The sequence below is a fragment of the Dermacentor silvarum genome, chromosome 9, assembly GCF_013339745.2.
Source record: "Dermacentor silvarum isolate Dsil-2018 chromosome 9, BIME_Dsil_1.4, whole genome shotgun sequence".
Classification (NCBI taxonomy): Eukaryota; Metazoa; Arthropoda; class Arachnida; order Ixodida; family Ixodidae; genus Dermacentor; species Dermacentor silvarum.
In genome coordinates, this window is record NC_051162.1 from 69327042 (window position 1) to 69399130 (window position 72089).

At 46.5% G+C, this 72089-nt stretch overlaps 1 protein-coding gene and 1 long non-coding RNA gene across 2 annotated transcripts; both read right to left on the minus strand.

Annotated features, from left to right (window-relative positions):
* Window positions 1–12301: 12301 nt before the first annotated feature.
* Window positions 12302–45263, minus strand: LOC119464772 (serine protease 29-like). The gene is made up of 5 exons (XM_037725713.2): window positions 45154–45263; window positions 29255–29393; window positions 14169–14283; window positions 13693–13844; window positions 12302–12856 (listed from the first exon to the last, which is right to left on the minus strand). Exons 1-5 carry the CDS (start codon window positions 45216–45218, stop codon window positions 12629–12631), a joined length of 699 nt encoding a protein of 232 aa, XP_037581641.2. The 5' UTR covers window positions 45219–45263; the 3' UTR covers window positions 12302–12628.
* A 1843-nt stretch (window positions 45264–47106) lies between these two features.
* LOC125939777 (uncharacterized) lies at window positions 47107–58787 on the minus strand. Its single transcript, XR_007463145.1, has 3 exons — window positions 58656–58787; window positions 49175–49202; window positions 47107–47186 (listed from the first exon to the last, which is right to left on the minus strand). It is a non-coding gene; the product is annotated as an uncharacterized LOC125939777 (long non-coding RNA).
* Window positions 58788–72089: the final 13302 nt, after the last annotated feature.

A 72089-nucleotide genomic window follows, 5' to 3' on the forward strand; every position in this document is an offset into this window, starting at 1 on the left:
TTTTTCATTGCATGTTGCGTCAGACACCCGGTAGTTCGAGTCCTTTGTTATCATGTGTGTTTTATTATTTATATTTTTACTTTGCACAGCGCGAAGTTCCTCCGTACTTGCGGTCGCAGTTGCATTGCCTTGCAGAAAATGCTAGAAACGTGAACTTTTTTTCTTTTTGTTTGGGAGCGGGGGAGGGGTGTCATGCATCAGTCTTTTTGTTTGATCATCGCACTGCAAGAAAGTGTTTTTAATTTCCACTAAGAGTTGATGTTAAGAGTTAAAGGCGAAGTCTGATTTTGCCTATGGAATACTAAGAAACCGCAGAAATTCTCCCTTTAGACAGCGGCTAGACCGAACAGCCCCCCCCCCCCCCCCAAAAAAAAAGCACAGCTGAACAATATTTATAAAATTTCACAGAGAAAGGTTCTTTCTACTCGCTGTACAACGCAATATATCGATTTAAGGCTTCACAGCTTTTCTAATATTTGGCGAAGTTTTTAATGACTACAAAAAGATTTAAGCGCGAAATTTGTATATCTGCAACTTTGCACCAAAAATATATATCGCAGTTACGTAAAATGCGTGTGCTGAGTATCTTAAGCAATAGACGTACTTATTAGTTTATAACCCATATGCACTTTCCACAATGTTTAAGAGGAATTTCGCAAACGTCTTACTCACAAAAAGGGGCGTGTTTCAGGGGGTAGTGTAATGATTGAATTTTGCTCGCTTTGTTTTGTAAAGTTGTTTAGTTTACAGAATTGTGGTAAATTTCTGCAGTTAAATTTCAAAGTTGTAAACGGCGCTTCCATTTTACTTTATATGCAGACATTTTTTGTAAAAAAAGGTTTATGGCCTTACAACTTAATGTGCTTCCTATGCAGATGGTCGAGTTAGATATTTGTCTTTTCATAGCCTTAAACCCCAAGAAGTTCGCTGCTGTAGAGGCGGCGAAAAACACCCGTGTTGTTAAAAAGGACTTGCCCTGATAAGGAAGCACTTATACCTTTAGGTTTTTAGCATAAATAGAAGACCGCACGCTGAAGACACATTCTAGTCCACTGTGCTCAGAAAGGAAACACTGTCAGATTGCAGTTTGTATTGTTTCACCGTTTAGTTTATTTTCCATGATAAAAAGTGTTTCTTTTCTTTTATTGTAAACAAACAAAAATGTTCAAATTTGCATAAAGAGAAAATTGTAACGTGGTACCGTAAAGCCTAGTTCTAGGGAAATCACCGGGAGCAATATATATCACAATTTATAATTCTAAATATGGGGTGGATGTTCCTAGTAGGGAAGGACATGTTCTAGCGCGTATAAAAATGCAGCAGACCCAATGAGTGGGAATTTATATACAGCGAAGCCTTTTGTACGCGCCGCGATGGCTCAGTCAGCTAAGGCGTTGCGCTGCTGAGCACGAGGTCGCGGGATCGACTCCCGGCCGCGGCGGCCGCATTTCGATGGAGGCGAAATGCAAAAACGCCTGTGTGCTTGCGTTGTAGTGCACGGTAAAGAACCCCAGGTGGTCCATATTAATCCGGAGCCGTCCACTACGGCGTGCTTCATAATCAACTGGTTTTGGCACGTAAAACCCCAGAAAGAGGAAAGAAGCGAAGCCTTTTGTGAGTGCATAATGAGCCGCAACAGGAGTTTGTGCATATTAAATGTCCGCACAAAGTGACCCGGAATGCTTTATTCGGGCATTGCAGAGAGGCTAAAGAACTGCCGACGCCTTGGATGTGCCATGGCGAGCTTTTTTATTCTTTTTTTTTCTCTCCCGCACGGCCGTCGCTGCTGCTGTGATGATGATTATGATGTATTGGCATCCCTCAAAGCGAAGAAATGGCAAATATACACTTATACTGCTTAAGTTACTCAGGTAGGCTATACACACTTTTCATATTCTGGGATTGTTGTATACATCTCTCGTATCCTTTTTCCCATCCTCCAAACTTATCTATCTACATTTTACCGCTGCCTATGCCTGTAACGGATCCGGCCGCATCAATCTCTTCCCAGATTTTTTTCCACCAATACTGTAAACGTCTTTTGCTTACCTCGACTGTTACAGTGTCACAGGGGCGCCATTCGATGCGGCAGGTGGACTAATGCTTCGGTCCACTTTTAATCCAAGCGCTTCTGGAAGTTGTACGTTGCCAATGGTTCTCGCTGGGTGAATCCCTTCGCAGTCCATTGGCATATGCTAAATGGTCTCCGAAGTTTTGCTAGCATACACATGCCTCATCTAGTTGCGCATATTTGCTTCGGTATGTTCTTGCCCCTATGCAACCATGCTGGAGCCTCAAATAACAAGGCACTTCCCATCGCGTTATGATACAGATTTTGTAGCGTTAGCTACACTGGCCTAGCCAAGCCCGTTTCGCGCGGCACATCAAGAGCCGTGCTGCGCATGCGCAAGGATCAGTGATGTCACACGGCTTGCGCACCGGAGCCACCGGAGCCGGCACCTCTCGCGCACTCCGCCGCCGCCGCGCGCGACTCACCGCCGCCGGTCTGCGCATTCCAGAGGAGTGACGTCGTAGCCGTGGTAGACGCACTGGCGCCGGCGCGCGCTCGCTGTGCAGTCGCCGTCTGACACTGCGCTGGAGCCGCTGCGCTTCTGACTGGCGTTTGCCAGTGCGGTATAGCCATGGAGAAGGAGAGCGCAAATGCTGCTCAACAGCGCAGAAGAACGGAGAAGCTTGACTCATAAGAATAATCTTATCTTAAGAATAATCTTAAGAATAAGCTAAGAATAATAGCTGAACCTTTGCTAACGCTACGTATATCCTGGCATAGCCGAGCTAAGCCACTGCAACTTTTTTCTTGTAACGTCTTCACATGCTTTTAAATCTCCATGGTCTTTTTTGTTTTCATTCTCTGCATCCAATTCACTGTCTTTGTTTCTCTTACTTTATTTCTTATGTCTCCTAGTTGTCTATTTACTCTTTCAATGACCCTGTATTTGGTTGCCAACTTTCTTCACCACTTCCTTCATTCAGTGTCTACGGTTTCCGGGTAATGATACTTGTGAACTCTAGCCGCCCGTTTGTTTTGATCCATGTTCCTTAGTCTTTCTTCAAAGCTAATTTTGCTCTGCTTTTCTCTGACTTCAAACGAGATCCAACCAAGGTCATCCTGCAATGCCTCATTTGTGGTTTGCCGTGGGCTCCCAAAGCCAATCAACCTACCGATCTTTGTTTACTACCTACCAGTCAACCAGCCTACCGATCTCTGGTGTACCCACTCCTGCTATGTCTCGTGTATCGAGAAAGCAGTACCTCTAAAAAAATGTCGTAGTTTCACCCGAAAGGCGAAGCATCAATTGCGACTAGAACATTTGTAGAGAGCTATACTGAGCCGGGACAGTAGTTTTATCGGTTGCATAAACTTGGATACATTCGCTTACTAACTGAAATAACAAGCACGGTGTCAGCGCGCACAAGCAAACATGAATAGATCACACTCGATGACTACAGAAAACCACTGTCAAAAAGATGGCGTGAGCAAGCGCGGCTTCGGAAGCGAGCGAAGGTTCGTGCAGTCTATCGCTTCAACGGAAACTGAGTGGTGAAAGCACAGGGGCATACAAAGGTAACTGCCGTGGGGAGATCGATTTCAAGATAAAGTGAGCCCGACAGCCCACAGTGGCGCAAATTACAAGTACGCAGTTGTTGGCATAGTAGAAGCCGCACCCATTCCCTACCGCGCTGCCTTCCCGCTTTCCTCCTCTCACGTGAGAGATTGAGTCGCAAGTTACCCTTGCACCAGGTTTCAAGACACGCATTTCGTGCTGGAGCACAGCGTCGCCCCTCCCCCTCGCTCCAATCCCCATAGGGCCTTTCGCGCGACGGAAAAAGTCGCTTTTGCTCTTCGCCGTGCGTTCGTTCTCCGTGAAAGCGCGCGTCCCTCGGACGCTTTCACTCACCTTTCCACTCGCCCTTTCACTTGACATTATCGCCCTTGGACTTTATACGGAACCTCACGGCGATGGTGACGCTGACGGCAGAAATCCGCTTGGAGTGTTATATAATTGCTATCGCAATTATTAATAAATAAACAACTTCTAGCCCCGACAAAATCTCAGATTTTAAGAATACAAGGAAATTTGCCAACGTTAGCGCTTGCACCATTACTCCTTTCTCGATTCCACACACCACCTTATATTTGTTGTGGCACCTAAGTGCTTTATATTTCATTATTGCTGCATTCCGCTTGCCCTTTATTTTCAGAGTATCTTGGTATGTGCTTGATTAATTATTTCCTTCATTTATGTATGCGCTCAGACACCAGATTGCTTGGCTATGGGTATCATTTGCTGTTGAATTGATCCAACGTAATTACTCGCATCTTCATTAAAGATCATAACTGCCGATTTATCTGTGCTAAATTTAAAACCTAAATTCGTCGATGCGTTGCCACAGATATCCCCAAATGTCTGTAAATCTGTTACATTAGCCGCTAGTCGCACTACGTCGTCCGCATACACCAGTCTCGGGACGTTCTGTCGCACCATTTGCACATTACGCATGTATGGTAAATTTAAGCCTAATTCACAGTTTTCCTGTCGTCCTTCTATGCCCTTAGCATAAAGCGTTAACAACAATGGAGAAAGAGAGCATCCTTGCTTCAGTCCTTGGGGAATTTCCACCCTTCACTATATCTACGGCCTTCCCATATAAAACTATCCCGTCACGCACAAAAGTGTATTTGCGGCCTGCTCGCTGCACTTCTTGGTTAGCGTCAATGACCATAAAGTTCATTGCCTTAGCTATAGAGTACAAATTTCCCTTCTTACTGCAAGCACTGCCCTTTCAATTGAGTGCCCCTGCCTATCAAACTGTGGCACCTTTCAACCTCTGGCACTGTGATTTACACATCCCTTGAAACGTTCTGCAGGTCGGTAACCCCTTTAACTATTTGCTTCCCGACCCCTGCCCCACGTCCTTGCAGCACGTCAATCACTCTGCCCATTATCACCACTATAGGTGCCTATCCTCCACTGTGTCCCGCATGTGTTGCTTGGCTTTCGCTATAACTTCCTTAATCGGTTTCCGCAGAAGAGCGCTAATCTCGCCTTGCTCACCTGCACCTCGAGAGAGAGAGAGAGAGAGAGAGCTGGACGGCTCTATCTAGATCACCAGTTCTACTTTTCACATTTTGATGTGAAAAGACAACTCGACGCCCAACAAAGACAACTCGACGCTTTTGCTCCTTCTTGCCACCGAAAACTGCACCTGGGGCCGCGATGTCCTCACCCACTGTGTCATCCTCCCCCTTCGTTTTCTTGTGTTCCTCAGCCGGCAAGTCGACGGTAGCCCCTTCGTGATCTGACATGTCCGCCACTGCTTTCCGGCGTGGTGGTGTCAGCTTGTTTACCTGCTCTTGCATCGCTGGCAGCCTCGTTCGCCCTGATCGCATCGAAGCGTTCACAATTGTTTTGCGGAATGGTGGCCATCAGCTTCATTTCTCGTTGCCTAGCTCATCTTCTACTTCCTTCCTCTGCTCCTATTCGCTCTTGAGTTACTTTTCTAGGCGGAGGTGAGCGCCCTTTATTGGTGGTGCAAAGAAAACAGCTTCGCGTTTATTCCGCTGGGATTGGTTGGCCTATTTGGCAAGAGAACACCAGGGCGCAGCACGCACGGTCATGGAACCCGGCGAGGTTCGCGAAGAAACGCTTTGCTTTAAACAAAAACTGCAGGCACGAAAGGATGACAGAAAGGGAAGAGGGTTGTGGTGTTGTCCTTTTTTTCTGCACGTCTTTTCTTTTTCCTTAAGCGCTGGAACATGTCTTTGTTGAAATTCCAACAAGGCCAACTCTCTGCCCTTATATTTATCATATGCACCAGCGGGGAACATGAAAAAAGTTTAAATTCATTTTTATTTAACTGTACTTTTGATGTTTACTTTAATCATAAAACGAGTAATTTCATATCTCCCTATGTGGCCGTGGACCTGAAGCGTTCGCTCTTTTTTGTACACAGGACCAGTAATGTCATAGAGCGGTACATTTTGGGGCCAATGCAATGTGGTTGTTATGTGGACTTTCCAATTTCGAGCACCCAAATGTTAGCCGCATTGAGTGGTCGACAGTTCTAAACAAACCAATGGTGAAAACTTTGTCTTTGTTTAACTGCCCAAGACTATGACGTCGACGTCAGATGAGTTTACCGATACATCCGCATTTGACCTTATCAGTTACTTGAGGCCTCGGACAGAAAACGCAAAATTATGAGCAGGCGGTTTATCTACACATCAAAAACAATCGTAGCTTTACTTCGATAAGTGCGCATCACGTGACGCGTGCGTCACGTCATAGGTGGTGTCCAAATGCCTCTCCCTGCGACGGCCCTCTCAGAGTATGGGAAGTCCAATTGGAAGGCCGTGCATTTGTGATATAAAAACGGCGCAAGTAATTGGAGAAGCCAAAAAAACACGTCATCGTCCCACCTATTTAGATGCGCCGCTTGACTGAAATTTACATCCACACGAAAGTCAGATTCCTTTGTTCGGCCGCGACAAGCTATTCGAGCTTCTCTAGAGAAAGTCAGATAACTCAGATTAAGCTTTTGTTGGTTCGCATGCCTGACAATATGTCACGCCATGCTCCAAATTGAAATTATCGCTTCTTTCCGCACGCGCTGCGTCCCCGCTGCGAATTAAAACTTGGCAAATCACGTGAACCACACATCGGCTGCATGAAGTTTCAAGAGCGTTAAGTCACTCTCATTACTGCTTGTTGACTTGCGCGTTGGTACGTTCATCTTTTGTTTGTTTTTTTCTCTTGAATTGAGATCTTGGTGGATTCCCCCGTGCCGCAGCGCTCTGAAACTTGCACTTTCACGCATGCGCCAGCTGAATTCATTTGGTAACACTGACTTTCTTTCACACTGACCATGTAAATAAAAAAACAACCGAGGTTCCTCCCATGGACAAAGGAAAAATAAAAGCCTAGCAGGAAGCATCTCATAGTAATTTCGAAAGAAAAGCACATGATAAATAGGTCCTTAGCACGTGATAGGCAATCCGTAATTTCTAGCCACTGAGTGCGCGGACAGCACGTGGGAGAGTGGAATGGTGAATGGGGGTGCAATTCCGGTTATTGTGGAATTCCGCCATATCATCAGAGACATGTTGTCCCCTCTCATTGCACAAAGGGGCTGCTACGGCCTCTCTGATTGGCTAAAGTTCCGTCCTTACATAAGTCGACAACATGGCGGAATTTCCCAATGTCTAGAATAACAATACTGATGGCGAGGGCCGATTGTGTCGACAGCGTCACCGATTTCTAGTACGAACTAAACGATGCCTAAAAAGCTTTGCAATCTTGAATGTTGTACTTCCCAAGTGCCAATGCACAGCGCTGAAAGGAGGGAGGGGCGGTGTCAGAGGAGGTTGCCTAGCAGAAACGAGCCATGGCGTTATGTGCCACTCCTATTCTTTTTCTTTTCTTCCACGGTGCATGAGTGACTGGCGGACGTCACGCGTTGCTGTGACGTGAAAACATTCTAAGCGAGAGACGTTGAAAATGGCTTGAATATCCGCGGACTTCGCCCAGTAGTGGCTGCACTTTCTGATGGGTGATCGCATGCATTCACTAGAAGCGCCTTGTGGGCATGTGACTTACGTGCTTTAGACGCACTGCACTGGCGTCAAGCCCCATGTATAGTAAATACAAAGATGTATGACATCACCAGAGTACTTAACGCATAGTACACTACTTTCCACGAATGCTTTAGCCTTAATGACAATCGTGTTTGCTTCTCAGTTTTTTTTTTCCATGTGAGGTATCTTTACCACGATGTACAGGCACACGTGCAGTGTGCCTGTACTGTGATTGGAACGATCGAAATGTGATACTCAGGGATTGAAACACGATACTCGGAGCACGTGGCAGCTTGCGCTTTTTGTATGGCCGGTTTGCGAGGAGTTATCGTTGCTGTAACACTTTTTACATATTTTACAAGCAACATATTTTATTTTATACAACATATTTTATAGGCAACATAGGTACACTTTCCATGTAACTTGGCATTATCCAGGGTGTTTCCCTTTTCTGTAGGTAACCTAATATATCTAGATCTTTCTTCTTCTAGTACTTTTATTGCAAACACCCGATAACATAGATGACTGTAAAGGCAGATGAGTAACCAGCCAAGAAGATTTGAAATAAAATACTTCATTTGTTCATGCCCCACACAGCCACGCTGCGTACATTCGTAGACTTAATATGACAGGAATATAACGCACACTTATTAGGTATACACATCACGAATATCACTAAAAGCCTGATGTGAATGGCGATGTTTCTAACTGTGAGATTATATAGAAAATCACCAATAATGGAATGCAGTGCACCTCATCGTTTCCCTCACTCTAAGCGTAAACATAGTAAATTGCTCTTATTCCGTTTATGTAGATCGCTTCGTCTAGGAAGCGTTCTGCCATATTTAATGAAAAGACAACTGCCCCGATAAAGCTTCACGATAGGGGCTTGTGTAGCGATAGGTTACTTTGACGCTTTAAACAAAACTTTACTAGGAAAATAGGGCCATTAAAGAGAACGCCAGCCTCTCCACCTCGATTCTCTGCTTGGCAGACAGTGATCTGTATTCTTTATGCGATAAAACAGGATGTGACGTTGATCAGCATATATAAAGAATGGGCGAACAGGTGCATGTAGCAGCAAAAAAAAAACAATATCCTTTTGTCGGAAACGAATGGGTGAACGTATGTTCATAGTATTAGTTATTTTGACCACTGTACTGCGAAACTGCTCATCTATGACTTGAAAAAGCATGTACCCAAAAAAAAATGGCACCCTTAAGGGTATTTTCTTGTGTTTGTAACTACCCCCTTACACCCATAGAAGATGGTGTTTGAGCGAACTAATACACCAGTATGACCTATAGGAAATGATAATTTTTCATAATCGCAGCATCTCCTCAAAGGTCTGTTATTGCCAAAACGCGTACTACATATTCTACAGCGATATTCTGTGTAATGTCACTTCCCCCGTCTTCAGGATGTCCGCTGAAGTAATGCCGAATAGCTTTCCAAGACATTTAATTTTAAAAAAGGGAACTGAGAACAAAACACGTGCAGCAGTACAGAGGGTTCTAACGTAGATTACCAGTCGGAAGCGTCGGATCTCGCCAACTCCACTTTCTTGTTTCTTTATTGCGTTGTTTATTGTTACACATACATTTCACAATACATGCATATGAATTCGTCACATTGTGATGCCATATGTATGGAATGTTTCATAACCTTTCTGCACATCAAAGTTTGTAACCAGTCTGGCGGTTCAGATTGGGGTTTAAGGTCTTTAAGTTGCACAGAACATCTTATGAAGTTTTCTCGTACGGATGTAACATTATCATCGGTGTTGCGCACCTGCATTCACCGACGCTATCATAAAGAATAATAAAGTATGACGTAATAGTTCAGCGGAAACCAGCTAGGTAGAGAGATGTACTTAAATGGAAAATGGGACAATCAGCCAATCGTAGCAATTGCTACAAAGCAAATCCACGCGCGTCCCGCGAAACAAAAGCCTCAATAGTTGAAGAAAGATTCGCACTGGACCGGGAGTCAAACCCTGGACCACCACCTTTCCGGAGAGGCCGCTCTACCATCTGAGCTAAGCAACTGCATCTAAGCTAAGGATTTACTACGATTGGGTAGATGTCTCATTTTCTATTTAATTACTTCTCTCTACCTAGCGGGTTTCCGCTGAACTAATACGTCAAACATTTGCCTTTGCTTCGAGTTGTTGATCAATTGGACTTCGCCCTGCCATCTGCTAGCCGCCTGGTTAGCTCAGATGGTAGAGCGGCTGCCCCGGAAAGGCGGTGGTTCCGGGTTCAAATCCCGGACCAGGATGAATTTTTCTTCAACTGCGAGGCTTTTCTTTCGAGGAACCTCTATGGATTTCTGTTGTAGCAATTGCTGCGTTTGGGTGAATGTCTCATTTTCCATTTAAACATTAGAGTACCTAAATAGTGCGTTGACGCGCTAGCAGCAAGACAGGTTGGGGCCACGCTGTCCAGTTTATCTATGAACCAGCAGTATGGTGATACAAATAAACAAAGCTAGCAGTAAGATTTGAAAAACAGGAAGCAAATAGGAGGAACTAATTGTTTTGTCACCCTACTTTACGAAGGGGACGCGCCCCCTTCATAATAAATGCTCTGTTTCGATCGGTAGTAGATTGTTCCGCATGCATCTGCGAATGCATTCCAACAGATAGCGCGTGATAAGTTCAAGATTACTGCGCATAATAGTCAGCTGGCGCCAATGATGCACGAAAAATAGGCGCCTAACGAACTATGGTTGACTTATGCACTATGACTCGCAGACGCCTGGCAGCTGACCCATGAGACAATACCGAGATGAGACAATTTAAACGAAGCCAGTGTATAAAATTGAAATATAGGATAGTAAACAACAGTAAACGCTCTCTCTTTCCACTTCACAACCGAGCAGGCCATACTCACGGAGGGGCAGGATAACATACTTAGTATATACTGTTACCCAATGACGTGCTCGAACAATGACGTGGCGCGAACCGCTGGGAAATAAAGTCGTTTGGCCTTTTACTTGCTTGAAATGCGTGGAATGTGTGACGTGCAGAAAGCCCAGTTTCAGCACTCTGAAATTAGTGATAGGCTGACCTAAATGTGTTCCGCTTACGGGTACTCCCTTTTAGAAAACTCAGTTAATTTAAGGGCGCAAAAAGGGTGTTCTACATGCAATCCACCCTAGAAGGTGTAATTTACCTTAGTGCACAAGGATTCGCCAGAGTGCGCACCTAAATTTATTAGAGCCAGCGATTTATTGCTGCTATAAAAATATCAATTTGGGGGCAACATTTTTATTATGTGAAGATGCGATTTAGGGAATAACTGACATGAAATCTTCAAATTTTGTTAAGAGCTTTGAAAGTTCTAACAGACAACTTCATGTTCGAAATAACTGAAATAACATTTGGAGCTCATAGATCAATAATGGCTAGGTATGCGCAAAAAAAGCAGTGAAATTTCTACGGTATTTATAAGCACTTGGAACTTTAACGCTCGGATGCAGTAGGACACAATATTTATTGTGAAATCTCGGTAGAGCTCACGTTTTATGCGTGACTTTCCGTGTGCAATTTATTGTTCAGAAATAACTGATGCTTTTATCTTGCGTTTGTTGCTTCAGTTTATAGAAAATGTGCTTCTTTCAAACAGCTCGCGGTTTCTCGGCTGGTCTTTCTTAGTACTCTTAATTGCCGAACCTTTGCACGCACGGAGTTCAAATGTAGTTTTTGTTAATAATTATATGACCACACAATGTCGTGCGGGTCAACGCTATCATAGAATTTGTGAGCCAAAGCACAAATGCATTAAAATGTCTGCATATACTATGTTCAGCGATTAAAACTGCGATAAAAGGAGCCCATTGCTGCCCACGCTTATAGCGCCAACTGTCGGCGCTGGGTGCACCGAGCTCATGCGTCGTGGTAAACAATGAAATAGAGAGCCTTTGTTAAGCATTGTGTTTGCATTTGGTCTCACACCGACCCCTAAGGGGTAACCGGTGGCGCAAAAGGGTGGCACCAACCATGTTTTCAGAGTACCACGTTTCATACGCTGATCACTGTACATATATATAAAGAAATAGTTTTGATACATCTATAACCAATGCAAAAAAAACTGTAGGAATTTCATGCTGAAATATGGGTACGAGGATAATAAATTTGGAACGCCATCAATATATGCATACATTCTAGGCGTTTCTCTGCGTCCAAAGCTACATTTAACATGAGTGCGACACAGAAATTAAAACCGCATTCTGTTGTCAGTATCTTTCTATGTATGCGTAGTGCATAAGGTTCTACTTCTGCAATGCTAAACTAACTCTGAAAGACGGTTGAAACTCACCCGCATACAAACACTACGGGGTGTGTTAAGTATGACAGAGATTCTATATAAAAATTACTAGAACTATTATTTTGAATGGAACGTGGTGAGAAGGGCTCCGGCAACACAACAGAATGCCTTCCGAGCTATTGGTCTGACAGATCTATTGTTATCAGTTACATGCTGGATAGCCTTTGGAGTAGCATATATACAAAGTGGTGAAAGTGTTCGCTTTTTTGTATTCTTCGCGTGGGATGGTTGCACCCCGTTATGAGCACTGTTGCATAAATGACCACAAATGAGGTTCTGCCCCTCCCCCCCCCCCCCCCCCGATTTGACCACAACTGCCGAATGAACTGAATGCCTATATTACGTGACTACGCATAAGAAATATGACTGAATGTACTTGAGGGACTCAAACATGCATCATTGCTGCATGGAACTACATTCAACACAACCCTCTTCAGTTCCGTTGTCAAGCACGTCATCAAATGCCGTCTAAATTACGACAAATTCGATTGCATCCTGATTATTGTTAACATTACTTGTTCGAGCAGACAATTGTGTCATAATATTCTTCAGAATTCTTGCGCGTTATAGCGTCAGAAAGGGCGAGGACTGAATATTTGCGCAATACTGCATCTCACACATGGCAAAGGGCGAGTAAAGTTTCCCTTCACCGAGTCGTTAGCGGAGTGTGTCTCTGCAACGCTCAACTCTATATTCGTGTTTAACTGTGAATTAGCACCCGATGCACTGACGAGTCGAGCCGCACACCGTCACTCTTCTCTTCTTCAGTCGTGGCGAGTTCCTCCTTGATCCATGGTACATAGGTTGATAGGCGTGTGTATAGGCTTGGCTTTTCACCACGGGCGCACCCGGTGCCAAAAGAAACGAGCCCAACCTGGACTGTCTTGCCGAGCTTTGACCATATTGTCAGCGGACCACCTGAATCGCCCTGCGAGGCAAAAATTTAACCCAGATATATATGCCCACTCATAAAATACAGTAAGCCCTCGTGACAACAGACCCATCGAAACAGTAAGCCCACATAGTCAAAAGCGGTATTTCGAGTGGAGGGGCTTCGAAGTGGCCGTAAAATGGCGAGGCGTGCACAACATCGTGGGAACTCGTAAACGGTGTGGAGCTCGACCGGAACGCCTTTTTCTCTCTTTTGATCCAGCCCCATCGCCATCTTTCAACCTCGCAAGCTCGCTTCCTAGATTTTAGACCCCTTGTGCTTTCTGAAGTAGGGTGACGAACAAAGACATCGCACTCATCCAAAGCGGCCCAAGCTGTGGCGAAATGCTGTGACACCATGCGTGCATGCAACGCCCCCATGAAGAGCTACATACGTACCTAAACTTAAAGGTGCAATCACTATTATACGCCTCAAAGAACCGACCCGATGCGGGATGTAGGGCGTAACAAAGGTTTAACAAGTGTGTGTGTCAAAGGAAATGAACAGTGAGAAAGAAAAGAAAAACAGTTTTTGTCTATTTTAGAATGTTTCTCAAAATAAGCCTCAACGAATAATTGATTTCATAACTTCAACATTTTGATGAAGGCTATATCCAGGCACTGCTGAAACTATTGCGTTTTCTTGTTACGGTTCTTACGAAAACTAAAAATGGGTATCAAGTATAGAATTTTGCATTTCTTCATCCTCGCATTTACACAGTCTCTGATAATATTGAAACGTTAAATACCGGGGAACATGGTGATGGTACTTCGGCAATCTATGTACTGCACGTGCGCGACATGAAGTTAACACAGGAATTACAAAACACTAACCTGACAGCTGTCTTTGTCTCTCGCAGATGTACAAAGAATCATGGAATCGTTGAATGCTTTAGCTTGTTCAGCAGTTATGAATCCCGCCTTGCACATTTCATAAGGAAGTATCGATCTGTTTATATAGAGGAGGTGTTCGGAAGGGTCGCCGTCTGCAAAAATAAATGTATGAATTTTCAGAGTACTGAAGTGGAACGCAAAGAAAAATGTTTCTCAACTGGAAAGGTCATGATACCAATGCAAAACATTGTACGGTACGGATGATTTTATAACACTTGTTTACTTTAAAATGGTACGTATACATACACTTCAGCGCTTGTCATCAATGTTAATGTTTATAGTCGTTCACAATTAGGCATGTGTAGGAGGTTATGAAAGATACGGGAACTGTAGCATTGCGGTAGCATAATAGTTATGCAGAAGTATGGGATCATATGTTAAACTAACTAGCACGTAAATAGAGTAAACGGACTTACGTTCAGACACCCTTCCCCAGCCTGAAACGATTGCTTCTCTATCGGTTAACGACAGCGTTTTATTTGGAAGACATACTGGCACCACATACTTGTCGAACTTGAGTGGATATGTAAGCTGAGTAGGCAGGGAAAAACAAGAAAACCTGTGTGACATATGAACAAAATAAAATGTAATTTAGTCATTGATTTCGTATCTTTAATTAAAAATAAAATAATCTTTAATCACATCACTCATATCAGAACCCGGTGCTAATGAGGTTGTTGACTATTAAAAAAGGCCAGAAAAAGCTGCTACTCTAACATTACAGTGGCGACCTCAGCAGCCCGAGAGCATTCAGCCTGCTACCTGATAACTGTGCTGCGTTTGCATTTCATGGCTGGGTGTTCTGGCTATACTAAAAGACGCTTGATGTTTTGATTCGCTTTGAGTTTCCATAATTTGTATTCAACCAAAAGCCAATATTCTGATATGAACTGCATCATCATCATCATCAAGTAATTTCTTGTCCATTGCAGGACTAAGACCTCTCCTGCGACCTCATTATCCCTGTCTTTCGCTAGCTGATTGCAACTTGTGGCTGCAAATTTCCTAATTTAATAAACCCACCGATGTTTTTGGCACCTTCGACGGCAATTCCCTTCCAAGGCCCCCATTATGAAACGCTAATGATCCACCGATTATCAGCCCTATAGATTGCATGGCCTGTCAATCTTCATTTTGTCATCTTACTGTCACCTAGAATATCGGCGATCCTCGTACGCTCCCGGATCCACACCGCTCTTGTGGTACGCTGCATGGCACAGTTTAAATCAATTACTTCATGAAGAGTTTATGCGGCTTTCATACACAATCTGTTGAGGACTGCGGATTGAGAAACACGTGGGAACGCGAGCTCGATCTCTCACCCTACAAGGTGCAGCAAGTTTTCGGTACCAGGTGGCTGGAGGTCCACACACGATGAGATAGTAGAAGTCTAAAGGAGCCGCACTAATTGTTTCGTGACGTGACGGATCTTCACGTCTTCAAAGGGTCGGTACTTTTAACGCGACAGCGTTAAGAGTCCCCTGTCACAGAAAATCCGGCGTCGGTGTCGGCGTGCGGCATCCGTGGCCAAGAAAATGATCCCGAACCATCCCGACCGTGCAGGCCCTCTGTGTGGTGCAGAGGCTCAGGTGCACTACTTGAATTTCACGAAGTAAAATTCGCCAGAGAAATCGTAAAGTACAATTTAACCGCAACCTACATGTATAATAACGTCGGTATGTAATTTCAATAGACGAGAAAACATAATTATTTTACGCAAAAACCCAAACAGAGATCCTTTTTCCAGCCTTTCTACCATTGCTACAGATGCGCACGCCTCCTTTGCGGCGGCGCGTCGAGGTGAACGTACAGAAAAAAAAAAACTGTCGCAGTTTCACCCGAAAGGCGAAGCATCAATTGCGATAGCAAATTAGTAGAGAGCTATACGGAGTAAAGAAAGTTTTATCAGCTGTATCAACTTGGCCATGTAGGAGCACCAGCAACGCGTAGAACTGTTGGCGTTTTGACCACGTTCGCATCGAACGCGGGCGGCTTGTTGACTGTTGCCGGTGCCTCTGGCGCGACTTTTTCGCAAGGATTTGGGTTTCTTGGAACCAAATATTGTGGTCGGCGTCTTCGGAATGTTCGGCGACAGCGCTGAGTATTCGGTTGAATGGTATGACGTTATTTTCATGTTGTCTGGTTCTTTCTTTAAGATTTTTGGTTTCCACGATGTACGACGCTGGACAGTCGGCACAGCTGATTTTATAGACAACGCCTTGAGCTACTACTAGAGTCATGGCACATTCAGAATACGGCGGGTAATATAAACCGCGTGAAGGGCATCCTTCCTTCTTTGTATGTCCATGGCCTTGCAGACGCGACGAAGGGAAGAAAGGAGCCCCCGTTCTAGGTCACCCACACCAGCACATCTCGTCCCCACCCCCCCCCCCCCCCCGGCCCTCGTCAACGGCATTCCGGCGAGTAAAGCGCCCCCAGCATTGGTCACCCCAGCCGACCAGCAACGCCGCACTCCCCCCCCCCCCCCCCCCCCAACTACCACATCTTTCGTCTGTCAAGAACAGGTGCCCTGTTAAGTGCCTCCCCGCCTTACGCTCTCTTCCCCTTGCTCTCCTTTCTTACGACAGCACTTTTAAAAGCGGCACACCACCACCTCCGAAGAATACTCCCTGAAGAAGGAGCCGAATCGGCTCCGAAACGTCGGGCTAATAAATTCCCTTATTTGGTTGTAGTTAATCTCTAAGTCTTCATCAATTTTCCCAACCAGACAGGTAATTCTGTTGAAAGGTTTAGCTTTTACTCGCCTCTACGAATACGCCCACATCACTCGGTACTGCCGCCGCCACTGGTACTCACATCCACGTCCCAACGTCACTTTTGATCGCAGCTCAGCCAATAACCTATGCTGCCAATTTTATGCTCGCTCCAATCCACCAAGTAGTGACGCCCCCGCTCCGTCGTATAATCCCAGACGTTCGCCCTCGCCAATAGCTCGACAGGCCCGCTCACCGCCGCGTCGACGTTCGTTGTCTTTGTCATTCCGCCGTTGCAACTCGCAAAACTAAATAATGTTGCGCCAAGAGATGACACTACATTGATGACCCGGACCGAATATCCTAAACACAGGCGATACCCTTGCCATTAACAGGAGGCCTTACCATGTGTCAGCAACCGAGCGTGCCATCATAGAAAAAGAGGCGGACAAAATGCTTGAGAAGAACAACATTGTAGCGTCTTTCAGACCTTAGGCTTCCCCCGTCGTATTGGTGAAGAAACACGTTGTTGTTTAGCCTGAAAGGCTAACCATCGATTGCGATAGCAAATCAGCGGACAGCTATACAAAGTAAGGATAGTAGTTTTATCGGCCGTATAAGCTTGCAAAGATAGGCACACTGAGTAAATTAACAAGCATGGTGTCACGCGTGCACAAGCAAACATGAACGCATGTTTGCTTGTGTTATTTCAGTGGTATTACAGATAAACTTCACGTCGGTTTGAATCAAATAGTTCTCCATCATCCAGCTATACAAATTTTTTATTAGGTGACGTTTCCGGTTTTTAAGTGGCAATACTCTTGTTCAGTTTTTGAGCTGGTACCTAATGAAGCTCCTTCTGTTATAAATGTCTTCTCTCACTTCACCCTATCGCAACTCGCTGAGTTTCCAACATGTGCAACGCAAACTTCTTCGTCATTACTGAATTTAATAATAACATCTTCCTTTCACATTCTTTCTCTATGATTCACATTCGTGGTTTCCGAGATGATGACGTCCTGCACTTCACCCTTCATTTGCGTTCCATCTACGCGAAATGTAGGAAGACAAAGCGTATCAGTGATTAAAGTGAATTATGAAGGCATTGGAAATAAATTTACAACTTTTCTTGATAACCTATTATTATCTCAAACTAACCTCTCATTTGATGTTCCAGAATAAAGCATTGAGTTTTATCAGCAAATACATTCCACTAAAACAGTAGCTCATTATTACAACGCCCTCTTATAAAACCAATACCTAAGACGATTATCCAAGGGCGCCTATATCGCGCAGCTATTAGTTCCGCAGGCGCGAACTGGTGGGCTGCATACAAATCGGTGGTGGATGCTTAAGTTTCCGTCCTTGAGAAAGTTAAATTTACTTTCTTTCACCAGTGAATTTACCAAAGTGTGTAAAAGCTGGCCTGAAACGTTTTCCTAATATTGTTAAGAGCAAAGATGGCAGAACTATATCTTTAATTAACGAATAAGGGGAACCATTTCCTAAACACCTTTGTGCCGCTTTACCTAAAGGCAAATTCGCACTTCCGGTTGACGATTCTATCTTCGATCTTACCCTGGTGCACAGTACTTTCCAATGAACCCCGTCATTATTCTCCCTTATAGAAGGGAATAGGTTCGGGCATGCTGGTTATTCATCGCAATGCGACAAACATAACGCAGGAAGGATGAGGGACAAGCGGAGACAGCGCTTGTCCTGTCTGGTCTTGTAGCGCTTGTCCTATCTCGACATGTCCCTCGTTCTTACTGTGCTATGTTAGTTGTATTACGATGTGCCTTATAGATAGAATTATTCACAACCTAATACGATCTTCCTCGGGCGACATAGATGACATTAATTTGACATTCCTCCCGTAGACTAAATATGTATATCTTCTATTTATCCGTATTGCATATTTCTTGCATAACTTCATGACGGGCAAATGCAACAAGATTGCAATACAGGCACAAGAGGTGGTCCCGGTTCCCATGTGTGTAGCGATACGCATAATTCATGTAGCTCTCTGTCAAGATATCTTACGTCGGTTCCATGAAACAAATTTGACCACATAACGCTCACCCTTTCATCAAGCTTCCTTGTTTCAAATAATTTCATTCATCAGAGTCAACATAGTTTCTAGAATTCATTTTTTTGTGCGAGGCACAATTGGTTGAACTAACTAATCACCTTCATGCATTCTACGACTTGGGGCTCCTTACTGACTGCATAATTTTGCGCTTCTCGAAAGCTTTCGATACAGTTAGTTATGAACTAATGATTAATTCGGCCGTTTGAACATTGCTCATTAGTTCTTCAATAAATTGAAACATTTATTACGATGCTAAGTCACCTATGGCGTCTTTTGGATCAGGTGTGCGTCAGGAATCAGTTCTAGGACACTTGTTATTTCTAATTGATATTATTTATTTACCTAATGAAATCCTTTCTTCCCTTTCCCTTTTTGCTAAGGATTGTATGACTGAGGGAAAAATTCTTTCGGGTGATACTACTAATCTGCAAATTGAGCATAATAATGCGGTTAACTGGTGTATATAAATCGTGGAATATGTAAATAAACTCAGCCAAGTGTCAATCATATTGCATTTCTCGCGGTCGTTGCACCGATCCTTCTTCCGTTGACAGTATTTCACTAAATTCTCTAACTGCTCTAAATAATTCTGCGTTCACATCACCAGACAAACTTTCTTAAAAATGGATATTTACTCAATAATAGCTAACGCCAATCGCATGTTTGGTTTTCTAAAACCAAGCATGTGACTTGCTGCATCAGCGCCTAAAACACAACTATACATCGCATATGTTCGCCCTAACTTGGAATGCGCCTCATCAGTGTGGGATCCCGGTCAGGTTAAACTAATCAATAAGCTTCAAGCGGTTCCGCACCTCACCTCGCTTCATTATGTCTAAGTATCATCGCACTGTCAGCACGAGCAGCGTGAAATGTATTCGAAACCATCTTTTACTTGCTACTCGACGAAATCTGTCGCACCTCGGTCTCTTTCATAAACTGTATTACAAGAGTCACATATTCAACGCACATGGTTCATCTCAGCTCTCTTCGTTTCTCCACATTTAGACCGCGTGCTCAATGTCAGCAATCGCCGTCATAATGATCCCCACTTACAGATTCCTAAAGCATCGAATGACTGGAACCATCTTCCTGGCTCGTTAGTCAGCACTATACAAACACTGATCGTTTCTGCAGAGCACCCACCACCATAACCTGAAAAATATCCCCCCCCCCCCTTCCTCATATTAGCTCAGTTTACATATTATTTTGTCTTGTTTTCCTTTGTTTCAACTCCTAAAGCACTATTTGAGCTGATCAAATAACCTATTTGATGACATGATTTCTTGTGTGCTCGTTATTTTTTTCCTGCGTTATCTTGTATTTTTTGAACAGCGCAACTGTTTAGGCCGGGCCTAATGTGCCAACCGCGAACAGAAAATGCGGGCCGATCATGGGGGTGGTGAAGAAAGTTTCCAAGCGCAATGCACATACCCATGTAAACTAGCAAAGCTGAGCCTGGCTAAGCCTAGCTATGCAAGGTTGGGACTACTTAAGCTTAGTCAGTCATTGATAGCCAATCGATAGCCAATCAATAGCAAATTAATAATCGATCAATAATCAATATATTCCGAAAATGCTGGCGGTGACTTGGAAGCGCTTATCCTAGCAAACACGTAGCCAACACCTTGCGATAGCCAATCGATAGACAATAACTAATCGATAACTTATTCATATTCAATAAATTCCGAAAATTGCTAAGGATCACATTTTAGTGCTTAACCTAGCCCAAATATGTAGCCAACAACATGCGATAGCCAATCGATAGTCAATCAATAGCTCATCAATAATCGATCAATATTGAATAAATTCCGCAAATGCTGGTGATGACTTGGTAGTGCTTAGACTAGCCTAAATACGTAGACAATACCTTGCGATGGCCAATCGATAGCCAATAAATAGGTAATCGATATTCAATCAATACTCAACAAATTCCGGGAAATGCTGGGGATGACTTGATAGTGCTTAGCCTAGCCCAAATACGTGACCAATAATTTGCGACAGCCAATCGATAGCCAGACAATAGCTAATCGATAATTCATCAATAATCAATAAATTCCGAAAAAAGCTGGGGATGACTTGGTAGTGCTTAGCCCAACCCAAAAGCCTGGACTAGCAGCTGCCCATCAGCTCCGCCGGCTCTTTAACATTGCGCCTCCAGAATAAATAAATGCCGCATAACTCCACCAAGATCTTACGGGGACATCTGAAGTAAAAGGGTTAATTCACACCACTTACAAGGAGGTACAAAGCGGGGCCAAAACCACAAAGGTGGCTGACCGATAGACACAAATTTGTCCTGTTTCGGGTCCGTTATACAGATCAAAATCTTCTAGATCCGCAGGATAACTAGCTCATAACTATATTACTGGGTGCAAACCATTTAGACTATCTCCTATCGTCTTGAACGGAACAAAACATTTTATCTAGCGCATACAGGCTTCAGCACTGATGCAGAACAGATGACCAACTTGTGCAATAACGTGCTACGGGTTTAATTGTAAACTGATGTGTCGCGTACAGAGAGAGCCAAATGCTCCGTGAAAAGTTAAGAATATAGACATGTCTTCATAACGGGCACTCTCACTCAACTAAGAGTTCCTACGTGAGTTTAAAAGATTTACCTACTCATTTCTTCATGTTCGGGCTTTCTTGTCACCAAGAGGATTATATTGTTACGCGAACGAAGGATTCAGTACAGGAGACTATTTACAAGTATATTTACAAATGATAGCTGCAGCGCTGGCCAGATCCGCCGATAGCTCGAGAGCCCAGAGCAGTTCGTCTTCTTCGTCTAGGCGCCCGCGCGCCTCGTTCAAACAACCAAAAACCACACGGGTGTAGCATAATCCCCCGGCGGCAGAAGCGACGTCCCGGAGCGTCTAAATGACATCACTGGGAGGGTGATACTGCTTCAGTCGTGTAACGTGCACGATATCACTGGACTGGGAAGCAGATGGGGCGTCAGGGGCGATCTCGTAGGTGACGGGAGTCACGGCACGAATCACTCGGTAGGGGCCTGTGTAACGAGACAGCAGTTTTTCTGACAGGCCGACCTGACGCGACGGAGACCATAGAAGCACCAAAGAACCAGGCGGGAAGTGCAGGTCGCGGTGTCGCTGGTCGTACAAACGCCGTTGACTCTCTTGGGAGTGCAGAAGGCGGCCACGGGCAATTTCCCTTGCGTGGGCAGCGCGGGCGACGGCGTCAAGTGCATATTCACTGGTGGGTGCTGCGTGAACAGGGAGGCTTGTGTCAAGGGGCAGTGCTGGTTCTCGGCCGAACAGAAGGAAAAATGGCGAATAACCGGCTGTGTCGTGGCGCGAGGAATTATACGCAAAGGTGACAAACGGTAGAGCGAGGTCCCAGTCAGTGTGGTCGGAAGACACATACTTCGCGAGCATGTCTGTGAGAGTGCGATTAAGACGCTCCGTGAGGCCATTCGTTTGCGGATGGTATGACGTGGATAGCTTGTGCCTCGTGGCACAGGACTGCAGGATGTCCGCGATAACTTTTGACAGGAATGTCCGGCCACGGTCTGTGAGAAGTTGTCGCGGAGCTCTATGTAATAAAATCACGTCGCGTAGAAGAAAATCGGCAACATCAGTGGCGCAGCTTGTAGGGAGCGCTCGGGTGATGGCGTAGCGCGTGGCGTAATCTGTGGCCACAGCGATCCACCTGTTCCCAGAGGTAGAAAGAGGAAAAGGACCGAGTAAATCTAAACCAACACGAAAGAATGGTTCCGCGGGAATGTCAATTGGTTGAAGGTACCCAGCAGGGAGCGTCGACGGTGTCTTGCGTCGCTGGCATTTCTCACACGCAGCTACGTATCTTCGAACGGAGCGAGCAAGCCCTGGCCAAAAGAAGCGTCGGCGGATCCGGTCGTAGGTACGCGACACACCGAGGTGACCGGCAGTGGGGAGGTCGTGAAGTTCGTGGAGAACAGCCGAGCGAAGGTGTTTAGGGATCACAAGGAGTAATGCTGGGCCGTCGGGGTGAACGTTGTGGCGGTAGAGTACGCCATCTTGAAGTGTGAATAAGCGAAGGGAGCTGTCGGCAAGTGACGATTCCAGGCGGTCAATGATGACACGCAAGGACGGGTCACGGCGCTGCTCGTCGGCGACATGGACCAGTGGAAAAACAGAGAGAACGCAGGCGTCGGTGTCAGTATCAGACGTAGAGGTCGGGTCTTGGACTGGGTAGCGAGAGAGGCAATCTGCGTCCTGGTGTTGGCGTCCCGACTTGTACGTCACTGCGTAGGGATATTCTAGTAGTCGGAGAGCCCAACGGCCGAGCCTGCCAGTAGGATCCTTGAGCGACGAAAGCCAACACAGCGCATGATGGTCTGTGATTACTGAGAAGGGCTTGCCATATAAATATGGGCGGAACTTTGAAACAGCCCAGACGAGAGCAAGACATTCGCGCTTGGTAATCGAATAGTTGCGCTCTGCAGTTGTCAGGAGCCGGCTAGCGTAGGCTATAACGCGGTCGTGTCCGTGTTGTCGTTGCGCTAAGACTGCGCCGATCCCATAACCACTGGCATCGGTTCGGACCTCTGTAGGTGCGGACGGGTCAAAGTGGGCCAAGATCGGTGGATTGGTCAGAATCGTGATAAGGCGTGAAAATGCGGCAGCCTGAGGGGAACCTCACGTAAAAGGCACATCTTTCTTCAGAAGTTCAGTGAGTGGTCGAGCGATTGCTGCGAAATCTTTCACAAACCGTCTGAAATAAGAGCAGAGCCCCACAAAGCTCCGGACGTCTTTGACAGACTGAGGTACAGGAAAAGCTGTTACTGCTCGAACCTTCTCCGGGTCGGGTTGTACTCCGGTAGCATCGACGAGATGGCCGAGCACTGTAGTCTGTCGGCGCCCGAAGTGGCACTTCGATGAGTTTAATTGGAGCCCAGCCTTGCGGAAGACGTCAAGTATAGCTGCGACGCGCTCAAGGTGCGTCTCAAACGTAGGAGAAAACACAAGGACGTCGTCGAGGTAACAAAGGCAAGTTGACCATTTGAAACCTTGAAGCAGAGAGTCCATCATCCGTTCGAACGTGGCGGGGGCATTGCATAAACCAAACGGCATAACCTTAAATTGGTAGAGGCCATCTGGAGTGAGGAAAGCGGTCTTTTCTTGGTCTTGCTCATCGACGGAAATCTGCCAATAACCAGATCGAAGGTCAATGGACGAAAAGTATTTGGCACCGTGAAGACAATCAAGAGCGTCGTCAATTCGTGGTAACGGGTAAACGTCCTTTTTAGTGATTCGGTTTAGGTGGCGGTAATCAACACAGAAACGCCACGTGCCATCTTTCTTTTTGACGAGCACCACCGGCGACGCCCAAGGGCTCGACGAGGGCTCAACAATGCCTTTGGCGAGCATGTTGTTGACTTCCTGCTGAATAACTTGCCGCTCTGCCGTGGACACGCGATACGGTCGGCGATGAATGGGAACAGCATCACCAGTGTTTATCCGATGCTTAACAAGGGACGTCTGACCAAGTGGGCGATTGTCAGTGTCAAATATGTCACGATAGGAAGGCAAAAGGCGATATAGGGCGGCTGCTTGGCCAGGGGCGAGGTCCGGAGCGACCATGGGACGGAATGGGCCGTCGAGGTTCAAGGCAACCTGAGGGTAATCAGGAGGATCTGGAGACGCGTCGGCTGCAAAAGCAGTGACGTGGTCGTCTGTCACTGACCGGAGCGTGGCCACCGCTATGCCTTCAGGTAACACTTGCTTCGTCAAGCCAAAATTAACAACGGGGAGACACATCCGATTAGCGGCAAGGGTAACGACGGAGTGTGGCACAGAGATGTCGCGCGCCAGGAGGACATCACGAATAGGGGCGACGACATAGTCGCCATCAGGCACGGTTGCCGTTGAGGCCAATTCGACGAAGGTTAGGGCTTTTGGAGGTAACCGAACAAACGCTGTAGTGCATAGGGTGTGCGGTTGTTCGGGGCGAACGTCGGAAACAAGAGGAAGCTCGAGGCACAGCGTACCGGTGGAACAGTCGATGAGGGCAGAATGCGTCGTCAGAAAGTCGAGCCCGAAGATTAGGTCATGAGGGCAACTGGTCAGCACGGAGAACAGGACGGGAACTTGGCGGCCAGCAATTCCTACGCGAGCAGTGCACATGCCAGAGACGGCAACAGTGGCGCCATTGGCGACGCGTACGGCTCGAGTGACGGCAGGCGTAAGAACTTTTTTGAGGCGACGACATAGGTTAGCGCTCATTATAGACACTTGGGCTCCAGTATCAATCAATGCCGTCAACGGGACACCATCTACATCTACTTCAATTAGGTTCGTGTTCGTGAGGAGCGTCAACGGAGGATTTGGATAGGACGAACGGGATGCAGCACTACCTCCAAGAGCTGCATGGCCTAGTTTTCCGTCCGGGAGGGTCCATAATGGGTCGGCGACGAATAGCGGCGTGGCTGGGGCGACGGGGACCGACGGCGCTGAGGTGACGGCGAGCGAGTGGGACGACTGTCATCGACGGATACGTGAGAGCTCGAAGGCATACGGCGAGGCGAGTAGCGGCGAGGGTCGGCATATGGGCGAGGAGACGGGGAAAAGTAGCTCGAATATGGCGATGACCAGGAGGTGCGGCAGTGGCGAGCGACGTGGCCAATGCGGTGGCAACGAAAGCAAATGGGCTTGTCGTCCGGAGTTCTCCATTCTGTAGGGTTGCGGTATCTGGAATACAGATCGCTGCGAGGCGCAGCTGTCGGCACCAGTCGGGCGTCAGGTCGGGAGATGGAGCAGGCAGCAGGAAAACCGAGGTTGGCAAACTCTTGCCGCACAACCTCCTGAATGAGGGAGATCGCTGGGGCTGGTTGGTCAATGGAGGGGTCAAGTGGGCGGGGATGGAACGTGGCAGGACTGGCAGCCTCGATCTCGCGGCGAACAATACGCGTGACGGTCTCATTGGAGGGGGGCGAAGCGGTAAGGGCGACGCAGGACGACGTCGCAGCTGTGTTAGGGAGCCGGGAGAATTGTGGAATGACGCGGCGGCTTTTGGCGAGCTCAAAGCGGCGGCATTCCTTGACAATGACGTCGATGGTAGACACATTGTTGAAGATCAACAAGTTGAACGCATCGTCCGCGATCCCTTTGAGAACGTGGCCAACCTTGTCAACTTCGACCATGTGCTCGTCGAATTTCCGGCAAAGAGCTAGCACGTCTTGTATGTACGAGACATACGATTCTGTGGAAGACTGCACTCGGGTAGCAAGCTCTTTTCTTGCAGCCTGCTGCCGACCGGTCGGATTTGGGAAGAGGTCGCGGAGCTTCTCCTTGAAAGCGTCCCAGCTAGAGATCTCCTCCTCGTGTGTCCGGAACCAGACACGAGGTGTTCCGCCCAAGTAGAAGAGGACATTAGCTAGCATTATGGTAGGGTCCCAGTGGTTGTTGCGGCTAACAAGCTCATACATGCGTAGCCAGTCATCAACGTCGACATTATCTTGGCCGGAGAATATGCCAGGATCGCGGGGAGTGGCCACCGTGACGTACGTTGTGGTTGGAGTTGCAGTAGCAGCAGCAGACGAGGTGTCACCGGGAGCCATGGCGGAAAGCTGGACGGTGCGGCCGCTGCGGAGCTCCGTGGCGAGGACGGGGAACGGCACGCTCCACCAAAATGTTACGCGAACGAAGGATTCAGTACAGGAGACTATTTACAAGTATATTTACAAATGATAGCTGCAGCGCTGGCCAGATCAGCCGATAGCTCGAGAGCCCAGAGCAGTTCGTCTTCTTCATCTAGGCGCCCGCGCGCCTCGTTCAAACAACCAAATACCACACGCGTGTAGCAATATGAACGGTGGCTTCCCATCAAACAAAGGAGTCACCCAATGTTCATGCTTTTATTTTCATGCCTTCGACATCGCTTGCATACCCCTAGAGGGGCGGCAACCGTGGATTTCGGACGCGATATGTCTAGTCTGTGCTATGTGTAGTGTATTCACAAAGATGCCTTCGACAATTCCAGATGTTTCTAGCAACGCTCGATATTCGCCTGGAAAATGTACCCTCACAGGTCCATCTTTGAGTTCCTCCTGAAACATTTTCTTTTTACGGTTCAACTTAGCGCTAGCTCTGTCTATTAAACTTTTGAGTCGACATTTCCAGCCTTGATATTCACCAGTCCAGCACATCAACTCCTAAAGTTGGGCAAAGTTCCACAACAGCTCTACTTATGTGTCAGGTATCATCAATAGCAGCGATAGCTCACACATACGTGAACGACTCCTGGTAAGTTGTATTGTTGCTGCGAATGATTTACTGTGTCAATGTCAACTACTTTGGGCCAGTGGATTCAGTTCAAGACAGGTAATTGTGGGGCCCATATGCCCAATCACTACCCAACCCCTTGTGCGTATATCCAGTGAAAATTTACAGAAACATGCGAAGTAATTACATCAGAGCAAATTTAGCAACTTCTATTGCAATCGGAACGGGGCATTCTGCGGGTACGCCGAAAAAAAAACTTCACTTTTGTTCGGCACAATAATGCATCTTTAAGGGGTGCCCGCCACTCTGATCCAGAAATTTCTCCTTGACCTTTTAGATAACGTAGCCCTGCACGTAGCATAGTGTGCCATAAAGGGCCCCTGACCAGGTCCCATCAAAAACTATTCTTATACATGGGAAGTTGTAGAGAGAGTTTTTCTAGCAAGCCTTTTGTTCCAAAAAAAAATCTCAAATTGTTCATTGCCAGAGGAGACAGACAGGTGAAATCAAAATGTCAGGTAGCTACACATGCAGGAGGCGAGCCGAGCATAAAAATAAGCGTTCTGTGTCTCTGTCTCGAGTAAAGTCCGCAGGCGACATTTATTTCCTGCCGCCTCCAATACCAAAGTCGAGGAACCACGTCACGTATTTGTCACAAGCCTCGCCTACTTTTTGTTTTTAGTAATGCGCTAAATGAATTGTAGAAGCAAGTGTCATCATCATATTGTTTCGTACCGCGTCTTTGAAGTAGGGCTTTTATGCACATGATTGAATCTCCGGCACAAAGCGGGGCTCTCTTGACAGGATGAACGCGTGGGATTTAGTTTAATATTACCAGCGGCGCTGTTTAAGCCGGCCGTACGTTGTGCCGCGAGCCGCAAAACATCGCTGGGCGACGAGTCACCTGGGTTGCCTAGCAACCACCTCGCGGAGCGGCGTGTGCTTCGCCTCCTCTCCATGCCCTGCACATGTTGCCTTGACATGGGACATTAAGGAGAGGGATGGAGAGCATGCGCGTGGTGCGCGCAATGCTCGGGAGAGGGAAAGAGAAAACAAGAGCGACAGAGAGAGAGAGAGAGAGAAAGAAATTGTATCAGCACCAACGAAGCAATGCGCACAGCTGCTGCCGACGCCGCCTGCGTTTCCCCGTGCTCGCGCACGGACACCGCGCATGTTCGGGCCGAACGCGCGCGGTGTCCGTGAGTGCAGCAGGCGCCTCTCGCATCGGCTCGGCAGGTTTCCACCAGCCACGCCCAGGCAAGTGTGGAGGCGCAGCTTGGCCGTGACATCACCGGAGAGATAAACCTCGGAGCCACCACGACGGCGGCAGAACTTTCGTTGATTCTGTGGCGAGTGCATGTACCCTTGACATGGGGCGACCAAAGAAGATCCGGACACCCGAAGAAGAAGCCGCTCATCTTGAACAGCGTGGCGCGGCCAAGCGAGAATCTCCGCGTCGGCGGCGAGCCGATTCGGAATGCTGTGCCGAGCAGCACTTAGCGTTTCCTAGCAAAACTTAGCCAAGCCTAGTAAAACCTGGAAGAAAAGCTATGTCGATCACCAGCTCCGCTGTTTACTGCAGCCTTGCACCACTAGTGCCAGCTGCCCAAGTTTTCTTTGCGGTTTTCATGCAGTATATGTATTTGATGCATAATTTGCAAACACGATCTCAAGCGCCGGATCGACGCACCATGCCTGTTGATTTACAGTGCTGAAACCTGATGAGAGACCCTTACGGGCAAGGCTTTACCTTAGTCAAAAAAATTGAGAACCTATTTGAGAAATCTAACTTATTCCCTGCGAGATAACTCATTTCTCCTAATAGCTTTCGAGAACTCAACACTCTCTCTTTAGGTGACGATATAATATCCTTCACAAAAAATTATAATATGCGTGTACGTACATGAATTTATAACTATAATTTGTTAAACTGATATGAGTCGATAAGTGGCAACTGATATTGGCCTGTGGGGCTACCGAAGTAAATATTGGCAATACTACCACTACTACCAATACTAATACTACCACTACCACTGGGCGTGTTGGTACGCGAACTTGAATAAAAATGTATCGCTAGTAGACAAGAACAAAAGGAAGACGCAGACACCCCGATGCTGTAGGTTGAACAATTTCCTCTTGCGAAATATATATATATATATATATATATATATATATATATTTGTACACAATCACCAACCGTGTGTTTCGTAGTAAAATTGTCACACCACTACATGAATGAATCTCCAGGAGGACAAACTGTTGAAGTTTCGTAGTCTCGAATTCCCCATCTATTCTTTGCCTGCTGGCGAGAAAATGTTAACCAAAATTGTTTTACATTGACTTTGTCAAGTTAAGAGTTATAGGCGCCTTGCTGTTGTGCTCGATCCCATAAACACGCAAACAATTTGTGAAACATTTGACTTTTGGTAATGCACTTATGGGGGCTACACCTCAAGTACTCTCACCTTAAGAAGGGCGATATCGTTGGCCAATGTATCCCAAGTGAATCCTGGGTGGATTATTACCTTTTCCACCTTGACACTTGGGCCTTTCAACATCTCGGTGGTGTTGTAGTAGATTCTGGTCCAGAACGGTAACTTTCCGCTATAATAGAACAGATAACAAGGTAACAACACCTCGCAATTTCACTAACTGATAGGAGATCACTCACAATCTATGATTTCAACTAACAACATCCACGACGCTGTGAAAAATTGAAAACTGAATGGTGCGCTACGCTGCCGCACGTTCTTACTGCTGCGGCAGATTTTAATCAAGTAACCCGATGAGTTTTTCAAGCGAAACTTGCATACGCTAGCCCTTGCCGGCGATGTAACGCTAAAAAAATTGGAAAATGCTTAAGCTTCGGCTTAACAGTAGAACGTGGTAGCGTTATCGGGACCCGTTCGCATGTAGGCTTCTGAGTAAGCAACCCACAACGTTGGAATGCCAGGTTACAGAGAACAGCTTACACCGATCCCCTTAAAGTCAGCTTCACTTTTAAACACAAATGCATAGCTGGGAAGACATTTTTACAGGGGTAATTTAAGCCGTCTTATATCAAAATGTGAAGACCCTATGACCTTTTTATTGTTTTATTATTTGTTTGGTGTTGCCCCGAGGCGCCCGCTTGTCCAAAATTTAGATAGGGTTGGTTTTCAACATTCCCCTCAATGTTGCCTATAACCAAAGTACAGCGGAACAACATCAGAATTGGAGGACACTTAAGCTTCACCTTTCAGAATGAAACGCGATAGCATTCAAAGATCCCTGGCTGCTTATCAGGAATTTTTCTCGTATATTAAAATTACAATCCGACGCTATCACGTCTGTACGTTGTGGTTAAGTCGTACTTTACAATTTTTCTGATGGAGTTTACTTTTATAAATTCAATTTTGCTCACTAACACCTTGCACCACGCGAAGGGCCCGTGCGGTCGCGGTTGTTCGGGATGATGTGGTTCGGCATGTTTATTTCCGGCAGACGCCGACGCTTAACGCCGACGCCGACACCGGCGCCGCCGACGTCGGATTTTCTGCGACACTGGTCCCTTAATGCTATCGCGTTAAAACCCGCTTCTCTCAGAACTGCATTGCTTGCTTGCTTGCTTGATCCTCATCCGTGGCACTTACCCACTACGGTGGATTGGCCAAGAAGCCGGCGGTTAAAGGTTCAACGGAAGGGGGAGACGGAAAAAAAAAACTAGACGAAAAAGTAAATCAGGGTGAAGTATAGTGTTTATGATAATTTGGAAAGAGATTTACGGGGCAGAGCCAGAATTAAAATCATTGTGATTGTATAAAAACAGCACAAAAATTTTGGTGGTATTAGAATAATTTCGAAACAACAATTAGCGATTTAATGAGTTATCCAATTATTTATTTCGAGAATTAACTGGGTAGTCTTTTTGTGTCACAGATGTAGTCACAGAGGGCCACGCAGATGTTCCTGTGGCTAAAGCCCATTTGAGAAGCCCCAAAGGAGAGGATATTTTGAGTAGTTAGAGAAATACCCAATTTATAGAATGAAAATTTGAATACTTCCTCTGATTCCTAAAGCGATGACAAAATAATAGAAAGTGGTCAATGTTTTCGGCTTCCTGGCAGGTAGCACACAGAGGGGACGGTGCCAGACCGGACCTGCGTAGGTAAAAATTTAATGGTGCAATTCGGCAGCGTAATTTTGTTATGGAGAAGCATAGGTGGTCGGCATGCGCTCGTGCCACTGCACCCGCGTTCGTCGTTGTCGTCTGCTTCCACGGCTGGCTGTGTTGCCTGCTAATCATTATAGCGTAGAATTTCACTCTTCTGTCGCCGTAATGGGGAGGCCAGGAGTCACGAGGGAGGTAGTGGACGAATACTGCACCAGGGAGGCGAAATCCTGTTCTGGTGAAGGAGTGACATTGTTGAAGCTTAGTAGGCCTTCCTAATCTGGTTCCACCTGGACTAGTATAGCCCCACTAGCTTTCGGCTATATTTTGCCGGTCTCAGGCGCCACTCCATGCTTTAAAATGTAACGGACTGGAGGAAGATTCGAACTTACGTCGTCCTTCAGATTAGAAGCCGGGTGTTCTACCTCTGCGCCACACTACCACTCAAACGGGGATAGCCGATATTCTAGTTGACTTTAACAGGAAAAATGGAGCTGGGCAGGTCAAGTAATGTGTAGGATGGATAAGCGGCGGACCATCAGAGCTACAGAATGGATACCAAGAGAATGGAAGCGCAGTCGAAGACGGCAGAAAACCAAGTGGGGTGATGAAGTTGGGAAATTTGAAGGCGCAAGTTGGAATCTGCTAGCGCAAGACAGGGATAATTGGAGATAACAGGGAGAGGGCTTCGTCCTACAGTGGACATAAATATAGGCTGATGAATGGGGAGGCCGTGTTTACACGGGTGTGAGCCATTACTTAAGGGGGTATGAGCCTTAATTGTCTTATGTAACAGACATGCAGATTTAATTTTGAAGCAATTTAATTTGGAAGAATCGCAAGCGGCAATGGCGGGCGAAAACTGCTAACCCCGCCGCCGAGCATACTCGAGACATCGAACGCAAGCGACAACGGCAGACTGTGGGCATACCGTCAGTGACGTCGTTCGTCAAGCTTCGCCACCTAGCCTCGCCACAGCTTCGTGAGTCGTGACGTCATCGCGCGCGCTGCATCGCTTCGCGTTAGCTTTGCCGAGCCATGACGTCACCGTGCCGTGCGGAGTGCTTGCCGCGGCTGCGCAGAGGCGGAGCTAAGTCCTGATGTCACTGAGCCGAGCACATCGCCGTGAAGATAGGGCGACCGAAAAAGAGCGCCATTCCCCAACAAGAGGAAGCGTGGCGTGAAAGCCACCGCGCCGCTACTCGAGAGCGAGTGACACAACTTCGGTCCGATCCCGAGTATCGCGCCGCCGAAGCGTCGGCGAAACGCCGGCGATTCGGAGAAGATCCAGTGTTACGAGCCCGCGAAACGGAGCAAAAGCGTTTGAGCATCGAGATACTTTAATTACCTAGTGTTCGTTGCTCATTTCGCTGTCGATAATTGCGGGGTGAGCTTGCGCAAAACGTGGCCGAGTTTCAAAGCATAACCTTGCAAAAACTTGTCCGACCCGAGATACAGCTAGGTGGGGTCGCCAGCTTCGCTGTTTGCCCAGTCTTTGCACCACTAGTGTGAAGGTGTCCAAAATTTTTTTGAGCCTGCCCGCCTGCCTATCTATCTATCTATCTATCTATCTATCTATCTATCTATCTATCTATCTATCTATCTATCTATCTATCTATCTATCTATCTATCTATCTATCTATCTATCTATCTATCTATCTATCTATCTATCTATCGAGCTTGTTCCGCGAATCAAAGGTCCAAAGTTGTCTACCAGCTTGGGGCTGTATGTATGTGCTAGAGGGGGGGACGGCTTCGTTATCGTTCCATTGTCGTCATTCAATCTTCCTCGTCTAACTCTCGTCATGCCGTCGGCATCACACCTTTTATGCCGACATATAGTGGCTGAAGACCTCTACTAGTTTGGGCCGCTACGTATGCATTCGTGGTCGTCATGCCATAGTGGTCGTTGTATCATCGTAATCCATGCTTTGTAATCAACTTTAATCCTGCCGCTGTCTTCACGCCACCGCAGCCATAGAGTGATGCATCTCTCGTCACACCTCCATCATGATACCGCCGTTGTCGTTCCGTCAACTTCACTACAGCGTCGGTGTCCAACACTCATCATGGCCTCACGTCATGCCATCATTGTCATGCATGCTTAGCGACACAGTGGCGATGACGCAATTGTCGTCATAAACCCGTGTTCGTCCCAGTGTCTTCATACCATTGTGATGCAATCCTGATTGCCGTGTCGTCATACATTCATCGTCAGGCATTTGTTGTTATACAAGCGTCGTGGTGCCGTCCCGGCCGCCCTGTTATCGTGATCATCGTAACTTTATCATGCAACATCCGCCATGACGCCATGGTGACGCCATCGTCATCACACAGTCCTCGCTATACCATTGTCGTCGTGCCGTGGTCGTCGCGCTATCTCTTAACCAACGTCATCACTTGAGTAACATTATCCCATTGTCATGATGCCGTCTTCGTCATACCACCTTCATTCATCCATCGACGTCACTCTTTCATTAGCCTATCGTATTCATGCTGTCGGCATTCAACCATGATCATACGGCAGTCATGCACCGTCGACAACCGGTCGCTATCATGCATCCGTGCTCATACCGTCGTCATCGTTCCAGCTTCGCCCTCCGGTTGTCGTCAAGTCGTCTTTGTCATGCCATGGACGTCATGCAATTGTCGTCATCCTATTGCCCCTATGTAGTCCTCACGCTGTCGTCGTCGTGCACTCGTATCATCCATTGTATTATACCATTGTGATAGGCGCTGTCATTGCATCGATGTCATAGAGTTGTCTCACCGCCATGCCCATGGGCAACCATGGCAAGTGAGTGCCATAACAAAGTGGCACGGTGGTACGATCCCGGTGTATGTCGGAAATAGTCCACGCAACTGAAGTCTCACAGTGACCCCTACAGAAGTTAAAATGACCTCAGGAATACTGTGTGTGGCTACATTTCCCGAATGCTAATCGCATCACCATCGACACCCATCTAGCCATGGATTGTGTCATAAATTGTTGTGATGTGTGGTTCTTTCAGGAAGACAAGAGAACATTCTGGCCAGAGCCCTTCAACTGGCAGAAGATATTGTCACGTTGTTCTAGAAGAACAGGCGACGTGAAGCGTTGAGTTCGAGCCTCTGACCGACAGTTGATCAAACGCAAAACTCAAGCACCCGCGCGTGGATCGGTGGATCTTCGTCTGCTGATTCGCTGGCGCCCGTCAAAGCAGGTGCCGGCGCATGGTGCGTAGACTAGCACGCGTCTCCGGCTTTCTAATTATGTAGCACATGTTGCTGGGTGTGATATTATTCTCCCTCCTCGGAAGAGCATCGACTCGGTGCTAAAAGAAGCACACACACTACAGGGCGAACGTGGAAGTACACGCGTGGAAGACACATGCACACACAAACGCTTGCTGACACGCAGACATAGAACGCTGAGCAATGTCACTGAGGCAATGATTGTCTCCGACAAAAATAAATAAAACAAAAGAATGGCATGGTTCACAAACTATGGTGGTTATGGAGTGCGGTATGGTTTCAGTGGCACAACGTGCACAATCTCGGCTAGTCTCTTTCGACGTCTTGTGGGTTGGCTGCCGTCAGGAAGAACCTCGTAGTTGACGTCACTCACTCGCCGCAGCACTTCGTAAGGTCCGAAGTACCGGCTGAGAACTTTCTCGGATGGGCCTTTGCAGCGGACACGAGTCCAGACCAGAACCCGATCTCCTGGTTGGTACTCGACTTGTCGATGGCGGAGGTTGTAGTGGCGTGTGTCGATGCACTGCTGTTTCTTGATGTTCGTGCTTCCTCGGTGCGCTGCACGAAGAGCTCGGCGTCTTGGTCAAGATCATCAAAGCTGTCGCATGGAAGCACTGCTTCAAGCATGGTCTGGACTTCACGACCGTAATCAAGGTGTGGTGTTCTGCGTCGCGGTGTTGTGCGCAAACGTTACGTACGGACGCACTTCATTCCACGTTTTGTGCTGTACGTCTACGTACAGCACAAGCATGTCAGTCATAGTTTATAGGAAAACGTCTTTATAGGAAAACTGTCGTCAATGAGTCATGCCGTAAATGCCGTTCCTCGGTCGGTAATGACGCACGATGGGGCGCCATGATGCAGTACAGTGTTGTTTACAAAAAATTGAGCAACCTCGGAAGCAGTGCTACGAGGCAGAGCCTTTGCTTCAGCACAGCGCGGTAAATAATCTGTTGCGATGATTATCCACTTGTTTCCCAAATATGACCGAGAAACGGGCGCAAGAGGTCCATGCTGACTTGGTCAAACTGTCTTCGAGGTGGTTCAATAGGTTACTGTAATCCCGCAGGCTTCACAGCTGGCGACTTCCGGCACTAGCACTCACGACAGGTTTGGACATACCGTTTAACGCAAGTGGCGAGTTTCGGCCAATAGTACGTACGATTTGCGCACGCTAGCAAGGGTTCTGGTGTAGCCTAAGTGGCCATACGGTGGTTCGTTGTGGCAGGTGAACATAATTTCATCACGAAGCTCTGCTGGCACGACCAAAAGGTAGGTTTTGTTGCTGGGAGCAGAGTTCTTATACAGTACGCCCTGTCGTAAACAAAAGGACGGCAGTCCGCGAGCTATTTGTCGGGGCAGAGTGGCGTTGCGGCCTTTCAGATGTTCGATAATAGGTCGTCATTCCTCATCTAGGGCGCTGCAGTTGGCACAAATCTGTCACGCTTACAGCCCTAAGGAAAGCGCTGTCGTCCTCAATGCCTTTATCAGGAGATTGGACAGGCGCGCGCGACAACGTGTCGGCGTCTTCGTGTGTGCACCCGGACTTGTATGCCATCGTATTCCTGCAGTTGTAGGCTCCACCGTGCCAGTCGTCCAGAAGGATCCCTCAAATATGCCAGCCTAGCACAACGAGTGGTGATCTGTCACGACCTTGAATGGGCGGCCGTAAAGGTAAGGGCGAAATTTTGCAAGAGCCCATACGACTGCAAGGCACTCTTTCTCCGTAGTGGCGTAGTTGGACTCCGGGCGCGATAGATTGCGACTTGCGAAAGCGATAACTCTTTCAACGCAATCCTGCTGTTGTACGAGTACCGCACCCAGGCCATTGTTGCTGGCGTCAGTATGAATTTCAGTCTCGGACTGTTCATCAAAGTGTCCAAGAACGGGCGGTGAAGCCAAGCGTTGTCGGTGCTCGGCTGAAAGCGGCTTCTTGCTCAGCGTTCCAAATGAACGGCATATTGTTTCTTGTGAGACGAGTAAGCGGTTCAGCAATCTTTGAAAAATTACTGATAAAGCGCCGATAGTACGCACACAAGCCCAGGAAGCATCGGACACTTTTCTTATAGGTAGGGGTTGGAAAAGCGGCCGACAGCAGCAGTTTTGTGGGGATCGGGACGGATGTCTTCCGCGCTGATGACGTGACCGAGAAACTTCAGCTCTTGGTAGCCGAAGTGGCATTTATGAGGCTTTAGCGCGAGGTTAGCCGATCGAATTGCCTTGAGTACCTGACGTTAGTCGGATAAGATGCTCAGAAAAACTGGCTGAAAAAACGACCACATCATCTACATAGACTAGGCAGCTTTGCCACTTCAGGTCGGCCAGCACAGTGTTCATCATCCGTTGGAACGTTGCTGGAGCAGAGCAAAGACCGAACGGAAGCACCCGCAACTCGTAAAGGGCGTCCGGAGTGACAAAGGCAGTTTTTTTGCGGTCCCGCTCATCGACTCAATCTGCCAATTGCAACTTTTTAAATCAAGAGATGAAAAGTACTTAGCTCGCCGTAGCCGGTCCAGAGATTCATCGATGCGCGACAACGGGCAAACGTCTCTTTTTGTGACGTTGTTCACCTTTCGGTAATCAACACAAAAGCGAAGCGTGCCATCCTTCTTCTTGACGAGTACGACCGGTGAAGACCACGGACTGCTTGAAGGCTAGATGACGCCATCGTCAATCATTTCATTTACTTGTGCTTTGATTGCCTCACGTTCTTTCTGCGAGACACGATACGGCTGCTGGTGGATAGGACGCGCATCGTCGTAGGTGATTATTGTGTGTTGAGCGATTGGCATTTGACTAACTTTAGAGGAAGACGCAAAGCGCGCGTTGAATTCCGATAATAGTTGCCGCAGTGGCTTCTTTTTCTCCTGCAGCAGCTCGGTATTGATGTCAATGCCTGCGAGCGAGGCTTCATTAGTGTCGGTTTCTTCAGAAGCGAAACACTCAATGACGTCCTCCAAGGCTTCAGCGTAGGCGATGGCAGTGCCGCGAAAAAGGTGCTGATGCTCATTGGTAAAATTTGTGATCATTATTTCAGCCCGGCCATTTCGAAGGTCAACAATGCCACGCAGATTCCTAGGTTCAGCAAAACAGGAAATGTAGCCTTCTGCTAGGACTTCACCGTTGGGCGCACCTTCAGATTTCACCTGAACCATAACGCTGGAACGGGGCGGTATAGTCACGCTATCGTCGGAAACGCGAAGTCCGGCTCTATGGCGGCAGGCATCATTTTGTGTCGTAGCGTTCCTCGCAAAGAAAGTGATGTAACACTTCCTGAGGTCGATGATGGCACCATATTCCTGGAGAGAAGCCATTCCAAGAATTAAATCCCGGGAACACTCACGCAGGACAATGCTGTTAGCGAGAAACGTGCAATTTCGGATTCGTATCCTAGCGGTGCGTATCCAAGCGGTGTGATAATGTGTCAGACAGCTGTACGAACTTGCGTCCCAGTCCAAGGCATAATAACTTTCTTGAGAAGGCTTGCCAATTTTCCGCTAGTAATTGAGTAATCAGCACCAGCGTCGACTAGTGCACTGACATTTTTCCTGTCGACGAGCACCGGTATGTATGTTCATCGCGAACTTGTCAGTAGGCTAAGGTACAGGCGTCGTCAAATCTCTGGCTACAGGCGTCGTCGAATCTCTGTCGGGTCGAGGTCACGTCGCTTGGAAGTCTTCAGCACGTCGCGCATCAGCGACTTCGCCTCGAAAGGTCGCTGACGTCAGTTTTCCAGGCGAGGGCATGGAGACCGCCCCTGCGTCATCCTTGATGTACCTTCGTGACTTGGATAGGATCGCCGCGGTGATGGCGATAGCGACTGGCATCTTGGTGACTGAGGCGTGCGCTGCTGGGTGATGAACGCTTCAATTTCAAGCGGCCTATGTCCGAACCGGGGTCGAGGTGAATTGGCAGTGTAACTCTGCAGTCCAAGTTGGCGATACGGGCACTCTAGGTATACGTGACCCTGCCTCACCACAATGAGCGGTCGTCTGTCGGGAGTGTGCGAAATGTCCGATTTGCGTGTGACAGGGCGGTTGTCGGGAAAGTAAGGTACCGCCTGTGCCGAGTGGAGCGCAACGGGACCTAGCGGAGCTGATGCAGCGATGGAGCGGCTCAATGTGTCTCCATACGTTAAACGCTGGCAATCGCTCGCCGCGGGTGGGGATGTTGCCGATGTAGGGAGACTGCGCCTCAATGCGTCAACGTATGTCGTGCGCCGAAATTCACTTGCCTGGGGTGTACTTTCGGGGCGAGGTTGAGGTACCCCGAGAGCATGCTGCACTTCGTCACGCACGATGTCGCCTTTGCAGTTGACCGTAGGCTGCTGCGCCCGGTGCAGCTGTTGCAGCTCGTCGCGGACTACCGATGGTATTAGCTCGCTGAGCACTTCAATGTCAGTCGTGAAAGCTCCCAGACCAACGGTTGTCGAAGCAGCCTTTACTTGCCGGTCATACTGGTTCGACCGCTGCTGCAACGCCTTTTCCATAGCTTCTGTGGGGAACTCGGTAACCATCCTCGGCGGGTTACGAACAAGCCCACCAAAGAGTTGTTCTTTGACACCCCGCATCAAATGACGGAGTTTCTTGTCTTCCGGCATGCTAGGGTCGGCTCACCTGAAGAGACGTGTCATGTCTTGAACGATCATCAAAACACTTTCATTGGGATTCTGAGACCGCGTTTGGAGAGCCCGTTCTGTTCGCTCTCGGCAATCGTGGCTCGAGTAGGTGTCCAAGAGACGCCGACGTAAATCACGCAATGATGTCAGGGCCTCTTCGCGGTTCTGGAACGAGGTGCGAGAGCCGTCCTCGAGGCTGAAATACGCATTCTTTAATTTCGCATGGTCGTCCCACTCGTTGCAATCTGCTACTCGCTCAAAGTCGTCCAGCCAGTCTTCCACGTCTTCATAAAGGTCGCCGTGGAAGGAACGTGGCACTCGCGGGTTCCACACCGTTTAATGACTTGCCTGTCGCCGTACCTTTCATCGTAGCCATTGTGCTCCCGGAGGACGGTACAATCTCAGGGGCTAGTCCCCGTATTCTCCGGCTGGGACGGTGCACTGATGTAAGCTCCGGTATGGCGCTGATGTTCTTGCTGCTAGGAGGGGTCTGTTGCATAGGTCGAGGCTACCCCGCACCTCCACCAGAAATGTCACGTTCTAGAAGAACAGGCGACGTGAAGCGTTGAGTTCGAGTCTCTGAACGCCAGCTGATCAAACGCAAAAACTCGAGCACCCGCGCGTGGATCGGAGGATTTTCGTCTGCTGCTTCGCTAGCGCCCGTCAAAGCAGGTGCCGGCGCATGGCGCGTGGACTAGCGCGCCTCTTCGGCTTTCTAGTTATGTAGCACATGTATCAGAGTGTGGTTATATATGGCAAATTGCTAAACCCTGCTAATTTCTGTAGAAAGTTTGAATGTTCAACTGTATATTTCGTGAGGTACTTGGATTGATGGCAATACTTATGACTACCAACTGCCCTAGGACGGCACATGTAACATCGTAACCGGTAAGGAGAGGCCTAAGTAAATCACCTGCGATTAAACTAAAGCTGGCGGTGCAGCATCTCCAAGGCATCAAAGGACAGCCGGAGTATAACAGCGGCATGATGTTGCCAAGGGTTGTTGGCATTCAGGACTCGGCCGCTCTAACGGAAAGTCTATCATGCCCTCCATCCTCTCTCGCCCACCCCCCAGCCACACGCAGGACTCGGCGCCTTGCCCAATAGATCATTCCAGGTCCCAGCTTTGGTTTGCTCATTGCCCCTTTAAGGCCCTAGGGGCACCGCTTAAATACACCAGATAACGATACATTGTTGCAACTTGGCATACAAACAGATAAAAATATCACGCCGACCATGAAGCAATGCTGCCACAAAGTTGTGATGCTATGATCTGCACCACCGTGCATCGCAAGTTCTGGAACACCAATCCAAAATTGTGTAATCAGAAAAAGTTGTCGCAGTTTCACCTGAAAGGCGAAGCATCAATTGCGATAGCAAATTTGTAGAGAGCTATACGGAGTAATGATAGTAGCTTTATCAGCTGTTTAAACTTGGACGTGCAGCAGCACCGGCAACACGCAGGACTGTTGTCGACGCCGTCGGCGTTTTGCCCGCGTTCGCACAAAATGCGTGCGGCGTTGGTGACTGTTGCTGGAGCCTCTAGGCACTTGGTGCCGCAGCTAAACGTCGCTGCTTCTCTTCCCTCCCCCTCCCCCCACGGCCTTTCGTGCGTCGGAAGAAGGCGCGTTTGCTCTTCATATATGGTGATTGTAAAGGAGGAAAGAGACGCCTACTTCTGCAGCCCTTAAGGGAGCACGGCGCAGAACGCGCGTTTGTTCTCCGCCGTGGGTTCACTCCCCGTGAAAGCGCGCGTCCCTCGGGCCCTTTCACTCGCACATACAGCGTTCGGCGGCGCGCGGCGACGATTTCATCTTCATTGACGTCATACGGAACCTCACGGCGACGGCGACGGCGACGCCGACGGCAGAAATCTGCTTTGGAGTGTCCAGATAATTGCTATCGCAATAAAATGCGTAAAATTGAGGCACGTCGTGAGTCGACAGCACAGATGAGACACAACAATGACTGTGAGTAATGAGTTCTTTAGTGTTACACAGTGTCAACAAAATTGTTATTTTCTGGATCAAAGGTGAGCTTATAGGAGACAAAAATAACGTTTGCGTTATATTCCAAGCACTGTGGGCTCGATAGTATCTCTTTCTACCTCCAAGCTAGAATATTGAATATCATTACACGAAAGCTAAAAAAAAACTCACTTTGCCGTAGGGCGCACTTGCGACACCGAGCGCACTTTGTGGTGATCACTATCTGCTGAGCTTGTGACCTGGGGTGCTATGCAGGATGCGCCGAGTTTCTCGTTCGTACGAGTTTCACCCGAGTTTGCTCAATGGCAGTCAGTGAACGGAGATAGCAAGGAACGTGCAATAACAGCAGGCAAAAAGAAATGTCGAGATAAAGCCGCGTATGACAACATGAGCGCACCCTGCGCGGCACAGTGATTCCGTGCTGCAAGCACAGAAGACTGCGCAGCAAAACGCTCCAGCGCCGCGTATTGTTATCAACGTATTATCACCATTTAGCAATACCGTGACTGTACCGCTGTCTATCTGCACACTTGCCGTGAGCCACTTGCCACGCCTTTCTAGGGCGCGTAAAGGGCGTGCCTCCTCTTTCGAGCATTATCTTTCTATCCTCCGTCGAATGCGAACAGGGCACATGCGGTGCATTGTTGCGCCTACACTTTCCCTCAATCGATTACGTTCAAATACAACAAATAAAATAAGAAACACTTTACTTCTTGAAGTATCTGTTTTTCGTTTGGAATGCCATAAATGTTTGATGACAAACAGAGATCGAGCGAATTATTAAGTTTTGCACTTCTTTGCCGTGAGTGGCGACAGTGAGGCGAAAGCTTACAAGCGGATACATTTTAGAGCGTCGAACGCACGAGGGAGTTCATACGGTGAGCAGTCGCCAGGGGCACTGCAGTGCTTTGCTTGATAGGGTGCCTTGATGCCCGCGCGCACCGAGGCACTCTAATCATTGATAAAGTCAGTCATGACAGTGATCTTTCCGTTTCCTGACTATTAGGGGAATGGCCACGCAGCGCTGCGGCATGGTTGTTCAGCGCAGGTGCTTCACTTAGGCGGCTATTAAGGCCGCCGCTTTACCAACTGAAACGATGGGAGCAACGGTTGTCACTGCAAAAGGGCTGTGCGGTATTCTAGGGTCCGTAGTGACGCAGCACAGTGAAAGTGCACCAGTTTATCTGCGTGCGCGAAGCCTCCCCGATGCATTGCAAAGAAGAGCGCGCTGCCCAGTGACACAATTCATCGCTTGTCATCGCTTGCCTAGTCAAGGTGCCTCCGTTCGCATGTATACGCAGAGTTGTTCTCTCCAATGTGCTTTCCGATTGTCTCTGCTGCTGAGCTAACAGCGATCGCAGATGGATACAGTAACGATAGCGCAGCAATCGCATTTTGGCGGGTGATGGCTCCTGTGTGCAGTTAGGAAATTAAACTTCGAACGCAGGAAGGGGTTGTAACTTATTAGTGTGCCGTGCTTGTGATGAAGAAATGCCATCGCACTGGGTTTAAAAAAGTGAGCGTTTCTCTGCGCTGACCGTGTTTGCGACACTGCAGATCCGATACACCACCGAAGACAGAGCTGCCATCTCAAACAACAGCTGCGATACCTTTACGTTGGAAAACACTACGCACTGCTCAGCATCGTCATCCACCACGGCGCATCGACGCCTTGCAAGCAGCTACAGTGTCGTTCCGATAATTATTTGCTGTGCGCTACGTTGCTACAATGCAGACCATGAACCATGTTGTGGGGCCATCACAGCCTAAGAAGATAGATGCATGAGCCAGCGAAAGTCGCCGCTTTGTTTTTGATAGTGGTTCTCAGTTACAGTGCATCACCGATGGACAGTGTGCTGTGCGTATTTTCTGTCGGCGGTCAAGATTGTTGATGCCTCTCAGTTCCGCACCACGTCGCTGTTACCGGAAAATAAGTTGGGCGTGGCCCAACCGTGGCGGGCGCTCGCAGAAGAGTTACATGCCTCGCGCGGGGCGTGACGTATGGTTTTGATTGACACGCGAACTCGGGCCAAACTCCTACATCGCGAAACCCCCCTCGAGTTGAACTCGGGAACATGGTGGCGGCAGCAGCAGCCTGTGTAATCGCATCCAGCGGCAGCAAGCGTCAATATGACCATCTGGACCCGTTCACCTACATGTCCGACGTAGAGTTTCAGCGTCATTTTTGCCTTTCCAAAACGTGAGTGCGCTGGCTGTGTGACGAGTTAGGCGAAGGCCGTCGTCTGCGGAGATAGGGTGGCGGGCAAATTATGCTTTCCCAGCCTAGACTGGTGTGACTAGGCTGCGGAGGAATAGTTCTTGCGATCGCTTCGGCTCTCTCCTGTTTCAAGCAAGCTCGTCCACCGCGCCCCAAGGCCAGGTCCGGCGTCGTCATCGCGGTACTGGAGCACCTGCGAGCACATGGGTTCAACCCGGACCAACCAACCTGCGCAGGCGAAGTAGTCACACTATATTGGAAGACTCAGAATGGACGCCGGGCTGCCTTCCGGTGCCGAAATCAGTTTTGGTGCCGAAATCAGTTTTGGCAGGTACACGGTACCGCTGCACGGCACGGGCAAAGAGGCGAAGGAAGTTACTGCGCCAACACGGACCACCTCGGCCGTCCGAACGACGACCTCTCCAGGCGGCAAATGATTTGGCTCACGTACTGCGTGAGCAAAAGCGTAGACATATGGATGTTGAAAGAGACCGTAGACTTGTTTCCTCTATCGGAGCACGCCATCGCCGACTAGAGGAGCTACCCCCGTAAGGTCGCGAGGGACGAGCTGCTGGCGCGAGCTCCACTCGGTGGCCCCGGGAAGACAGCGCAAATTGACGAGTGCCTTCTTCGCGGCGAGCAAAAGTGCAATCGAGGCCGCCTAATGACGGGCGACAACGTTCCGCCGGGCCGCCAAAACTACGGTGGTGTTAAAGATGGTGACCCATGGGTCTTCGGCATGGTCTGGGCGACCTGAGGGGTGCTGCTACTTTTCAAGGTCGACCGACGAAAGGCGGCGACGCTAGGCGCCATTATTGCAGCCAATGTTCAACCGGGGACCATTATTCATAGTGACGAATTGGCCGCATACAACTGTATCCCAAATTCAGTGGATGCTAACGGGGCTATGCCCTTAATCTGCATTGGGAGACAGTTAACCACAGCGTGCACTTTGTGGAAACCAACACGGGCGTTCACACGCAAAAAATAGAAGGTTATTGTCAAAAAGTGAAGCGCCACCTCGTCAGCAGTGGGTACAGAGTAACTGCACCGATGCTGGAGTCCCGCCTGGGATGAATGTGGTGGCACTCAACGGCCAGGTGCGCTGCAAAGACCCTTTCTTGCGTTTGTTAGAAGCCACGGATCGCTGGGGCTACCCAGTATAAAGACTCTTTCCTGCGGTTGTTAGAAGCCATCGCTCGGCGCTAGCCAGTATGAAGGTGCGTCACAATGTAAAAGAAAATAAAGCGTAGTTTTTTTATCCTTACATGAGTGTTTTCCGACATTCCTGAGTGCTTACACGGTAAGCGCGCGGCAAACCACTTCTGCGCTAGCCGATGCTCCCTTCGTCTCGAAGCCTTACTTTAGCGCGAGCAACAAGCGATCTGTTCAAAGCCCAGTGTAAAAATCAGGCGCACACCAATCTGTGCTCGGAAATGGGAGCGCAAGCACGTAGGGAGCCGCACCAATTAAATCTAGAGGAAAGAGAAAGAGCAACGAGCGATCTGTTCAAAGCCCAGTGCGAAAACCAAGCGCGCACCAATCTGTGCTCGGAAATACTAGCACAAGCACGTAGCGAGCGCGCCAATCCAATCCAGAGGAAGAAAGAGGACGGTGAGCGTGCCCTCGTGGTATACCGCGAAACGATTAAACTACAAATTAGTCTAATAAACATTCAGTGTACAATTTGTAAACTTTAAAACACCTATACCCTACGGTAATGTGACTAATATCAATGTACTAAATGCATTTATTTGATAACTTGCTTGTGCCTCTAATGCACTCGGTGGAACGACAAACAAGTGAAAGAATGCACGACCATGCACCGACCGTATGATCACGTGAGCCCCAGTTTGTCGACCGCCCATATGGCAACGCCCAAGAGATGATGGCCACCCAGAGTGAATCTAGATAAACCAATGTAACTGGAGGCGGGCCGAAGGACAAACTTTGTCTTGTTACCATTAGTTCTTTCATCTTGGGGCGTCGCCAGAGCTCGGGAAGATCCCGAGTTTCGCCATACTCGGGGCATCCTGCATAGCACCCCTGACCTATGCCGCTTAGTTAAAGCAAGTAAACCGGGGCTGCAAGTGCCACTGGTGGCACTCGTGTGACGGCAGCCCATGTGACGGGGCTAATCACGTACGTGTACTCACTACGTGTTGATGCAGTGGGCTGCAGTGAGAACGAAACTTGGAGAGATGATGCTTCCACCGCACATCGATTCCGTGAAGTTTTTTGCGGACCACTTGTTTGCGATCTGTACATATACCTTGAGGTAGACAAAATATAAAATAAAGACATAGCCGCACTTAGTGAATGCAGAACCTGCCGTTTAAACAAGTATCTGAGGAGTACCCGGTGTTTGCTCAAGTTCGTCCTGTCAGAAAAAGAACGCCTATGAAGTATAGGCAATCGAAGTGGCCAATTTTTCAAGCATGTTTCATACGATCTACCATAATACTCTTAATTGTGGTTGACCTGCATCCCTAATGGTAAAGAAAACTGTGCAAAGCGTGAAGACAGCAATAAAGACAAGTGCCTGGACTGGTAACTGTCTGTATTTCTTTGTCTATTGCTCTCGTTTACCTTTAGGCATTTTCAAGAATAAATTACACCAAACCTCAACCATCAGGTCTACACCAGATTTGCCCACCTGAATACTACTGCTAAGTCGACGGGAAACTAATTAAATCTCTTGACTCACCCTTTTACGAAGGGCACAACGTCTTTATTACTAACCTAAGTTTGCGACAATACGCCTGTACGTCATTGTAGAATGGCAATGAGAAGGTACGAAAAAGTAATTGGAACGATAACTTAGCTGTGAGCCAATGCACTGCTTTGCATTTTCCAAATCAGAATCAGAATCAGTTTATTCAATACAAAAAACGGGGTTAATTACATGGTAAGTATATACAGAAGGAGGTCCCGTAGTTAAAAACAGAAATGGGACCTCCTATGCATGATGACAAGAATTATTAATACAAACAAACAATGGCAACATGTAAAGTTTACGATAATACAGGTTTTTTTTGAAAGACAAGGCATAAATAAAAAAATGCAGCAGTTAATGCATAAGAACAAGCTTGCAGATCACTCAATAATAGGCACAACTACAAAGGGTGCTTTTCCAAGGCATTTTCTACCCGAGAAATATGTGGTCTACAACAATCGAGACAATGAAAGTGCCGTTGTTTACTTTCTTCCCTTTCAGTTGCGGAATGCTTAGAACAATTCTGTTATTGGTTGATGACGTTTAGAATATAAATTCCCAAATCAGCACAACTGGTTATGAGAGCCGACTGTGCAGAGAGTTCTTCTTTAACTGGCTGTGTGATTTTTTTTACCGCACGCAAGGATCGGTACGTAGCAATTTCATGGATTCCACTAACCACTAAGTCCCCGTACAGGTTGCACCATCATAATTGCATTTACATTTAAATTTAGTTATACGAGCGTATCTTGCGTGTCTGTAAGCCGCTTCACCCTATTTTTTAACCCATTATTGACAAATGTTGAACAGACAAAAACATACCAGTTTTTGTTTTGGTGCTGACTTTCGGTTCTGAGTACGCCGTTTCTAGCTAAATGTCACTGGCCATTACCGAATACTAGTCACCAAGCCTCTTTCATTGGAATAAAGTAGGAGCTCAGGAAATTAGTTATTTAGGCGCGTCTTTTGCTTTCATTCGAACGCAGGTTCATAGGAAAATACCGACGCAAGATGCTCGCCTGCAGTATTATCACACTGTTAATTTAGAGCAAATGCAATGTACCACTACGTCTAGTGGACGAGCATTTTCTTTAGAAGCTCCCCACGAAGCCATTGGTGGCTTGTGGTGAAGCTTAATTCCAGTGTACGGCCAGGTAGTGCCAGCCCATTGCTCAAAACTTTTCTGCAAAATTTGTTTAAACATTTCGTTGACGCCCTTTATTCTTGCTGTAGTTTGCACATTTTAACGAAGGTATATGTTCATCTTGTAGATGTATGTCTCGTGCCCAAATAATAATAAAATAAATACATTGCGTTTCTACTTTAACATGCTAGGCCGGCTGAATCGCGTATACTTGAAAAAAAATCATACAGCAAGATTAAAATGGTGCTTACGTACGATCCAAGGTACTTGAAACTTGGATATTGCCCTCCCGTTGACGATTCGGCTTAGTGGCAGTCCAACGCCGCAACCTATTGGCAATGGCGCGAAAGAAGTAAGATGTGAAGAAATCGTAGTGCTCCAATCTCGGAATGTCTTTGAATAAAATACAATTTTTGTGGAGGTCAGACATAGCTATTTATTGTATTGTCCAGAATCCTTCTGCAACAAAGCAAACTTTTTTAAAATCTGAAGGGCTCTAACTGTTTTCAAATTTGTAAAAGTTTCTTGTCGCTTCGTGCTGCCTAAGTTTTCACGTGTGACTTGAGTTACTACCTTGTTTCTCTGCGTGAACGGCTGTTTAAGTCCTGAATTTCACCCGCAGTACTGGCAGAACAAGAAGAAAATTAGGGAGGATACAGAAAATGACAGTACACCAAAATATATCGCCCGTGCCCAAAATGAATAACACTCTGTATTTTAGTTATTTTGCTGGGCGAAGATCCACCAGTGATATAACAGATAGGTCTAAATGTTCATATATGCGCTTGTTATTTTTTTGAATAGTTGATCTTGCTTAGTGCAGTGTCGTCGACTGCTATGACTTCCAACAGGTGTGACCTTTTCATTATTGCGTGAATGACGATAATGCTGCTGTGCATTGACTGTACTTAAGGATTTGTTTGAAATCACTCAATTACAATCAGCTGTCCTTGTGCATGTTATGGTATGCGCTGTTCTTCAATTCTTTCTTTCATGATTCGTTCATGTACAAGTCCGTTCGCTCATCAGATTTGTTACATTTGTCCTCATTATGATGTGTCCTTTTAGTGAAACAATGGCCAGAAACATGTACTGGAGGTAATTGTATGAGACCTGGCTTTCAGTCTGTCATATATATCTCAGTTTGTGTATGTTGCATTCCAGTTTCCTTCTATATAGTCTGTGACAGTCCCGGCGTTTCTCAGGCGGTATTGTGGAACACTCAACAATAGACACGCTTATTGTATCCTCAAGCGAAGTGTTTTCTGGCGAGTGCTTGAGTAAATGTCGGTGAGACAGGTGTGTTTTCTTCAAAAAAGTAGCATGTTATTGTGCTTACGGCCTATATGAGACAAAGCGTATCAGAACAAAAAGGGCTTCCGAGCGTCTTACGGTGGTCTTCCAGGACCATACTAGAGAAAGCCGCAGTTTGTGGAATTTGTAGGTATGGCACGTAACTTGCTATACTGGGAAGTGCTCCACAAATACGCCAACATTTATTATTCACCCACAATGTCAAGCACATTGAATCGTGCCTCTCTTATCGCCATAAAAATAAACGGTCATATAGAGGCCACAGCTGAATTGTAGAAGTGCGCCAGCTTTCGAGCATGCCCTCTTCGAAACTTCTTAAAACGTTTGTGTTTAAAAGTTCGCATATCAAATGCACCAAACCACAACTGTTGAACATGGAGCGACAAATACATAAACTTGCGTTTGTACTAGGTTTACTTGCAGTGCCTATTAGACTTCACGAACTGCTAACTGAACACATGCAACAGCCACAACATTGACCTAATATTAACACGAAGTGTCAAAATCCTAACACATTTCAACTTGAAGTGTGTTAGTGCTGCTTTCTATTCACACATTTACGTTTTAATAACAATGGAAAAAATTATTTCAGCAGTGTTTACTATTATGAGACATTGACAACTTTTAGTGCTCTGCGCCGACAGACCTGAACACAACAGGGCTTCGTTATGCATCACTAATAATTGGCACGGCACAAAACAATTCCTACCCGAGAATATCACAAAAGTTTGTAAATTATTAGTTGATAAATAGCGCTCGCAAATATAACAGTATTGGTGTATTGTAACCACCGATTTACCGTGCAAATGGTACTTTTTTTAAAATCCATTTTACTCAAATGAACCTTGGTCATGAGAGAGTGATTGGCACCATTTTCGTATAGAATTGAAAATTGTTTCCAATATGAGGTGTTTTACGTCGCCAATTATTACTGCACTCATTCGTAAATGGCCAGCACAATTCGATATATATATAGTACTGAAAAGAATTTTTGCAGACTTACCTGGTGTATTTATTGCGTCTGAAAGCACCTGCCGAGAAAACATTGGATCAGTTTTAACGCATACCTTTTATAACTCGCCATCCCTGCCCTGTGAAAATGGATGTCCAATGTCCAACGAAGCTGTTGAAAACTACCCCTAGAACTGCCGAAGGGGGTTATGCAATGCTTTATGACTTTAGAGTAATGGCAGGAATGGGAGTAATGCTAATTTTGACAGCACGCCGCCGCCTATAGCTGTGCTGCAACAACATTGAACTCGGTTGCAAGGCTGGTTATTTTATATACGAAGGGCTAGTGACGTCACTCCCCACTTCGCAAGCTGCCGTCACTGCGGCAGCCTGCACAACAGTTATCTTCACCGGGACGGGAAACATATGCGGCGAGCGCTTCGTGATTCCCATTGCTTTCAGGAGCGCATTATCATCAATTATGTGCTTCGGAGGCTGCTTCTGAGCTTCAAAGAGAAAGAGTGTCATCCACCCGAATGTTGTCAAGATCATCATCATCATCATCAGCCTATATACCCGAATCTAATACGGAATTACAAAGTACCAGGACGAATTTTTCTGGATAAACCCCACGGGTGTCCTTTGTAGCTTCGTACCACATGCGGGTGGATGACAATTTTTCCTTTTCGCGATACTTCCTCCACCTTGCGGGATTCCGCAGAACTAATTTTCCTTGTTCTGAGCTTCTTCTTTATGGAAACGCACGCTGTTCTGTATGCTGTATGCGTGATTCCAAAGAATCCAGGCACTGTTCGCTCCAGTTTGCTGATTGATTGTAGCCTCTGCCTGGCGGGGCTATGAGCCACTGTATTTTTCGCTTGCTTATTGGGGTATGAGTGTTTACGGGGGTATGAGCCATCGATGATTAAAGGTTTCTGTCGATGGACGTAAAAAACATCCCGAGATTCTTGTCATGGGCTGCTTCGCTTTAAGACAAGGAATGTGTGTTTTACGCAGCAGTCAGTGTTGGATGCACAGTCACCATTTTTCTGAATTGCTAAGACATGTAGTGTGGGGGACGGTGCGACCCCGCAGTCATAGCTTGCGGGCATCAGTGCTGACCTACAACGTCCCCCCACGGCTCTGGCGACTGTTCCGTGTTGTTTTCTTTTACGTAGATTCGTCAACCTCCACAGCTTCCATCACAAGCCTCGATGTCGCCGGTCATGGTTCCAGTTCCCACACTGGCAGCCCACACATGTTCCCACACATGTTCACTCTAATGAAGGTGCAGACTTTAGCCGGACTGACCGCCTGGCATGCTATCCCCGGTGCCGGATGATGAATATGATATACACAGTGAACGCACAAACACAGCAACAAAACAAGCGGAGTTCGCAATAATAACAAGTATCACCGCTTTCTGTGCAGCCAGAGAAGCCTAACTCCACTGGCAGTAAGAGAGAGAGCAAGGTAAGGAAAGGCAGGCAGGCCCACCAGACGAGCGTCCGGTTTGCTATCCGACACTGGGGGTAAGAAAAAGCGAGAATAGAAAGAGGGAGAGAGAGAGAGTACTGAGTACACGTGCGATGATGCAGAGGGACACTACAAGCGGCCTCTTAAACCGGTGCACCTCAAATAGTGTACTAGTACACGAATCACTTTTTGTGCCAGTGACGGGTGTAGCCACGGTCCTACTATCTTTGACTCAGAGAACAGTCTCAAGTCCAGTCGGCTTAAAGTTTCCCTAAGAGAGATGCGTTGTACGTAGTAGCGAGGACAGGTACACAATAGGCGCTCGATGGTTTCCTAGCACCTACAGGAGTCGCACATCGGGCTCTCGGCCATTCCCGTACGATATGAGTAAGGGTTCGCGAACGCCACTCCCAGCCACAAGTGGCACAGCAAGGTTGTTTCCCTGCGGGAAAGGTTAGATGGCAGTTGTAGCTGTAGCAAGGGGTCAAGCTTATGCAATCGGTAATTGAAGGTACTTGAACTCCAGAACGCTTGTTACGTTTTGCTTGCAAGCAGACGAAGTTCCCTGGCAGTGTCCATCCTCGCCAAAGGTATTTGACTCGTCTGGGTGTCTTCGTGGGCAGACCGGGCAGCCCTGTCAGCAAAGTAGTGGCCGGCGATGCCACAGTGAGCTGGAATCCACTGAAAGATTATGTTGTGCCCTGTTACCAGACCATGGTGGTGTACTTCCCTGATGTCGGATAACATCTGTTCGTAAGTTCTATGATGTAAGGCAGACTTGATACTGTGAAGAGCAGTCACAAAATATGACCCATTTTGTGTCACTGCTCTTGTGTCACTGCCCTCTGCGAAGGCAGTGACACAAGAGCCCGGTGGCTTGAAGCGGCGTCACGGCGCTATCGCCGGCGAGTGAAACCTTGCGTACAAGTGTACCGAGTCGCCCAGGACTTCCAGGAGCCCGAAGGATCTGAACCTGCCTGGTTTCGCGATCGTACAGCTGGTAAAGATGCGGAACCGGGTAGTGAACCCTCGGAATCCGGTAGTGAATCCTCCAAGTTGCTGAGGGCTTGCCAGAAACCCGAAGGTACTAAACCACTCCAGGACGCACACCTGCTTTTCCTCCCCAATCTTGTTCCGTAGAGTGTGCGAAGCAGGTAGCCGAAAAGTGCAGCCTTCCTATCACTGCTATGTCACCACAAAGACAACGACAGTCACCTCAGGGGGGCAGGCAAGGAGATGATAAGTCATCACGAGAGCAGCGGCTCCTTGGGGTGATGTACAACCTCCGACCCCATCAGTGACAAAAACGATACCATGATGTGACCGTTGCTATTAGCAAGTGGCTCTTGAACTCTCTGAACTTGACCTGGACCTCACAGGAACCCTTAACATAGCTGACCGGGTGCTCCACTATTCTCCTAGTTGATTCTGTGGAAGTCTTCATATTGAGCCGTAGGGGTACCCAGCTGCTCCTCGAGGTGCTGTCGGTGACATCGCGTTGGTGGGATCTTACGCGCAGGCGGTGTCTTTTCCCCAACGACTGCGCCGGGAGACGCGTGCAGCCCGTTAGAGGTGGCGGCCGCTTTTCCCACGCTGGACCCGATCACCGCGATGGAAGAGAAGCAACTGGAAGAAGTGCTGTGTCGTCACCAGCCCGAGATGCAGTTGACGTCGCGTGGATCATCTCGCAGGATGAGGCAGTAGTCAGTACTTGCATTGGAAGGGGTGCTACGGCCTCCCTTTTATCATGGGTCAGTCCCGAAATGCGGTCTGGGCTCCAAGTTAGGTGCGAATGTGTGGGACGGTGCAGCTTCGCAGTCCTAGCCACGAGTCTCAGTCTTGTCTGGGAGCATCTATCCATGGCTCGCGTTACTGCTCGCGTGCTCGTCGTTCTCCTCTTCTCTAGCACAAGTTTTGATGTCAGGAATCATGGCGATAGTTCCTGTAGTAATATTATTATAACAGTTATACTGTCTAACAAGACCACTAATTATGAATGATGTCCCCAAAGCTACGCCTACCGTGTGTTGCCCAAGGGGGAAAAAAGACTACGGTCTGTCCGCAGTAATATCCATGGTGTTTCATGTCTTGTTTTGGATGAAGTGCAGATTGGATGATGGCGTAAGTTGGTTTTGGAGGTTAAAAGAGCAATGAACTGCGTAAGAAGAAAAAAAAGGCATTATATATATATATATATATATATATATATATATATATTACACGAATTGTGCGTCTTATTGTTACACATTTTATAAAGCCAGATCAAGTGCGCATAGCAATAGATCAATACAGTTTTGTTTTCTACTTCTGGCTTTCTGGTCTTGAGATGTGTAGATGTATTTTCGTTGTTTAATTTGATACCAAAAAGTATTTCTTCGTTCCACAAAACATGTGTTGAAAAACAAGCGTGAAACAGGAGACGTGTCTTTATCTTAATAGATTTACATGAGGGACCAAAAGTTTACTATCATCATCATAATTACTAATAGAAAAGGTAGCAAAAACATTTAGGACGTATTGAATTCTCTAAAGTTGTAAGTGAGCGTCAAAACCATGCGCACGACAGTGTGGAAGTAGCATCTGAAAGGGCGTAGCATACGTTTATTCCCGTAGAAATAATGATGAGACAGAGCTATAAAAAACTAACAACTTGTTATTTATGCACCCTTCCATCTAAATTACCGGCCATCAATGCCTACGGGCATGCAGAAAATGCAGCTGAGTGCAGCTGTTCATGATTACTTTATGGTTGACTAGCAATAGAATTATGTAAATCTTTCACGTATTGTTACACCCTACGACGTGTGGTGCCTTTAATTTTGAGTTATATGGACATCAGGAGTTGAAAGCGGTTCTCAGTTCTCTTTCCAGGCGTCTCCAATATTACCTTCCTCGCGCGGCTTCTTTCGGTGTTAGCAATCTGCTGCTGTAGCTTCACAAAACATCAGAATTCAAATGGCAAGTGTAATACAGGACAGATATTGCGCTTCTTAAAAAGAAATAAATTTTCCTCGTACTCAGCAAAATACTTATTACAAAGTGAAAATTCAGGCTCATCTGTGGCTTAGCAAGCAGACCAACGTAACAAAAAACACGCAATCCTAATAAACGTTCCTTACATTACCTAGCCAATGTAACCCTATCTATAAACACATGTGTGTTATAATTCATCACCATCAGCCTATCTTTATGTCCACTGCAGGAAAAAGGCCTATCCCTGCGATCTCCAATTACCCCTGTCTTGCGCTTACCGATTCCAAGTTGCGCCTGCAAATTTGCTAACTTCATCGCCCCACCTAATTTTCTGCCATTCTCGACTGCACTTCTCATCTCTTGGTATCCATTCTGTAAATCTAATGGTCCATCGGTAATCCGTCCTAAGCATTACATGAGGTGCCCAGCTCCATTTTTTTCTTCTAATGTCAGTTAGAATGTGGGCTATCCCCGTTTCCTCTCTGATCCACACCACTCTCTTCCTCTCTCCTAACGTTAGGCCTAACATTTTTCGTTCCATCGCTTTTTGTGCGGTCCTTAACTTATTCTAGAGCTTCTTCGTTAACCTCCAAGTTCCTGCACCATACGTTAGCATCGGTAGAATGCAACGCTTATAAGTGCATCGCGGGCGCTTATACAACGGCCAAAATTGTTCAAACGAAGTTAACTTATTTTAATGACACAATATGCTACTCTTGATATGGGGTAAGTAACTGTGACGGAAGATATTGCAGATTATTCATGCCACCATTCCTTATTTCTCGGGTCAAAGTGAGGGGCAGTCATTGACCTATGGCCTCCCATTTTTGCGATAAATTCAAGTACCTATATTTGACAGAAATCGTATCACCATTTCCGCATCAAAAAGACCAACGTCTTAGAAAACACTCGCAAGTACACAACACTCATGGTGTTTCTTTCGCAAAAGATCTTAATTAGACGTTGACCGCGCGAACGGACAATTTGAGTGCTGTGTGACCAGAAAAATCTACTATGCTCTTATACACACCAATAATCTTGGGTGTTAGAATTATTGTGTTTTGATTCAGAAATGACAGCATAGCTGAAGCTTTCCACAAAACAAGAAAGGCAACTAATTTCACCACTTATGTCAAGATGCTGTGTAAGCATACCTCCTGTTTAGATGGCAGTAGGTTAGAAAAACTCAGACGGGGGCCATGGTGAAGCACCTACGTGTTTCAACGTCTTCTTTCTTTTCTGTCTACACTTGCTGGTCGCGTTTATTTAACGTCACCTTTTTCTACATTCTGTCCCGCCGAAGAAGCCGTGGACATCTCCAGGTAATGCAGTACTTCAATGGGCCTTTTAAGCAATTTGCCTCTTGCGTTTTGATGGCACAAGCCCACACCAATTCATGTCGGCCGGGTCAGTGGCCAAGAACATCGATTGTTTTTGTCGTCTTCCATTAAAACGACGTCGTCCACTCTCACACTTTGGTCAGAGCTTTCCGGGTACTGATACAGTGATCGTAAATCCAGGAGCTACTTCTTTTTCGATTTTTCCCATCGTTTCCAAAGGTGATGGATAAGCTTCTAATGTTACTGAAACTTTCGGATATGATGTCTTCGAGTAGCATGCGGCCAGTTCGAGGCGCTGCAGGAAGTGAGGTGAGGAGTGGTGAGAATCGAATTCCCAACCAGAAAAGGGGCTGGGCGTACTGGGAGCGGTTCTCCTGCTGCTGAATAGGCTTAAGTCAAGATGCGGGGGTTGGAATTAGGCTTCACTTGTAGGCTTAGAGATGTACTCTTCAACTGACATTCTTCTCTGAGTTGATTCCTGACGCATCATGAAACTTTGGTCATCCTGCACCGACGGACTTCAGCACACCACTCTGTCAAGGACCTTTCTAGTTCCTTCAGTCTTTCAGCATCTAATGAACTTCCCAAATGCCACAACATTTGTAATACAAGCTTGCAAGTTGGAGTATCAGGCGAGAGAATTGAATTGAATTGGGGGCTTTTACGTGCCACAGCCACAATTTGATTATAAAGCACGTCATAGTTGGAGACTCCGGATTAAATTCAGTCCACCAGAATATCTTTAACGCGCCCCCAATGCACAGGACACGGGCGTATTTGCATTTCACCTCCATCGAAGTGCGGCCGCCGTGGTCGTGATGTGATCCCGCGTCCTCGTGCTTAGCAGCACAACACCACAGCCGGTAATCCACCACGTAGGGTAACAGGCGAGAGAATACTAAAGGGATGGAATAACTCGATTGATGATCTTAGTAATATTCGCTTCATGTCCCCCTTGACCGAACCTAGAAACTGTATGGGTGACTGTGTAGAACGTTCCGATTAGTCGTATTTTTTGTTCCAGCGCATATCCAGGACTGCTGCTCAACTGCTTGCCAATCCATCTAGTCGTCCTTCTTTCTCCGCGATGTCCACATTCATGGTTACTGTTAACCGTCGAAAACAGAGCAATACTTGAGGAAGAATCTCTGTTAGGTTTATCCCGTGAGCGATAGATATCCTTTTATATGCGATCATGGGTCGAATACAACTCGCACATTTGTCGTCAGAGAGTCTTCACGCATAATTGCACGATGTGCAATGTAACATAGTCTGTTACAGTCAGAGGTTTCTTCGGGAAAAAGTTTGGCATGCTCCCACTGCATGTATTGCCTTGTGCTCTCATTTTTTTTGTCAGACCATCACACTTAGAAAGCCTGTGCTGGGGTTTACAGACGCGATACGCTTGACAGCTGTATCGCGTCTGTCCCACAAAAGATGTTTCCGGTCGTCATTCCATGGCAGCAAACACCGCGTATCCGCTGCTAGACTAGGACCGTGTCCTTGAACTGTACGAGGTTCACATCAGAGGGATATACGCTCGAGTCAATGATATTTTAGACCGCAGCCCTTAAGCGTCCGTTCCTACGGCGAGCGTCGGCATCCGCGTTGGCGGCGGCGGCGTAGCCGAGCAAACGAGCACAGTAAAAAATAAAAACGAATGCGGATCCCTGCGGGGGATGAAAGACGCGAGGAGGAAAGCACAGAGGAGGGTGTAACGGAACAATGAGGCGGAAAACGGAAGAGAGTGTGCCGAAAGCGTGAGAAGAAAAGCGTAGTGCAGCGACGGTGGCTACTAGATGGTGCCAGAGTAGCACGGGTCTTCTCTTACGTCGGTGGTGGCTGGTGCGGATCGCGCCCACGCGTCACCCACGCGCTGGCTTTGTCGATCTCCAGATTAGGGACGAAGTCGCGGCACACTTCGGCCCGTTTGCAAGGTGCCGCAGGAGACAGATTGTCGACGCCAGCCAATATATCACGAAATGAAAACACGTATACAGCTGCGCTCACAGTTCGCCCTTGGGGAGTATTGTAATTGTCGTGAATTTTTTGGTATCTATTTTGCATAAAGAACGGAGAATTTCGGTTGTAGCTTATTCTTCTGTAGTATCCACTCGTAAGACACTGATCATGAGATTAGGGCCACAATCCAAAGTAGACTTTTGACAGACTGGTCCTCGGATTCTCCAGCCGAATATAGTATCAATGGTAACGAGGCCTGAAACATCTGGTCAACGGAAGACTTAACCTTTAACGACTTGCCATAGGTAGTGAGAACAATTAGCAAGCCAATCAGAGTCCAAGGTATCTTAAAAACTAAGTTATCATTCGCCAGTAGTTTGCCGCGAGATCTGAAGGCTTGAAAAACATGTTGTCATCGCGTGGTACAACCACATTTTGGCAGATGGCAGGGCAACGACAGCCTCTATGCTTAAAATGTCTGTACTGTACCGATTTCGAAGTGGCACTTCTACAACTTTGCGCTTTTTTGACACTGATGAGCAAGTACTTAGGAAGATGTTTTGCGCTAGTGGTGACTTCTCTACCGTTATTTTGAGCTTCAGGGCCAAGTCTTCTTGAATGAGGAACCTTTGGCTACCTCCATACAGAATGCCGCGGACGTATCTGCTTTTGTCGTTGCTTAGGATGTGTGAAGAATGTCTGGACATAAACCACGTTTTCCGCAGTGCGTTAGTTGGCGGTCGATTCAGGAGTGTCATTCCTGATGTGCGATATGGCTATGCCTTCTGCACTCGAAGGTTGGGATTCCATGAATTGAGATTGTCCTTCTGGTCAATTGGAAGCGAAGCTAAGCAACCATGATAATCGCTTGATCGCTATCGTCGGCTGCAACAGCATACTCCTGTTTGAGCTTTTCTGTAGGAACATATTCAACAATCTAAACATTATTGTTCGAAAGCTCATCGTTGCTTTAACGTCGTATTTATTTCTACATTGGCACCATTGAAATGAATAAGCCAGCCAAGTGCTTCACAAACCTGGATGTTGCTTGATATGAGGTATGACCCTATTTGTATGTCCTAAACGACCACCAAACATTTTAGATATTAGTTGCCGCAACTTGACTGTCAAGAAGTTTCAAGAAAAGCTTTTGTAAGTTCAAGAGCTAAGAAATATTCTATAAGCTCCTTACTGATACCATTACACTATTTACAAATTAAGACAAGCACGTTCAGAATTCATTGCACAAATAAAATACATATTGGTCAAACTCTTCCACCAATGTCACAACCTAATTAAGTGACAAGAGGTTCATTCACACTGGACCGTGTTTCAACTAATAACAATGTCCTCGCATCCAGGAAAATCAATTAGCTTGTACAAAATTTAGCTTCTAAAGAATTCTTTGGCAACGTACATGAACACACAGTGGCAGTGTCGCTTGCGGAGTGCAACACTGTTTGTACATTCAGAAGATATGGAGGATACATTTAAGTTCTCTGGTGTGTCGTGAATGTGTACTCATACAATATGAGGAAAATTATACGACGATTTCGCATTGCTAGTAAGATTCATAGTTATATGTACCAAACTCGCCACAAGTGTTTAACTATAAAGCTGCATGCATCTTATTTAAGAATGTAGTTTCCTAAAACTGCATGTCTAGTACATCTCAATACCTGTAGGCAGCAGTTTGAGACATTGTGCACGGTGAATTTGGGATACTGATGGTCAATTTTCATTCATCGGAGGGGGCTATTCATTCAAAACTTCTTGCCTTACCTTTTCAAAGACGCAGCCGAAGGCTGTGAAAAAGAAGACATTCCGCATGTCTTCGTCACAAAGGATCTCGCTCCGATGCTATCACTTTTTGTGGGTACACACAACCTTCAAATCTGGTACGCTGGCTCAAAGTTACGCTGGTCTATCCCGTACAACGCTCAAACGTTTAGTATTTCTGGGCAACATAACCAAGGATAAGCGCGTTGTCAAGAAATGTTGGCTGTAAGAGAACAATTTTCCCTCTTTTCGCTGTGTACAGACGCCATTTCCAGATTGAGCTTTTCTTCCTGCTGGTCGATCATATCACTCGCGTGACACGGTAGAAAAGGGCCATCCAAAACCGCCGTGGTTCCAACAGTCACGTTTGCTATCTTTGTTACATGCGCGACAGGCGCCGAGCTGCGAAAATACTGCGATCTTCAACGAACGCCGTACCTTGTCCCGCTGCTGTTCCGCGTACAATGAATGACGATGAGCGTAATTTACGAGACACGTCGTGCATGCCGAAGCGTTGCGGGAGCTCGGAGGAAGAATAAAGTACAGTACAACCCTAAACGAACGGCTCTGGTTTCTTGGTAAGGCGCGGCGTGTTTTTCTTTTTTGCTTTTTTTTGCTGTTATAGAGCGTATTCAACTGTGCGGCACAGATGATTTTCATTTGTGCACCGCCGCATATTAACCTGGAATGCATAAAGTGAGAATGACGCGAATCAGTCTGTTGCCACTAATAATTTATGATGTTGAGTTTTGTGAGCTCTGGTATTAATCTGTTTTGAAAACTTGACCACTACCGAAAACGCACTGCAAGTAATTTATTAATCTGTAATTTGAAAGTATTTCTCTCAAATTTCACAATATCTGCAAATAGGAAGTAGTAAAAATTCAGCGGAGAAAACAAACGCTCGCTTTTCATTAGTCTCTCTCTCTCTCTCTCTATATATATATATATATATATATATATATATATATTCAGGCAGCGTTTCCAGGAACATGTGCCCGCCTCATTCCACAATAAACAACATTCATTAACCAGCCTTCATTACGAATGATTTTGAAGGCGCGTCATTTGTGGGTTCTTTTAGGGTAGACCATTACTGCGAAACTTGCGAGCACAGGAGAGCAGGCACGTGACGACTTAAATCTTTGTATGCTACCCATAATGGCCTCAAGGCTGACATATGCCAGGCCCTCGCTATGTATGAACGAGGAGAATCGAAACAAAGGGGCTGAATTTTGCGTTAATCACGACTATAAAGACGAACAGGCAAAGAAGCCTAACAAAGCTCAGGGTAATTAGCTGTGGTTGAAATTCAAAGGTAAAAAAATATGGAGAAAAACAGGAAATGAAAGTGGACGAAAAAAAAATTGCTGACGGGGGGAGACGAAGTCACGTACTCTGCATGAATAAATAAAAAAATACATATTTCATCTATGTGCTTGCACGTTTCAACCAGCCTGCGTTGTTGATTTGTTCGCTTGCCAAAACTAGCGCGTATCCATATTGCATATCCCACTGGAATAGATGCCTTTGTAAACTCTTTAGTACACGATGTCGCTATTTATGCTACGTCACTGTGGCGGTTCCTTGTGCATTTCTTATAACACGTAGTTTTATGTTCTTGTTATAGCTATTTCGGTTTAGCTTTGTAGGCATCTGTCCATGCTGCACAGTGCGCTGCGTTATTGCCACCGGTGTCGTGCAATGCAGTTGTCATTAGAGTGTTTTAGTTGAGAGTCTTTACTGTCCGCTCTGCTCCGAGTTGCCCCGCTAAGCCACAGTGGAGGGGCGGGCGATTTTTACGTTTTAGTAGTGGGTTAAGCGCAGCGGAGCGGACCTTTCGTAGTTGCAGCGCCCTCTGGCGAAATTCAGCATGGTGAAACAAGAAAAAAAAACATTGGTTACCTTTATAAATGAAAACGAATATACATATCTTATTTGTTCATGAAGTATCTATACGTGCGCTTGTAATGCGTTACCGGTCCATTTTATCGAGTGGTAAATAAAGCGTCGACTTGGTGAACACCACGTGTTAGCCAGCGAGGTTGCATTCCGCATCCAATCCAATCCTATCTGACGCAATGCGCAGGCGATGTTTTTGTTGGCTGTTTAAAGTTACCAGTTCGAGGTCCATTAGGCAAGTTATTCGTGCTACACAGCACGTACCACATTTCTCAGCACATCCTCCCACACTGCCGGGTTTTCGTATGCGTCAGCACTAACCACCTCTCTCAACAAACACAAATCGTCAATACGAAATCGCTTTCGTTCATTGCGCTGTGCAGACGAACAAGGCGTGGTTGAAACGGACGGCGTGGTCGACATCTCCTCGGAAGCAGCCATCTTTGAATGAGCAACTCCATGCACGCGCGAGAGAGGGCTCGCTTAGGCAGCTTGTAAGCGGACCGTGTTTCTCGCTCCGCTAGCCTGCTTGCGCCTAAGCGCAGGGCGCATGCGCATTCACGCTTCCGTTCTGCTCAGATGCTTAGCGGAGCGTAAAAATGCCAAACTAAAACTGCCTATTGTCTCAGTAATGATGTCGATCACCAACATGCAGATATTGCGGTGGTTTTATCATCATATTGGGAAGTAGTCTTACTCTATTGACCATGCACCAGTAATGATCACTCATATATGCATTACGTTCCACGTCCACGCACTGGCGAACTTGGCAGACCTCCTACTTTTCACGCCAAAACGTCAGTCTCGATAAGTTTATCTAAATATACCCATGACTTTGTAAAGTAATTGTTTGGTTTACTTGCAGTATAATCTTCATGGAGGTAATCTAAAATTCAGCAAATTTAGAAGTCGGATATTCTGAAAAAAGAAACGTCAGACTTCGCCGAACGGCCGTTCAGTCCTGGAGCAGACAAACGCTGTAAAGATCAATAAAGCCAAATATACGAATTTGGAGCTCTATGGAAGCGTTTAATGGGGGCACTATGTTGCCAAAATCTGAATCTCTAATTACCAATATTTGAGACCTAAATACTTAGGGAACACTTCTAGTACACCAAGAACAATTACTTATCCTAGAACTTTCCCCTTATATTAGGGCTACACTCCGCGTTTAACTCTGCGAGCAACGGAAAATGGTAGAATGCAAACACTGTACAAAGAACCAGACTGCATGGTAATCCCTTGTAAACAGCCTGTTAGGACACGCTACCACAGTGCTAGTCAAGCTGCGAATTACACAGAAAGCAAATCATCATTCACGTTAACAAATTTAGTTAAGTGCAATTATCGTTGACAAAATACATACGTTCAGCTGGCGTTTACATTTGCCAAAATGAGCCTGCATGTGGGTGAGCAACAGCTCTAAATCATGGCCCTAGCTCTAAAAAGTACGTTTATTACTGAAAGTCATCGTACTGGAAGTTTTAAAATATTTGGAAAGGATACGTTACATTTAAAATGCTGTCAGTCCCTAACGAATATTACACTGCATCTACAGAAAGATTCTATATAAGAAATTACGAACACACCGATGGCTCTTAAAAGTGCCATTTGCGCAAATCTTAACGTTCCAGAGTCAATGTTTCCATTGTACAAGCCGACCATTCAGAGAGAGAGAGAGAGAGACAAAAGGGGGGAAGAAAAGGCAGGGAGTTTAACTAGGCTTTGTCTCCTTCGCTACCCTACACGTGGGGAGGGGCATGGAGGAAGAAGCCCGTCAATATCAAGTACAATCTTGCTGTCAGCTTTTCTGAAACATTACGTTTTTTTATGAAATCCCTATAAGATGGACAACATTCTCTGGCAGCTCCTAGTTTGGTGCATCGGGAAGACATTTACAACAGTGCTTCGATGCTAATTATCTGAGTACCCATGAATCGGCTGCTGCTGCTGCAATTTTCTTTGTGTGAATTTAGGTGCGAAGCCACGTTCCTTAATTGTTTCAATACGCCTAAACATCGTTAATGACAGTCTTGTACCTAGAAAATAAGTTTTGAAGCAAATGTCTTCTCTGTGCTTCGAGAGAAATTAATTCCCCTGTTCAAATTAGATTATTCGCGGACGATTGTGTACTGTATAATGAGATTAACTGTCATGAAGATCAATTAGTACTAAACTCTAATCTCCAAAGCACTCTTTCGTGGTGTTGGCAGTGGAGCATGGAATTAAATACCAGTAAAACAGTCTACATGTCAATAACTAGAAAGAAAATTAAAAAGCTGTCGTTTTCCTACAAACTAGGTTCCGAAATGCTTGCGGAAGTCAGCGAGTACAAGTACTTAGGAATCACAATAGCCAACAACCTCAGTTGGAGTACTCATATCTCTAACATATGTAACTCTTCGTTCAGGAAACTTTGTTTTCTCAGGCATAAGCAAAAACACACACCTCCTACTACTAGGTTAACGGCTTATACATCCCTAATTCGACCTAAACTTGAATACGCCAGCATTGTCTGGGATCCCTATACAAAAACTAACATCGATGCTCTTGAAATGATACAGCGTAAAGCTGTCAGGTTCATTTATTCTAAATATCGTACAAGTGACGCTCCCTCTAATCTAATGATGCAGCATAACATCCAGACTCTACAATTACGAAGAAAAATACGAAAGATTAAAATTTCTGTTTTCGCTCAAGAATAATCTCTTATCTGTAAACCGAGATCTTTATTTAAAACCTCTTACAGCACGTCGAACACGGCATCGTCATGCTGAGTCTTTAACACCTTATAACGCCCGAACTAACCTTTTCAAGTATTCTTTCTTTCCACGCACCATAACCGATCGGAACAACATACCTTTTTCACAGTTATCTAGGGCTGATTTTTTAGAACATATAAGTCTTTGACATCACTGGCATCAATGCACTGCGAATTTATACCTACAATTATCTGTTTTCTTGAGTTCGGTTATCGTATGTCTCGTCAGCTGCAGTAACGGCCTTGTAAAATGTTTTTGTTTGTGTGTATCTGCGTGTGTGCCACGCTTTTGGCAATTTAGTTGTGTTACAAGTGCGTAAACAACTTTATATATCATTGTGTTGCTACGCTTCATTGCCCTGCACTTGATATTGCTATTTGCTAATATTTTATCGGTCCGTGCCCTTTTCCTTTTCTTTCTTGTGCTTTTACAATTATTAGTCCTCTTTCTTGCTGTGTATATGACCTTGTTATATACTAATATTTGTACGCGTTGCTTGGATATATTTTTATGTACTTTTGCCCCTCCTGCTTGGGCCCTATTTCGGGCCTGCAGTATTCTGTAAATAAATAAAATAAATAAAAAAAGAAATCTCAGCTAAATAAAGACATTGAATGCAGGAGTCTCGCACCTATGCGCTCAATGCAGTAGACCACCCTGCCGAAATGTAAGAGTAAATGCAAATTTTCAAACTTACGTGTAAAAAGTAATACACGCAATAAAAATAGAAATTTTTCATTAATATTTCTTATTAGGAGAAGCTAGGAGGAGCTTGTGAGTGAAATGTAGACAGGTGATTTGTAATGCACTTTCTGTTCAATAATATTGCAGTACTTTTCGTGCGTGCTTGTTCCCAAAATATACACCAATACATAACCCAAAGTTATTACCTTCCGTCAAGTACAGGTGGGGGAAGCAAGAATCACCAACGTAGTAAATATATCGTACCCGCACACAGATACACTATTTGCTGACTTCGCTCATGCGATATTGCGCTAGCGGCCGACTCGGCTCCACTAGATCATAGCTGATGGTGCCCGCCGAAAATATCTCTGACAGGACTTTTCATCTCTCAGCTAAAGTCGAGTGAAGCTCAGAAAGCGCGCTTACCCGTAATTCCGGTTAATCATTTGTAAACTTACCATATATTTTAGCTCGGTCACTGCAGAGTCAAGTGCTGCCGGACGATTGTAGATGACCAAGCTGGTGCCAGTGCACAAATCCAGTCAACATCACCACTCCATGCTTAGTCGCATCCATTCCAGACAAGATTATGGAACGCTCAATTTACAGTACTGTATTGGGGTTTGTCGAATCTAACCCTTGCTTCTGCACCCCTGATACTACCTTTTACGAATGTTTTGCTGCTTTTATGTTCTCTATAATATTTAATTCACTTTGCTAAAGCTGTCGACAATGATTAATCCAAATTGTTGCTTTTCAAACTTGGTAAGATTACGATTCGGGATAATTTACTGAATTGGCTTGCATGCGTTTGTGCGAGAGCACTGAATATGTGATAGTTAACATTGGTAACTCATCACCATGCTCTATAGGTTCCAGATTCCTTCAAGACAGAGTGCTTAATCTTTCTCTTTTTCCTATATTATTCAAAATATTTCAGGTACAGTTTCATCAACTGTAACGCACTTGGTATATGGCTGTATTGGCTATATCACAATTTTTCCAGCGTTAGATGCATCAAATCTCTAGTATGATTGTAACACTTCTGCTTCGGTTAGGTCCTTAGAAATATCAAAGAATGCTCATTTGTAGTCCTTTCTGGAATATGCATTTCTGTTGATATCACTGAAACTGAAACCTTACATTCGTTCTTTTCTACCGTAACTTCTATCTTGCCTATATCCCGCTAAAATTATGTATCAAATGGATGCAAAGTCAGAATATGCGTCTTGCGTTAGAGCCTTTATTATAAGCTCCCTTGCACTGAACTTATATAGAGTCAATCCAGAAAAGTTCTGCATGGTTCACGCTGCCTGATTACTCTCGCTCTACAATTCAAATTCTTTATTCCTGCCTTGTAAAGATACAGACAGGCTGAAAAAGCTGTCAGAAACAGCTTAAAAAGGCCGCAGCGCCCTTTCGTAGTGTTTCCTAGATAAAGAAATGATTACAGCTTCCTAAGCTTTACTATGACGATCTTTTTCATGCATGGGCAATATAACAAATATACCATAAGAAGAATTTTATTTATTCACTCACGAAAATGAAAGCACACTAACAAGATTTACAGAAGGAGGTGCAAAAGCTCAAGCCTGTAAGGGAACCTCCTTTTCTAATTAAAAATCACAAAACAAATTAGGTTGGAGCAAATGCAGCAAAGGTGTAAAGTGGTCTACAAAAATTACACACGACTGCAAAAGAATTAAAACATTATATAATAGTATACAGAATTATGTTTTGAACAAATAAGAAGAACAAAACAATTCAGGTTAATTGCAAATTCAGCAATGAGGTAGAATTGTTACCATGTATTAATGAAAAAAAAACAAGTAAACTGAAAACATGGCATAGCGCTCTACAGAATTACATCTTGTACTAAATTAAAAACAAAACAAATCAGGTTAAGTGAAATGTAGCCAAGAGGCATACTTTTAACAAGTACTGATACAAGGAAACAAGTGCACTAAGATACGGTGAAACTTTATACATATATAATGTTTTAGACCTAAATAAAGCAAACATAACATGTTATATTACATCACAGCAGTCACAAGTTAAGTAAATATGAGAATAAATGCTTTTTAAAGCTGCCTGTACTAGGAGACAGCTTTATGTCAGTTGGAATACAGTTCCGGAAAGAGATCGCTGTGAATGCAGAAGTGAATTTACCATAATTAGTTCTGATTTTAGGTAATAAGAAGTTGTTAGCTATTACAAATCGAGGTTTAATATGATTAGCAAGTTATTCAACGTTAAAAATGATTTGGGGAACGTTTAAGTGAATTGACTTGTAGACAAGGATTTCCATGTTTAATTGAAATAGTTTATGAATGGTAAGAACGCGATGCTCTTGAAAAAGAGCAGATACACTACATCGGGGTGACTGAAAAGTAATAATGCGGAGTTCCTGGTTCTAATTGTATTGTAAAGGAGCAAGATGAGAGCTTTATGTGTTGCCCCAAGTCGCAATACAGTAGGTGAAGTGACTGTGAATGAATACATGATAAACAGAAAACAAGGTTGGTAAACTAAAGTGTATACACGTGCTTTTATAAGAATCAGGATACCATATCAAATTTTTTGCTTTTGATGTGAAATATGAGTATTGTACTTTAAGTTAGAATCAAGGACAACCCCAAAAATCGACAATGATTGGAAGGGTTGATGGGATAATTATCGATAGTTATAGTTGGAATATTTATGGCTTTCGTTTGAATGAGGTGAAATAGCATGAATACTGTTTACTAGGGTTAATTTCTAAAGAGTTATGACGACACCAGCGAGTAATATTTTCCATATTGGTATTGAGCTTAGAAGCTAGGCTATTAATATATGTGTCAGCAGTTAGAATCGTGGTTTCGTCCGCATAAAGATAAGGTTCACAATGCGAAAGATGGGCAGTTCGTTAATGTGGATAGTGAAGAGTAATGGGCCTAATATTGACTCCTGAGGAACTCCCCTATCGATTAATTTGAAGTTAGAAAGGAGATTGGAAATGGTAACAGCCTGTTGTCTGTTAATTAAATAACCGTGAACAAAGGCGATCGCCGGTCGTACTACACCGATTGCGCTTAATTTAGCAAATTAAATATTATGAAGAATTGAATCGCACCCTTTTGTGAGGTCAATAAACACTGCTGCAGCATATTTACCTTCGCCAATATAGTGCTTATTTTGGTCAGTGAATGAAAAAAGCGCAAGATTACTAGAGTAACCTGCACGAAAGTCAAACTTCGTGGTGCAAAGAATATCAAATTTTGTTTATATTTAGACGCTAACTAGATACATATGCCCTAGATAGCGGAGATGAGCCATCAATGTATATCTTGTAACGGAATGAGAGACACAGAGACAGCACCCGTTCCTGGGCCAGCTGTTCTATTGTCTCCCCCACCTCCTCTTCTTCTACCTCGCTCTTCGCCTAAGCAGCCGAAACACGGTGCCGTACTTCCACATCACACTCGGCCACGCTGCGGACCTGGCAAACAAAAAGAAACTGACAGTTCAGTCCAATCGGCGTAATCTTTTCTTGAGGCGCGACACGTGCACTGCGAAGTTATTTCTTTTCCGCCGGTCAAGTTCAAAGCTTGGATCCGAGGTGCTAACGTGCCATGTATTATCTCCTACGCGCTCGGTGATGGTGAAGGGCCCCTCAAACTTTGCGAGTAGCTTTTTGCCTGGACAGCTGCCACATCTTTGCACCCACACCTCGTCTCCGATGTTGTACGCAGGGGCAGGTCGACGGCGGCGGTCATAATAGCGCTTCTGTTACTCTTGCGCTTGTGTGGCTTTTTCCTTCGCCGCAACTCTGATCTTCTGGCAGGCGACTGTGCGACTGTCAGGGCGTGTGACGCTAACGGGAGCATCTAGCCTGCGGATCGCTTTCAGCTGGGGCAGCATCCCATATACGATTTCATACGGCGTCACACCAGTAGAGGTCTGCAGCGCTGTATTTACCTCATAGACAGCTGCCGGAAGATGGACGTCCCAATCGGCCTCTCCTGTCTGTCCTACTTTTGTATAGGGAGCGCGCCTTGCCTGAATGCTCTGGTTTGTTCGCTCAGTCAGGCCGTTTGCCTGGGGATGAAACGCGGATGTATAATGATGCTGCACCGCCGCCGTGGAAAGGTACTTTCGTAGTTCCCGACTGCGAAATGTTGTGGCAGGATCTGATATCAATTTCTTTGGCAAGCCATGTCTCCATTCAAACCTGTGTTGCAGAAAATCGACTAAATGAGTGGATGCCAGGGATGGTACGGCAGTCACTTCCACGTATTTGGACAGATAGTCCACAGCTACAATGATGTAACGGTTTCCAGCAGTGGAGGTGGGTAGCGGCCCTATGTAGTCGATGCCAACCGTATGAAAGATGTCTTCGGATATCTCCACAGGTGTTAACAGTCCAGGCTGGCGCCCCGGCAGTCGCTTAAACTGTTGACATGCTTCCCAGCTAGCAACGTAGGAGCGCACACTGCTTTGCATCTTCGGCCACCAGAAGCGTTCTTGTAGCTTGCGGAGCGTGGCTCGTTGACCAATGTGCCCTCCTTCGGGGGTGTCATGAATGGCTCGCAGTATCTCTGTGCGAAAACATTTCGGAACGGCCAGGAGGTAACGTTCTTCCGAGCGGTCTTTTTGCCACCAACGACGGTACAATACACCATTGCGTATTGCAAACATCGAGTTTGTTTTTGTGCCAGTTATGGAGGCAATAATTGTCGCGAAGTCTTTGTCTTCTTGTTGCGCTTTGGGCAAGTCTATTTGGGCAAAAAAGATGTGATTTTGCCTGTTTAGTTCCAAGCGTTCGAGGGGGTTGCGTGATAAAGCATCGGCGATGTTATTCAAGACCCCGGCATGACGGCGCACGCAGAAATCATATTCGTGAAGCGTGATAATCCACCGGGCGAATTTGTGCTTTAGCTGTTGCTTAGAAAACATCCACGTTAACGCAGAACTATCTGTTACCACGGTAAATCTGCGCCCGAACAGATAGTGTCGGAATTCGTCATCCACGCTCCACACCACTGCCAGACATTCCAGCTCATTGGAGTGATAGTGGCGCTCGGTGTCGGAGAGTTTTCGGCTGGCATAAGCAACGATGTGTTGGATGCCATCAGGATCGCGTTGCACGAGCACTGCCCCTAGACCGACTTGGCTAGCATCGGTGTGCACTTCAGTGGTCCAGTCATCATTGAAGTGGTTTAATACTGTACAGACAATGAGCTTTTGCTTTATCGTCCGGAAAGCGTTTTCTTGCGCGGCGCCCCACTAAACTGTGCGTCCTTTTTAAGGAGATCACTCAAGGGAGCTGCGATCGGAAGCGAAGTGTGGAATAAACCTCCGCAAATACGAGGACATACCCATAAACGACTGAATCTGTTTCAAGCAGGTTGGTGTGGGATATTTCGACACTGCCGCTATGCGCTCAGGGAGTGGCTGAATGCCGTCAGGGGAAATATTTTGTCCAAGGTACGCTATCTTAGACAGGCCAAACTGGCACTTCTCGCGGTTGAAGCGAAACCCCGCCTCGTAAAGTCTGTACAGACCTTCATCTAATTTGCGAAGGTGTTCATTCTCGGCGGTTCCAACAACCAAGATGTCATCTAAGTAGACCACACAGGCTCGGTTCTTCAGAGACCCTAGAACTGAATTCATCGCGCGCTGAAATGTACTAGGGGACGTTCGCAGCCCAAACGGTATGCGATTGAATTCATACAAGCCCTACGGAGTGCGAAAGGCTGTCTTGCACTTATCTTCTTCAGCGACGTTGATCTGCCAATACCCTGCACCTAAGTCGAGCGACGAATAGAACCTGCAGTGGCGGACTGTGTAAATAGCGTCGTCAACGCGGGGTAAGGGGTACGAGTCGGGTGTCGTACACTTGTTGAGCGGCCGGTAATCCACGCAGCAAACTCAAGAACCCATTTTTCTTTCGCACGAGCACGACGGGCGCTGCCCACGGACTTGATGAAGGGCTTATTATGCCCGCGGCGAGAATTTCGCGTACTTGATCTGCGATTGCGGAGCGCTCCCTCTCAGCATATCTTCTCAATGGTACGCATATCGGAGAACGATTCCCTGTCGGTATTCGATGCAGCAACATCTTTGTGCCCGGGAGATCGTGCGAACACCGCTTCATGGCGAGCAAGTATCGAATTTAATGTAAGCGAACGAAGCGGCTCACCTCTCGGCGTTGGCTGGGGCATCGCAGTAGTCTCAGTTAACGCAGGCCGGAGCTCTACATGGCCGCGATCGATGGTGAGTTGAATTTTGTCGGAGAGGAGAAAATCTGATCCGAGAATCATGTCGGTACGCAGGTCTTCGAATACGGGAATGGCCGGGAGAAACTTTGTCCCTACTGTTGTCCAGACATAAACGTCGAGCATGCCCACTGGTATCACACTACCGCCTAGTCCGTGAATTGGAGGCTGCGTCCACGGGGATATGGTGTCGGGAGCATGACGCTCGTGTAGTGCCGTCCGCTCGGCGCCGGTACCAATGAGTGCGGACAAGTCGCCTATTCCTTCGACCTGTACTGGTAACAGTGGAGTTGGGTAGGCCTGGTACTGAATTAGGGACTGCGGCGATTGGCGGAATTCCTTGGCGTGGTGTCCAAGAAGTCTGCAAGAAAAGCAGCCCTGGCGCGCAGAGAGGGGTGCCGACTGTCCGGCCAGAGGCACGCCGAAAGTGAGACGGCGTCGAGTACACTGCTGCAGTTCCGCTGCCTTGTGAGCGAAAACCAGGGATGTGATCTCAGGAGACTGAGAAGACAGGATGGCAGCATGAGTAGAGTCGCATAGTCCGTCGATCACGTACTGGCGCGCAGCTGGAGACGGCCATGTGAGACCACAGTCGTTGAGGAGTCGGAGCTTATCGTAGACGTAATTGGTGACGTCTTCAGTGGGAGCTTGTCGGCGCGACCACATACGCAGTGAACTGGTCATCGTATGTAGATGAGAGCGGGCTGAAGGAAAGTACTAAAGCTGCACTCCATTCGGCGCAAGTTTGGTAATTCCAGCCATCGTATTGATGCCTTGCTTTGGCGGAATCACGAAGTCGACTCTCAGCAATCGACATTTTGACGTCGTCAGGCCAAGAGTGCCGACTGACCAGGGAATTGATGTTTTGCAGCCAGAGCTGTCGGTTTATCTGGAAACCCTCGAAATTCCGCAATTTCTGTGAGATACGGCGGAGGCAGCGCGGTACGTGCCAAGGCTGCGACGACAGAGATGTTGGCGTCTTCAAAGTACCTGGTCATAGCAGCGATTGCCTGTATGAATACGGCAGGGTCGCTGGAAACCACATTAGAGGTAGGAGTTATGAACTCTGGCGTCAATGCTGAGGTCTCAGTGCGGCGCGGTACGGGAAGCAAAGCCAAAGGGAGCGTGTACGGCATCTCTTGGCGCCGAGGTAGTTTCCATATACACGGCCGTTGAGTCGCTGACCTGAGTTGTGTTGACGGTTGCAGACAGCGTGCTGGCTTAGACAGGAGCGGTAATGAGCTGGGTTGCAGAAGCCAGTCTAGTAGAAGCAGCGGCACGTAGTAGTGTGCGTCCGCTCAGCAACACGGTGTCCGACTGCAGGTCGTCCAGCAGAGGATTCGTTGGTCGGCTGCGCCATTGTAATAGAATGAGAGACACATAGACAGCACCCGTTTCTGGGCCAGCTGTTCTATTATCTCCCCCACCTCCTCTTCTACCTCGCTCTTCGCCCAAGCAGCCGAAACACGGTGCCGTACTTCCACATCACAATGTTCTGCCCCTTTGCTATCCTCACGGTTTTATCTCGCCTTACAACAATTGCCCATTGACAGTTTTTACGCCAGAGTGCGTCACTAACAGAATTCAGCGTTTTTTTTTTATAAAAAAAGGTGCCTCGAATCGCGTGTCGGGCAGCATTGTTTCCAAATCACTGACCCTTCCTTTATTGACGTAAGCTCTGCACAAGCACTTTCTTTAAAGTATCTACGAGTATATATATATATATATATATATATATATATATATATATATATATATATTGTGTGTGACGTGAGTAGGAGGTTGCGATCGGAGACAAACATGGTCTCTTGAACACTAGCTATCATCATCGT

Coding starts and splice junctions, on each gene's coding strand:
- LOC119464772 (XM_037725713.2), bottom strand. CDS start 45,218: ATGTGCGGTGGAAGCATCATCTCTCCAAGTTTCGTTCTCACTGCAGCC. Junction 29,394..45,153: donor GCCCACTGCATCAACACGTA/GTGAGTACACGT, acceptor GTTCTATTATAG/CGGAAAGTTACCGTTCTGGA. Junction 13,845..14,168: donor CTGGGGAAGGGTGTCTGAAC/GTAAGTCCGTTT, acceptor TTATTTTTGCAG/ACGGCGACCCTTCCGAACAC.